General features: G+C 42.2%; 1 protein-coding gene, 1 long non-coding RNA gene and 1 pseudogene across 5 annotated transcripts; 2 read left to right on the top strand and 1 right to left on the bottom strand.

Moving 5' to 3' along the window:
* Positions 1-2,764: 2,764 nt before the first annotated feature.
* LOC121564811 (C-type lectin domain family 4 member E-like) lies at positions 2,765-8,314 on the top strand. 2 transcript variants are annotated; one of them, XR_006660025.1, is made up of 6 exons: positions 2,765-3,066; positions 4,021-4,122; positions 5,965-6,100; positions 6,250-6,395; positions 7,329-7,429; positions 8,097-8,314. XR_006660025.1 is itself a non-coding variant. In XM_045219243.1 (6 exons), the coding sequence occupies exons 1-6, from the start codon at positions 2,982-2,984 to the stop codon at positions 8,239-8,241; spliced, it is 657 nt and encodes a 218-aa protein (XP_045075178.1). In that variant the 5' UTR covers positions 2,770-2,981; the 3' UTR covers positions 8,242-8,314. The 2 variants fall into 2 exon arrangements, 1 of the variants encoding a protein (XP_045075178.1); XM_045219243.1 differs by having other exon boundaries at positions 2,770-3,066; positions 6,023-6,100.
* Positions 8,315-52,664: 44,350 nt separating this feature from the next.
* Positions 52,665-59,358, bottom strand: LOC121566439. Of its 3 annotated transcripts, none has more exons than XR_006000892.2 (4): positions 59,280-59,358; positions 57,448-58,205; positions 54,424-54,560; positions 52,665-52,785 (listed from the first exon to the last, which is right to left on the bottom strand). It is a non-coding gene; the product is annotated as an uncharacterized LOC121566439 (long non-coding RNA). The 3 variants fall into 3 exon arrangements; XR_006660024.1 differs by lacking the exon at positions 59,280-59,358 and adding an exon at positions 59,067-59,266 and having other exon boundaries at positions 54,424-54,542; XR_006660023.1 differs by lacking the exon at positions 59,280-59,358 and adding an exon at positions 59,067-59,266.
* Positions 59,359-62,022: 2,664 nt separating this feature from the next.
* Positions 62,023-72,089, top strand: part of LOC123488331 — an 11,510-nt pseudogene continuing 1,443 nt past the window's right edge.

Genomic DNA, 72,089 nt, shown 5'->3' on the forward strand with positions numbered 1-72,089 from the left:
CCATGCCAATAAAGCCCCTTAAATTGAATTGAATTGAATTGAGAGAGAGAGAGAGAGAGAGAGAGAGAGGGGGGAGAGAGAGAGCGAGAGAGAGAGAGAGGGGGGAGAGAGAGAGAGAGAGAGAGAGAGGGGGAGAGAGAGGGGGGGAGAGAGAGAGAGAGAGAGAGAGAGAGAGAGAGAGAGAGAGAGAGAGAGAGAGAGGGGGAGAGAGAGAGAGAGAGAGAGAGAGAGAGAGAGAGAGAGAGAGAGAGAGAGAGAGAGAGAGAGAGAGAGAGAGAGAGAGAGAGAGAGAGAGAGAGAGAGAGAGAGAGAGAGAGAGAGATATCTGTACTTTGAATCAGGTATATTATTAATACTCACATGTAAATGACATCTTCATCTTTCTCAATAACATAAATTCCAAACTGAATTAAACAGGAACATTGATTGTGTCTGGATCAGTCTGACTGACAGAAGGGACCAGGAAATGGGTGGACGGTACACCACTAATCACAATGTGAGAGAAAATAATCTGACAATAAGACTGGAACAATTTTAAGTAGAAAAACATCTGGGTGTGATTTATAATGTTGTGTTTACCACAGTGTCTGACTGTCTGGTTCTCTGTGTTGTTTTCCCTCTAGGTACTGGGGGAGAAACCAGCCTGATAATGGTGATGGTCCTATAATACACATAGGAGAGGAGGACTGTGCTCAGAATAATTATGGGCATCCTGACCCTGTAAATACATGGAATGACGTAGGATGTAGACATGAATGTATCTGGATTTGTGAAAGAGTGATTTAACAATAGCTCATTATGGACAGTAGCATTGCATGGGATCCTGAGTGGCGCAGCGGTCTAGAGGTGTCACTACAAACCATGGTTCGATCCCGGGCTGTATCACAACCGGCGGTGATCGGGAGTCACATAGGGCGGCGAACAATTGGCCCAGCGTCGTCCGGGTAGGGGAGGGTTTGGCTGGGATTGGCTGTCAATGTAAAATAAGAATCTGTTCTTAACTGACTTGCCAGGTTGAATAAAGGTAATAAAATAAATGTATGCTGTATATCTCTCTCTCTAAAAAAAAGTGTGTCTTAATATACTGTTAGGGTTCGACATAAAATTAGCAGTGGTTAGGTTTACAATCAGATTTGAAGAAGAGACATTTTTGAAATAGGCAGGTTTTCTGACTTTGCTATTTGGCCAGGTAATGGTATTACAGACTTGTCTATGGGCTCTTTCTCAACTCATCTTTCCTCGATTCCTCCTCCAATCCTCTCTCCTCGTGTGACGAGTAGTGAGTATACGAAGACGCAGACGCAGGAATTAACAAGGTAAAGGTTTACTTAACAATGAGACAGAGAATAACAAAGAGTGAGTAAACGACACAACAATAAACGAACAGTCCAGGGCTATATAGTGGTGGTGATGAGGTGCAGGTGCGCTGGAGGTGATTAGGGTGCGTTGGGTTTTCATTCCTGTGTTTGCCGAGGTGGTGCGCTCAGACCGGTGGCTCAGTAGACTGGCGAATCAGAGCGCCGGAGGGGAGCATTGGGAGGAGAAGTGACACATTTACATTTTAGTCATTTAGCAGACGCTCTTATCCAGAGTGACTTACAGGAGCAATTAGGGTTAAGTGCCTTGCTCAATAGCACATTGACAGATTTTTCACCTAGTCGGCTCGGGGATTAGAACCAGCGACCTTTCGGTTACTGGCACAACACTCTTACCCACTAAGCTACCTGACACCTCGCCTCCTTCTCAAAACACATTGGAGAATACAATCCTAGGGGAGGGACCTTGGACCTTCTCCTCTAATAGGGCTGAAAGGAGGAGAGGAGGTAGAAGGAAGGAGATTGGAGGAGAGGAGAAAGGAGGAGAGGAGAGAGGAGGAGAGGAGGAGAGGAGGAGAGGAGATAGGAGGAGAGGAGAAAGTAGGAGAGGAGAAAGGAGGAGAGGAGAGTGGAGGAGAGGAGAGAGGAGGAAAGGAGATTGGAGGAGAGGAGAAAGGAGGAAAGGAGAGAGGAGGAGAGGAGATAGGAGGAGAGGAGAAAGGAGGAGAGGAGAGTGGAGGAGAGGAGAGAGAAGGAGAGGAGACAGGAAGAGAAGAGAGAGGAGGAGAAGAGAGAGGAGGAGAGGAAACAAAGAACCAAAAATTTAGATGAGGAGAAGAAAACTAAGAGAATGACAGAAAGAAAATCAGAATAATTATCTTAAGATTTAATAAAGAGTCTGTAGACATAACTCACTGGGAACACACTGGTTCAATCAACGTTGTATCCACTTAATTTCAATGAAATTACCATGAACCAATGTGGAATAGACATTGAATTGACGTCTCTGCCCAGTGGGTCTTTAATCTGTAAAATGCTTGTATTAATTGTTTTTATTAGGAACATGTGATTTGCCATAGTCTTACACAGTGATCATTTTCAAGGCTCTGAAAGTAAAGTAATAAAGGAACAATGTCCCAGCAGGTGTACCAGCTTCCTGATTGAATGTGATTGGATGTGACCTGAACACAGGTAGAACAGTACTAAGAAGAAACAAACGCACAGAAGGCAGCCACATGTGCAGGCAAGTATGCAGTCACCCACACACTCATACAATCAGAGACACACAACACAGAAACACACGTTTTAACTTCCCCTTTTAAACCTCTGATAATAACGCAGATATACATTTCCTAACTCTTCACACTGATGTCACACACATAAAATGACCCTATATGGCCATCAGTGGCTGGCCACAGAGTACAAGCCATTATGTGAATTCCTTATGAAAGATGCCACAAACAGGGCTTGCAAAGTATAACTTCCTGCTTGATGTTTATTGGACACATTCTATCAACTGTAGTGGACCACAGACAGAGATCAGAGAGGTACCTGGTGGAGAACACATCAGACCAACTACTTAACTATTTGTCAGTACAGTTAGAATCATACAGTAGATATTACCATTAGGAGTCAGTTAGAAAGGTAATCATACAGTTAGGTCAGATGGATGACTACATCAACAACCAGGTAACTGAAGAAAATGAGAACAGAGCAACGAGGAGAGTGAAGACTGAGACCCATCGCTCAGGTAAAATGCTGATAGCAAGTCTTAGTGGAAACAATATTATAATAGGATTTTACCTTTAAAAATATGTGCAGTACCAGTCAAAAGTTTGGACATACCTAGTCATTCAAGGGTTTTTCTTTATTTTACAATTTTTTACATTGTAGAATAAAATTTAAGATATCAAAACTATTAAATAACACATGTAGTAACCAAAAAAGTGTTAAACAAATCAAAATATATTTTATATTTGAGGTTCAAATAGCCACCCTTTGCCTTGATGACAACTTTGCAAACTCTTTGCATTCTCTCAACCAGCTCTCAACTAGCTTCATGAGGTGCATTTCAATTAACACGTGTGCATTCTTAAAAGTTAATTTTTGAAGGGCTCTTTGTTTTCATGTACAATATATTCTTTCTCCACCTTTTGTCACAACAAAACTGATTGGCTCAAACGCATTAAGAAGGAAAGAAATTCCACAAATGAACTTTTAAGAAGGCACACTTGTTAATTGAAATGCATTCCAGGTGACTATGTCATGAAGCTGGTTGAGAGAATGCCAAGAGTGGGACAGACCATCCATGAGTTCAAAATGGTTGTTTTAACCATGTTTTGAGGCTACACAGTGTTTGTTTACAATTACAATGGAGTAAAAAAATGTATGTTGAACTAAGCTCATGAGACATTTATAAATTATAATCATTAAGAATCTATGGGTAAATATAAAATATTGATGTAGCAACTGCAGATTGACCCTTTAATGTAATGATGTGCTTCTAACGTGTTATACTGATACAGTAACTTCCTCTAAAGCAGCTGTTAGAAACAGTCCTCTCATTGCTGATTATGTCACACCCTCAAGTGTGTGCCCGTTTGTGTGTGCTTGCGTGTGTGGGGGCATGTGTGTGTACGTGCTTGCTTGTTTGCTTGAATACATGACTGTATGTGTGTTCTCACATCAGTGTGTACCTCCTCAGGACCTGAGGATTCAGGGAGAAGACTCTACAGGATGGTTGCTGTGAGCTTTGGGATGCTGTGTTTTCTACAAGTCACTCTCAACATCTTCCTGAGACTTGTCTGTGAGTGTATTGTTTTCTAATCATTACACTATATCAGGTCCCAAATGCAGATAATCCACTTTGTACAGATGTCAATTCAATGTCTATTCCACGTTGGTTCAACATCATTTCATTGAAATGATGTCAAAACAACGTTATTTCAACCAATGGGGAGTGTTGTTATCTGTGTAATTAAGTCCCTCCTCTGTTAGACATGTTTAAGGAACTAGCAAACCACATTCAAGATATTCTGTCCACTTTTAGCAGACTGTCTAGACTCTTTGTTTTTAACGCCTGTCACTTACAGTTGCAGTAAGACATTTTATTTAGTCAGTAGCTACAGTGCATTCGGAAAGTGTTCAGACACCTTCCCTTTTTCCATATTTTGTTACGTTACAGCCTTATTCTAAAATTGATTAAATAAAAAAAATTCCTCATCAATCGACACACAATACCCCATAATGACAAAAGCGAAAACAGGTTTCTATAACTTTTTGCAAATGTATTAAAAATTAAAACAGAAATACCTTATTTACATAAGTATTCAGACCCATTGCTATGAGACTCGAAATTGAGCTCAGGTACATCCTGTTTCCATTGATCATCCTTGAGATGTTTTTACAACTTGATTGGAGTCCACCTGTGGTAAATTCAATTGATTGTACATTATTTGGAAAGGGACACACTTGTCTATATAAAGTCCCACAGTTGACAGTGCATGTCAGAGCAAAAACCAAGCCATGAGGTCGAAGGAATTGTCCGTAGAGCTCCGAGACAGGATTGTGTCGAGGCAAAGATATGGGGAAGGGTACCAAAAATATTTCTACAGCATTGAAGGTCCCCAAGAACAAAGTGGCCTCCATCATTCTTAAATGGAAGAAGTTTGGAACCACCAAGACTCTTCCTAGAGCTGGCAGCCCGTCCAAACTGAGCAATAGGGGGAGAAGGGCCTTGGTCATGGAGGTGACCAAGAACCCGATGGTCACTGACAGACCTCCAGAGTTCCTCTGTGGAGATGGGAGAACCTTCCAGGACAACCTTCTCTGCAGCAATCCATCAACCAGGCCTTTATGGTAGAGTGGCCAGACGGAAGCCACTCCACAGTAAAAGGCACATGACAGGCCGCTTGGAGTTTGCCAAAATGCACCTAAAGGATGCTCAGATCATGAGAAACAAGATTCTCTCGTCTGATGAAACCAAGATTGAACTCCTTGACCTGAATGCCAAGCGTCACGTCTGGAGGATACCAGGCACCATCCCAACGGTGAAGCATGGTGGTGGCAGCATCATGCTGTGTTTTTCAGCAGCAGGGACTGGGAGACTAGTCAGGATCGAGGGAAAGATGAACGGAGAAAAGTACAGAGAGATCATTGATGAAAAAACCTGCTCCAGAGAGCGCTCAGGACCTCAGACTGGGGTGAAGGCCACCTTTCAACAGAACAACAACCCTAAGCACACAGCCAAGACAATGCAGGAGTGGCTTCGGGACAAGCCAGAGCCCAGACTTGAACTCGATCAAACATCTCTGGAGAGACCTGATAATAGCTATGCAGTGACACTCCCCATCCAACCTGGCAGAGCTTGAGAGGATCTGCAGAGAAGAATGGGAGAAACTCCCCACATACAGGCGTGCCAAGCTTGTAGCGTCATACCCAAGAAGACTCAAGGCTGTAATCGCTGCCAAAGATACTTCAACAAAGTACTGAGTAAAGGGTCTGAATACTTATGTAAATGTAAATATGCTAAAATTAATAACAAAACAAAAACTGCTTTTTCATTATGGGATATTGTGTGTAGATTTCTAAAATAGTGAAGGAGTCTAAATACTTTCCGAATGCACTATTATGTATCAATCCTTTCCAGATAACAGATGCATCAAAGACTGAAGAGAAGCATTTTTCTCTTTATAAAACCAATGCAGATGCAGAGAGAGACCAGCTACAGACCAGTTACAACAACCTGACTAAAGAGAGAGACAGGCTTCAGAAATTGCTTTGTGGTCAGTGAGCTGGTTATCATATTTTCCTTTATTATAATGTCAATTTGTTCATTGAGATCTAGTCCAGTGAATCATGGAAAATAAAATGTGATGTTTATTGTTCTGTATCATATTGTATCAGTGTTGTGTTGTGTTGTGTCATCAAACAGAGAAACCCTGTTGTTTTGATGGATGGAAGAAGTTTGACTGCAGTTGTTACTTCCTCTCTACTGAGGAGAAAACCTGGGAGGAGAGCAGACAGGACTGTGTAGACAGAGGAGCAGACCTGGTGATAATAAACAGAAGAGAGGAACAGGTGAGAGAGAGAGAGAGAGAGAGAGGGGGGGGTGTAGATATGTGTGTGCAGGGGGTAGTTATGATCAAACAGTGAGCTCCAAAAGTATTGGGACGGTGACAAATGTTTTGTTGTTTTGGCTCTGTACTCCAGCAGTTTGGATTTGAAGTGATACAATGACTATGAGGTTAAAGTGCAGACTGACAGCTTTCATTTTAGTGTAATTTCAACAAATATCGGGTGAACCGTTTAGAAATAAAAGTTATTTTTGTACCTAGTCCCCCCATTTTATTGGGACTATTCACATATGTCTACTTAAGTTACAGACTCACAGATATCACACCCCCAAGATTCGCTAACCTCTCACCATTACAGTAACAGGAGAGGTTACCGTGTCTTGGGGGTATGATATTTGTTCATCTTTACCCTTCTCACTCATCGTTATTCACAGTTCATTCAGCACTTTCCGTAATCATTAAGTGTTTAGAAACATATTCCATTCTTATTTACAATAAAGGTGACTGCAAAATGGCACAATACATTCTTTACCATTCATTTCTATTGGGCACATAACCTTCTGAAACACAACCAAAACAAACAGGAAATGCATCCAACAAGTTTGTAGAGTCACAAGCTTGATGTGGTCATTGCGTGCTAAGAATATGTTACCAAATACTAAACTTTGACTACTTTAATACACATATAATTGAATTTGTCACAATACTTTTGGTCCACTAAAATGGGGGGACTATGTAAAAAAAAGGGCTGTAAATTCTAAACGGATCACCCGATGTGGATGAAAATTCTCTACAATGAAAGCTGTCAGCCTGCACTTTAACCTCATAGTCATTATCATGTAAATTCCAAAGTGCTGGAGTACAGAGACAAAACAACCAAATGTGTCAATACCTTTGGAGCTCCATGTATATATAGATATATCTTTCTCAACAACAGGAGTTTCTCTTCAATCTCAACAAGAGAGTCTGGATTGGTCTGACTGACAGAGAGACAGAGGGGACCTGGAAATGGGTGGATGGAACAACACTGACCACAGAGTAAGAGATTATAAATACTGTGACAATAAGGATCCAATATTCAGTTCATTCAACCTTTATCTATATAGGTTATTGACATTGATGGCAGAAGTCAACAAAATTGAATTTGAGCTGAAACGTTTTTGTATAATATTTAGGATTGTGATGTTCTAACTGTGATAGCTGACTGTTTTTAACCCTGTAGTTACTGGTATTAACCATGATATCTGACAGTTTTTAACCCTGTAGGTACTGGTATTAACCATGATATCTGACTGTATTTAACCCTATAGGTACTGGTATTAACCATGATATCTGACTGTATTTAACCCTATAGGTACTGGTATTAACCATGATATCTGACTGTTTTTAACCCTATAGGTACTGGTATTAACCATGATATCTGACTGTTTTAACCACGTAGGTACTGGTATTAACCATGATATCTGACTGTTGTTAACCCTGTAGGTACTGGTATTAACCATGATATCTGACTGTATTTAACCCTATAGGTACTGGTATTAACCATGATATCTGACTGTATTTAACCCTATAGGTACTGGTATTAACCATGATATCTGACTGTTTTTAACCCTATAGGTACTGGTATTAACCATGATATCTGACTGTTTTTAACCCTATAGGTACTGGTATTAACCATGATATCTGACTGTGTTTAACCTTGTAGGTACTGGTATGACCCACAGCCTAATAATTCAGGTCCTACTGGGGAGGACTGTGCTGATATAAACAACGATCAGCGTCCTCTAAAGGCCTGGAATGACTCGCCATGTAACAGGAGACTCAACTGGATTTGTGAGAAAGTGGTTTAACATCACCATGACAACATACTGTAACACATACAGTAGCCTACAGTGCACACAACTCTCTCTCTCTCTCTCTCTCTCTCTCTCTCTCTCTCTCTCTCACACACACACACACACACTCTCTCTCTGTCTGAAACCCCCCCCCACACACACCCTCACACACACAAACACACCTATTGTTGTATTTGTTTTTTATTATATATATAAAAAATAGATGTCCTACTTATTTCCTGTTTGTAGCTTCCTGTGAACCAGTAGTTATGTTTGACACGTCATCAGATACAACATGAAGTCAGTACATTTGACTTTGTGCACACTCTGCATGAAGTGCATTTCATAAATTCCAATTGAAATATATTATTTTCACTTGCTACCGATGTTTTAAATGCTCCAATTTAGATCGGGTGCAAACATTCTCAACAGTACGAAACCACCATTACATACAGTGAATAGGAGTTGACTGTAACAACAATTAATTAGTGTAGTAGAGATATCAAAGGGTATCAAAGGATGCTATTTAATAATCTTTGACAGTCAGTCTTTGTTGTTGTCAAGTTACACAGAAGCACAAAATCAAATGCTCATATTTGACTGTTGTTCCCCTATATGGGTCCCAAAGGAGGGAAGTGGATCTTTTCAGTGGTTCAAACAGCTGTCACTCAAGAATCCTCAACCAATCAGGTTCATTAAGAGAGAGCCTCAGCCAATTATGTTGTCATCTCATCCTCACTGGTTAAACCTACCCAGCCTCAACATCTACTTGGAGCAGTTTGTAGTGTCAAATCTATTGTATGGACATTATAATGACCCATGTTTGTAGTCCTGGACCTCCTGAACATGTTGATGTATATTTGGGAGTAAATAGAGGGTCCAAATCAGCAGAAAGGTGAAAGGAAGGGGGAGTTCTGGAAACTACCTGAATTATCTTGGGGCTGTTACATATGATATTTAATATATGTTAACAGCTAGACTTTGTTCTCCACTTCCCCTCTATTATCTATATCTTCCTGGTATGATAGAGAGACCTGACAATAGCTCTGCAGCGATGCTCCCCATCCAACCTGACAGAGCTTGAGAGGATCTGCAGAGAAGAATGGGAGAAACTCCCCAAATAATAATAATAATAATAATATGCCATTTAGCAGATACAGGTGTGCCAAGCTTGTAGCGTCATACCCAAGAACACTCGAGGCTGTAATCGCTGCCAAAGGTGCTTCAACAGTGTACTGAGTAAAGGGTCTGAATACTTATGTAAATTTAATATTTCAGTTTTGTATTTTTAATACATTTGGAACCATTTCTAAAAAAAAGTGTTTTATTTGTCATTATGGGCTATTGTGTGTAGATTGATGAGGAAAAAAACAATTTAATCAATTTTAGAATTAGGCTGTAACTTAACAAAATATGGAAAAAGTCAAGGGGTCTGAATACTTTCCGAATTTGCTGAATATTCATATATATATCACTCAATAGCCATTGTCAATGTTAAGATTTATAGTTCACTATGTAGCATTGCATGTAGGCTATACATCTCTCTCTCTCTCTCTCTCTCTCTCTCTCTCTCTCTCTCTCTCTCTCTCTCTCTCTCTCTATCTATCTATCTATCTGGTACGTTAGTAGTGATGTTGATGGTTGGATACAGTACTGAATGGTTAAGTGATGATGTCTAGTAGTTATCATGTTGGTGGTCATGCTGAATGCTTAAGTGTGTACACGGAATGTAATTACTATTATTTTTTATTACAGTTTTTTTGGATTGCTTACACACTAAAATTAAAAGTAGTACACTATTAGCAAAACCTTACACTCAAGAAGCAAAACATCAGGCCATATTTGCATAACTATAAGCACATTGTCAACCTTACACTTGTTGTAAAACTCTACACACAGTGATTTGCAAAACACTAAACACACTTAACATACATTACACACAAAAATCTATCATGAAGTCACGTCCTTGCAATACCAAAGCACTGACTGTCAAATTACCACACCGTCCAACCAATTGGTTCAACACAGTCATCAGGTGTGCAAACACTCGTTTGCTTAATTGTAGACACACCAATCAGGTGTATAAGCACTATAAAAAGCAGCAGGTGAGTTCATTGGTCTTCAAGCACAATGGAAAGAGTCAGAGAAAGAGTAAGACGAGGAGGAGGACGACGAGGAGAACGAGGAGGACGAGGAGGACGAGGAGGACGAGGAGGACGAGGAGGACGAGGAGAACGAGGAGGACGAGGAGGAGGAGGAGAATGAGGAGAAGGAGGAGGAGGAGGAGAACGAGGAGGACGAGGAGAACGAGGAGGACGAGGAGGAGGACGAGGAGGAGGAGGAAGGGGAGGAAGAGGAAGACAAGAAGGTGCTCAAAGTGGACCGAATCTGACAAATGAGATCCGCGCAAGACTGGTTGACCACATTGTCAACCACGGCCTGACGCTGAGGGAGGCTGGACTGCGAGTACAGCCAAATCTAAGCCGATATACAGTGGCAAGTGTGATGAGAACATTTCGACTGTAAAATAGGTATTGTAAAAATATCATCATATCAAAAACATCTGCACGGTTTCAGTAACTGCTTACAGTACTATATTCTATGCACTATCAGCACTTCTGTTACCTTTTCCTGTGAAATTACTGTACTATTGTATACTGTTTTTTTTTCTACATAGGATTGAGGGTCAGGGACGACAAGGGGGAAGGCCTCCTATGTTCACAGAACAGCAAGAGAGGGAGATAGTAAACATGGTTTTGGCCAACAATGCTATAACACTCAAGCAGCTCCAAGCCAACATTGTCAATAACCACGCCATTTTCAACGATATCCATCAGGTCTCAACATCAACACTGGCACGCATCCTAAAAAAAAAACATATTCAAATGAAGCAAATTTATTGAGTGCCTTTCGAGCGCAATTCCGAAAGGGTGAAACGACTGCGGCATGATTATGCAGAGGTATGTATTCACTTTAGCAGTGTGATCTTGCATACTGTCTCATAATCTTTTACTGTACTGTAATATGTATACTAGATCTACACTGAACTACACAATTTTGCCTGACACTGTTTTTCAGAGAGTTTTACGAATGGATGGAGAGGAGATCCAGCATGAGTTCATTTACGTAGATGAGGCTGGGTTCAACCTGACGAGAACACGAAGGAGGGGAAGAAACATCATTGGCCACAGGGCTATAGTCAATGTCCCAGGGCAACGTGGGGGTAATATAACACTCTGTGCAGCCATTACACAGAATGGGGTCCTCCACCGCCATGCCCATATGGGCCCTTACAACACAGCACTCATACTTACATTCTTGGACCAATTGCACAACATAACAGCAGCAAATCAAATCGATCATATGCAATACATTGTTGTCTGGGACAATGTGTCTTTCCACCGCTCTGCTCTGGTTCAGAACTGGTTTCAGCAACATCCACATTTCACCGTCCTATATCTTCTACCATACTCTCCATTCCTCAACCCTATAGAAGAGTTTTTCTCGGCATGGCGGTGGAAGGTATATGATCTCCGTCTCCAGGCTGAGGTACCCCTCATCCAAGCCATGGAGGTAGCAGCAATGCAAGGATGGATTCGTCATTCAAGACGTTTCTTTCCAAGGTGTCTTGCTAATGACAACATTGCCTGCGATGTTGATGAAATTCTCTGGCCAGATCCAGCTAGGCGAAGAGACAATGTCTAGTTATTATTATTTTTTTTTGTTGAACTTACAATACGTAAAGTGACGTTTGGTTACAGTATTATGAATCTCCATGTCAACATTTTGAGAAATAAATGAGTTTCTTCAGTCTGCAACATTGGTCTTGTGTAGTGTTTGGTGAATTTACATTATATTTGTACTTTGTTGATAGTAGCCTACTCTAATCATAGGGAAGTAGAAGTGCTAAAAGTGTTTTAGGTTTATCACAGCAGAGTGTAACTCGTGCAAACAGAGTATAGTAATGTGAAATGTGTGTGTTTCATATGGTAACAAAGTGTGGTTTTTAAAAAGAAGTGTATAGTTTTTACAAGAGTGTTTAATTTTGCAAAGGATCTGTAGTGTTTTGCTAATTGGGTGTGTGGTTGTGCTAATTGTGTGTAGTGTTTTGAAAACACGGGCCCTGTTTTGAAAATCGTGCTTAAGCAATCAAAAAAAACTGTAAAACGTGTTTTCACATTCAACTATTCACAGATATCGCTTTTATACAAACGTACATATTAATAAAAAAATCAACTATGTAATCTAACCAGGTCTACCAGCCTGAATGTGATTAGATACTGATAATAGTGTGATCTGCAGTTGGACACAGACAGAGGGCAGAACAGTACTGAGAGGACACACACACACTGCATGCCACACGCATGCACACACTCACACACGCACGCACGCACACACACACAGGTACATTTCCCATGTTAAACCTCTGATAAAGATGCAGTCATATATTTTCCCTAGCACCTCTGAATAACTCCTCACACTGATGTCACACACAGACAGCATACATAGAAAAAAACGGCCCCTATATGGCCATTGATGGCTGGTCACAGAGTACAAGCCATAACGTGACCTCCTTATGAAGGCTGGGATGTCAAAGCCTCAGTAATGTTATATGATCTATTTACAAATTCACTTACTCCAATCTATTATCTGCTAAAATATATGATAAGTTCAATTATATCTTGAATAATTTAAAACGGATGGGAAACAAACATATTTCCATTAGAAGCTAAAGTGGGGGGAGTCATGTGGGGGCCAGTGATGTGTTGATATGACAGTTTCCCTTTTACTGTGATTGACAGTTTAAAAAATAGTGTCACTACCATAAATCACACAGATGCTGGTCAGCGCAGGGAGAAGACACAGGCACAGACCTACATTAGAGTTGAGGTTAGAAGTAAAAGTTACTGTATTTGACCACAAGTGTGTTAAGATGTCAGAAGGATTCTATGAAAACTCGGATGGATTTGTAAACTATGAGCCTGATGCAATGAAGAACACGGACATTAATGGCCAATTATATGCCAACATAGGATCCTTCAAGCCCAGTCCAAGAGATGGAGTTGTTGCTTACAAGATTGCACCAACACACACACACACACACATACACACACACACACACACACACACACACACACATACACACACACACACACACACACACACACACAAATTACACATGAAAAAGCACTTTAAACAGGTGAGATTATCCTGCAGTACTATACCTGTATTTGTATAGTTTGAATCCAGTTGGTACTTCCTGTCTCCTGAGACTAAAACCTGGAAGGAGAGCAGAGAGGACTGTCTGGAGAGAAGAGCAGACCTGGTGATCATAAACAGCTATGCAGAACAGGTCAGAGAGAGAAAGAGAGAGATGAGTGTGCAGGGGGTAGATGTAATCAAACATATATGTCTATATATTTATCTTTCTCAACCTCAAGACGAGAGTCTGGATTGGTCTGACTGACTCTGTTACTGAGGGGACCTGGAAATGGGTGGACGGCACCCCACTGACCACAGGGTGAGAGATTATAATTATTCTGTCAATAAGGCTCCATTCAACCTTTATATATACAGGTTACTGTCATTGATGGCAGCAGTCAACAAAGTTAACTTTCTGCTGAAAAAATATTTATGATTGTGGTGTTGTAACTGTAATGTCTGACGGTTTTTAACCCTGTACTGGTATTAACCATAATATCTGACTGTTGTTAACCCTGTAGGTACTGGTATTAACCATGATATCGAATGATTTTTAACCCTGTAGGTACTGGTATTAACCATGATATCTGACTGTTTTTAACCTTGTAGGTACTGGTATTAACCGTGATATCTGACTGTTTTTAACCCTGTAGGTACTGGTATTAACCATGATATCTGACTGTTTTTAACCCTGTAGGTACTGGTATTAACCATGATATCTGACTGTTGTTAACCCTGTAGGTACTGGTATTAACCATGATATCTGACGGTATTTAACCCTGTAGGTACTGGTATTAACCATGATATCTGACTGTTTTTAACCTTGTAGGTACTGGTATTAACCGTGATATCTGACTGTTTTTAACCCTGTAGGTACTGGTATTAACCATGATATCTGACTGTTGTTAACCCTGTAGGTACTGGTATTAACCATGATATCTGACGGTATTTAACCCTGTAGGTACTGGTATTAACCATGATATCTGACTGTTGTTAACCCTGTAGGTACTGGTATTAACCATGATATCGAATGATTTTTAACCCTGTAGGTACTGGTATTAACCATGATATCTGACTGTTTCTAACCCTGTAGGTACTGGTATTAACCATGATATCTGACTGTTTTTAACCCTGTAGGTACTGGTATTAACCATGATATCTGACTGTTGTTAACCCTGTAGGTACTGGTATTAACCATGATATCGAATGATTTTTAACCCTGTAGGTACTGGTATTAACCATGATATCTGACTGTTTTTAACCCTGTAGGTACTGGTATTAACCATGATATCTGACTGTTGTTAACCCTGTAGGTACTGGTATTAACCATGATATCGAATGATTTTTAACCCTGTAGGTACTGGTATTAACCATGATATCTGACTGTTGTTAACCCTGTAGGTACTGGTATGACCCACAGCCTGATAACACAGGTCCTACCGGAGATGAAAATGGTGAGGAGGACTGTGTTGAGATACGTGAAGATCAGAGTCTTCTGAAGGCATGGAATGACTTGTCATGTGACTGGAAACTCAACTGGATTTGTGAGAAAGTGGTTTAACATCACCTCATTTTGTTGATACTGCCTTAGAGTTAACACCTACAGCAGTCACATAGACAGAGACACACAGATGACAGAGATATCACTAGAAGCAGAGATTTAACGTATAGAGGGCTTGCAGTTGATGAACGATGCCTCCTTGCGGCCATGTTGGAAGACCACCATATTAATTAGAGAAGCAGAGACTTAATGTATAATAGAGCTACATCAAAGAAAGACCCAGGCATTGTTAAAGATGTCAAAGGTAATCTATGCTGAGCCAGATATGAACAACAAGGTCAAGTTTGGCAGAGGTGAGATGGAGGAGAGGATTGTGGATATCTACGTCAGTGCAGACACCCTGAGAGACGGTGAGACCAGCACCAAGAGAGAAGAGACAGCAGACACTGCTCCTAATAATGGACCAGGTGACCAGCACTCAGGTAACACACACACACAACCCTATTAGAGGAGAGGGTCCAAGGTCCCTACCCTAGGATTGTATTCTCCAATTTGTTTTGAGAAGGAGGGGAGGACAGAGGTTGCGAGGAGGAATTTAGGAAATATTTTCTGTTGGTTCCACCAGACAAATTCTACACCTTAACTCACTCTTTCTCTCTCTCTCTCTCTCTCTCTCTCTCTCTCTCTCTCTCTCTCTCTCTCTCTCTCTCTCTCTCTCTCTCTCTCTCTCTCTCTCTCTCTCTCTCTCTCTCTCTCTCACCTGTTCCTCTCTGCTGTTTATTATCACCAGGTCTGCTCCTCTCTTCAGACAGTCCTGTCTATTCTCCTCCCAGGTTTTCTCCTCAGTAGAGAGGAACAAGTATTCAAGTAGTCAAAGTATTCTTCTGTGTGTCTCAGTTGGTAAAAGCATCCCAGTGGGCACAGACGTCAGTTCAGTTTTGATTCACACTTGGTTCAGCTGTCAGCTTTAGTGATGGAAGGTGATGTGTGTGTGTGTGTGTGTGTGTGTGTGTGTGTGTGTGTGTGTGTGTGTGTGTGTGTGTGTGTGTGTATGTGTGTGTGTCGTCAACCACTTTGAAAAGAAGGTTGACGACATCCGATCCTCGTTTGTTAAGTCTAATGACACTGCTGGTCCTACTCACACTGCCCTACCCTATGCTTTGACTTCTTTCTCCCCTCTCTCTCCAGATAAAATCCTGCGACTTGTGACTGCAGGCCGCCCAACAACCTGCCCGCTTGACCCCATCCCCTCCTCTCTTCTCCAGACCATCTCCGGTGACCTTCTCCCCTACCTCACCTCGCTGATCAACTCATCCTTGACCGCTGGCTATGTCCCTTCCGTCTTCAAGAGAGCGAGAGTTGCACCCCTTCTCAAAAAACCAACACTCGATCCCACTGACGTCAACAACTACAGACCAGTATCCCTTCTTTCTTTTCTTTCCAAAACTATTGAGCGTGCCGTCTTTAGCCAACTCTCTTGCTATCTCTCTCAGAATGACCTTCTTGATCCAAACCAGTCAGGTTTCAGGACTGGTCATTCAACTGAGACTGCTCTTCTCTGTGTCACGGAGGCCCTCCGCACTGCTAAAGCTAACTCTCTCTCCTCTGCTCTTGTCCTTCTAGACCTGTCTGCTGCCTTTGATACTGTGAACCATCAGATCCTCCTCTCCACCCTCTCCGAGCTGGGCATCTCCGGCGCGGCTCACTCCTGGATTGCGTCCTACCTGACCGGTCGCTCCTACCAAGTGGCGTGGCGAGAAGCTGTCTCCGCACCACGTGCTCTCACCACTGGTGTCCCCCAGGGCTCAGTTCTAGGCCCTCTCCTATTCTCCCTATACACCAAGTCACTTGGCTCTGTCATATCCTCACATGGCCTCTCCTATCATTGCTACGCTGACGGTACACAACTAATCTTCTCCTTTCCCCCTTCTGATAACCAGGTGGCGAATCGCATCTCTGCATGTCTGGCAGACATATCAGTATGGATGACGGATCACCACCTCAAGCTGAACCCTGGCAAGACGGAGCTGCTCTTCCTCCCGGGGAAGGACTGCCCGTTCCATGACCTCGCCATCACGGTTGACAACTCCGTTGTGTCCTCCTCCCAGAGTGCGAAGAGCCTTGGCGTGACCCTGGACAACACCCTGTCGTTCTCCGCTAACATCAAGGCGGTGACCCGATCCTGCAGGTTCACGCTCTACAACATTCGGAGAGTACGACCCTGCCTTACACAGGAAGCGGCACAGGTCCTAATCCAGGCACTTGTCATCTCCCGTCTGGATTACTGCAACTCGCTGTTGGCTGGGCTCCCTGCCTGTGCCATTAAACCCCTACAACTCATCCAGAATGCCGCAGCCCGTCTGGTGTTCAACCTTCCCAAGTTCTCTCACGTCACCCCCCTCCTCCGCACACTCCACTGGCTTCCAGTTGAAGCTCGCATCCGTTACAAGACCATGGTGCTTGCCTATGGAGCAGTGAGGGGAACGGCACCTCCGTACCTTCAGGCTCTGATCAGTCCCTACACCCAAACGAGGGCATTGCGTTCATCCACCTCTGGCCTGCTGGCTCCCCTTCCTCTGCGGAAGCATAGCTCCCGCTCAGCCCAGTCAAAACTGTTCGCTGCTCTGGCACCCCAATGGTGGAACAAGCTCCCTCACGACGCCAGGACAGCGGAGTCACTCACCACCTTCCGGAGACATTTGAAACCCCACCTCTTTGAGGAATACCTGGGATAGGATAATGTAATCCTTCTACCCCCCCTTAAATAAAAAATAAATTTAAATAAATTACAAAAATTACAAAAAAAAAATTGTAAAGTGGTTATCCCACTAGCTATAGGGTGAATGCACCAATTTGTAAGTCGCTCTGGATAAGAGCGTCTGCTAAATGACTAAAATGTAAATGTAAATGTATGTGTGTGTGTGTATGTGTGTGTGTGTGTGTATGTGTGTGTGTATGTGTGTGTGTGTGTGTGTGTGTATGTGTGTGTGTGTGTGTGTGTGTGTGTGTGTGTGTGTGTGTGTGTGTGTGTGTGTGTGTGTGTGTTCCTCTGCAGATGGAAGACAAAGACTCTACAGGCTGGCTGATGTGTGTTCTACAAGTCATTCTAAACAACTCCCTGAGAATGGCTGTCTTTGAGTGAGGATGTGTCGCAAATGACACTCTATTAGTGCACTACTTTTGACCAGGGTTCATAGGGTTCTGGTCAAAGTAGGGTACTACAGGGAATAGGGTGCAATTGGTGATGCAGATAAATGTATTTCATTATCACACTATAGTTCTGTTCTCACAAAGCAAGGATCACAATTCAAATGAGACTTGATGCTGCATAGCTTGTGGGACCAGTAGTTTGTCAATATTGTTGGCACACACAAGAAAGAATGTCGACATCGTCCTCAGAGAATTGAGTAACTACGGTAACTGGTGCCCTTGGCCTTGTGTAAGCCACTGAACATGGTGTACAATGTACACACCACAACCAGGTCTGTGTCCCAAATGGAACCCTATCCTCTTTAAAGTGCACTACTTTTGACCAGGGCACATAAGGCTTTGGTCCAAATGACTGCACTATATAATAAATAGGGTGCCATTTGGGATGCATTCTAGAAGCTTCGCTTTTTCTTTCTTTCAGCCCGCTCCAATGAAGAGTTAGAGGACAAGCATGGCTGGAGGGAGTTTACACATTTACATTTACATTTTAGTCATTTAGCAGACGCTCTTATCCAGAGCGACTTACATTTAGTGAGTGCATACATCATTCTTTTTTATATATATATATATTTTTTTTACTGGCCCCCCCGTGGGAATCGAACCCACAACCCTGGCGTTGCAAACGCCATGCTCTACCAACTGAGCTACCTCCCTGCCGGCCATTCCCTCCCCTATCCTGGACGACGCTGGGCCAATTGTGCGCCGCCCCATGGGTCTCCCGGTCACGGCCATCTACGACAGAGCCTGGATGCCACCATGTTCCTCACACCAGTTCATTTCAATCCATGAGGGGGGGGTGTACGAGTGTATACTTCAGGAGAAGGGTAGAGAATCTCAATTTAGCCCCAGTGTAGTCTGCTGAGGGGAGAACGGCTCATAATAATGGCTGGAATGGAGCCAATGGAATGATATCAACCACATGGGGGACAACTAAGCTATATGGAATTGTTTTAAGAAGGTCGTACCGATAATCATTTTGCTTTTTGATTTCACATTTTAAAGGAAGTTTGTTCTGAAGTGTCTGTCCTATATCTGAGAGATATAAGCAAGATCAGGAAATATTTATTATTTATTTTTACATGTTCAGTGCATTCGGAAAGTATTCAGACCCCTTCACATTTTCCACATTTTGTTAAGTTACAGCCTTATTCTAAAATAGATTACATTATATATGTATTTCATCAATCTACACACAATACCCCATAATGACAAAGCAAAAACAGGTTTTTAGGATTCTTTGCAAATTGATTAAAAATAAATAATAAACAGAAATACCTTATTTACATAAGTATTCAGACCCTTTGCTATGAGACTTGAAATTGAGCTCAGGTGCATCCTGTTTCCATTGATCGATCATCCTTGAGATGTTTCTACAACTTGATAGGAGTTCACCTGTGGTAAACTCAGTTGATTGGACATTATTTGGAAAGGTACACACTTGTCTATATAAGGTCCCACAGTTGAGAGTGCATGTCAGAGCAAAGACCAAGCCGTGAGGTCGAAGGAATTGTCCATAGTGCTCCGAGACAGGATTGTGTCGAGGCACAGATCTGGGGAAGGGTACCAAAACATTATGCAGCATTGAAGGTCCCCAAGAACACAGTGGCCTCCATCATTCTTAAACGGAAGAAGTCTGGAACCACCAAGACTGTTCCTAGAGCTGGCAGCCCAGCCAAACTGAGCAATCGCGGGAGAAGGGCCTTGGTCAGGGAGGTGACCAAGAACCCGATGGTCACTCTGACAGAGTTCCAGAGTTACTCTGTGGAGTAGGAGACCCTGCAGCACTCCACCAATCAGGCCTTTATGGTAGAGTGGCCAGACGGAAGCTACTCCTCAGTCAGTTAAAGGCACATGACAGCCCGCTTGGAGTTTGCCAAAAGGCACCTAAAGGACTCTCAGACCATGAGAAACAAGATTCTCTGGTCTGATGAAACCAAGATTGAATTCTTTGGCCTGAATGCCAAGCGTCACGTCTGGAGGAAACCATGCACCGCTCATCATCAAGCCAATACCTTCTTTGTTCATTGTGGTGGCAGCATCATGCTGTAGGGATGTTTTTCAGCGGCAGGGACTGGGAGACTAGTCAGGATCGAAGGAAAGATGAACGGAGCAAAGTACAGAGAGATCCTTGATGAAAACCTGCTCCAGAGTGCTCAAGAACATAGACTGGAGTGAAGGTTCACCTTCCAACAGGACAACGACCGTAAACACACTGCCAAGACAATGCAGGAGTGGCTTCTGGACAAGTCTCTGAATGTCCTTGAGTGGCCAGAGCCCGGACTTGAAACCGATCGAACATCTCTGGAGAGACCTGAAAATAGCTGTGCAGCGACGCTCCCCATCCAACATGACAGCGCTTGAGAGGATCTGTAGAGAAGAATGGGAGAAACTCCCCAAATACAGGTGTGCCAAGCTTGTAGCGTCATACCCAAGAAGACTTGAGGCTGTAATCGCTGCCAAAGGTGCTTCAGCAAAGTACTGAGTAAAGGGTCTGAATACTTTTGTAAATTTAATATTTCAGTTTTGTATTTTTAATACATTTTCAACCAATTCTAAAAATCTGTTTTTTCTTTGTCATTATGGGGTATTGTGCTTAGATTGATGAGGAAAAAAACAATTTAATCAATTTTAGAATTAGGCTGTGGAAAAGTCAAGGGGTCTGAATACTTTCCGAATGCGCTGTATATTCATATATATCACTCAATAGCCATTGTCAATGTTAGATTTATATTTCACTATGTCGCATTGCATGTACATAAATCTCTCTCTCTCTCTCTCTCTCTCTCTCTATATATATCTGGTAGGCTAGTAGTGATGTTGATGGTTGGATACAGTACTGAATGGTTAAGTGATGATGTCTAGTAGTTATCATGTTGATGGTCAAGATGAATGGTTAAGTGATGATGTCTAGTATAATATAAAATAATATGCCATTTCGCAGACACTTTTATCCAAAGCGACTTACAGTCATGTGTGCATACATTTTTATGTATGGGTGGTCCCGGGGATCAAACCCACTACCCTGGCGTTACAAGCGCCATGCTCTACCAATTGAGCTACAGAGGACATGTTGATGGTTATGATGAATGGTTAAGTGATGATGTCTAGTAGTTATCATGTTGATGGTCATGCTGAATGGTTAAGTGATGATGTCTAGTAGTTATCATGTTGATGGTCATGATGAATGGTTAAGTGCTGCCACCTAGAGGAAGAGAGAAAAAAAATACAAATAATTGTAGAGAGAGTGTACACGCAATGTAAAATGTTATTCGTTTTTATTAGAAACATGTTAAACATGTTTTCATATTCAATTATTTGCATACATCACTTTTATACAAAGTCGCATATTCATTAAAAAAATATATGTCATTTAACAAGGTCTTCCAGTCTGAATGTGATTATATACTGATAACAGTGTGACCTGCAGTTGGACACAGACAGAGGGCAGAACAGTACTGAGAGGACACACACACACTGCATGCCACACACACACACACACACATACACAAACACACATGCATTCACATAGGCACACACACACACGCACACACACACACACACACACACGTAAAGTTCCCTTTTTAAACCTCTGATAAAGATACAGATATAGATTTCCCCCACCACTTCTGAATAACTCCTCACACTGATGTCACACAGAGACAGCATACATAGAAAAATAAGGACCCTATATGGCCATTGATGTGAACTCCTTATGAAGGCTGGGATGTCAAAGCCTCAGTAATGTTATATGATCTATGTACAAATTCAGATGGTCCAATTTTGTATTTGCTAAAATAGATGATTTATATTATTGGGGATTTATTATTCTCCTAAACTGATGGGATGACTAACTTAGAAAGAATGCATTCTTGACTGGGCTAATGTAGGTTGTGACACCTGGGGAGGCTGTGATTGATGTGAAGAGCTGTTTTAGTGGGTAAAATAAGATAAGGATTGTGTCTTCAAATGCAAGACTATAATGGTTCTTTGTGATCTGTGAGCCTTCCTTGGACATAGGAATGATGTCTAAGGGAGCTGGCTCTTCTCACTATGATAGGTTGTTATGATAATCTTGTGCCTGGCTGAAGTGTGCAACAAATGGCGCCGAGGAGATGAGACCAACCCCTGAACCAACGGATTGGCTGAGAAAGTTTAAACCATGCTCAAGTCTTTACTCTAATTGGCCAGCAGAGAAGTGGGAAACTTCCTCTGTCAGAGTATTTGGGTATTGTTTCTGAAACAATGTGTTAGTTCTCTGGAGTGTCCTGCGAGGCATCACAGAGAGCCCGTATATACGAAACATCATATTTACCATTGAAGGTTTTTGCATTAATTAAAATAACTAGTAGATCTTAGAAATCGTGTTGACCTCTTTTGTTCCTAATACCAGTTTTGAATTGACGCGACTTTGACAATTGGTGACCCCGACGCGGTCTGGTAGAAGGGACTTTGCTGGGTAATGTCCGGCACATTTGGTCAACTCTTTCATCGAACCGTATGTTTCACAAACTGCCCGGGCTTCTAAAAAGGTAAGCAGATACCTGTTGTTAAATAACCAAAGATCTGCACATTGGCTTTATCCAAATTAATTTTGTGAAACAACTGTCTGATGTAAGTGAACTAAATTATGAAACTATTATGAGTAGATAAGCACAATATTGTGACATGCAAACCTTTGGTAAATGTGACGGTTAAAACCCATGGGAGGTGCGAGCTATGGTTAGACAACCATAGGAGATACCTTTAAAAAATGGTGCGAGCTATGGTTAGAGATCCATAGGAGGTACTTTAAAGCTAGAGTGTTAAAGACGGTGCGGGCTATGGATAGAAAATCCATAGGAGGTACCTTTAAAAAACGGTGCGAGCTATGGTTAGAGATCCATAGGAGGTACTTTAAAGCTAGAGTGTTACTGTATGCATGAGGGTGTGAATGATAAAGTACCTTGATATTTGAAATATAACATTTGGTGTTTGACATAGCATAATACTGCTTTTGAATAGTTGTGTCGAAGCAATTCAGTTTATTATTTGATTTAACGTTTGATGTTTGACCGTGCAAAATACTGGTTAAACAATTAGACCGAAATAATTCGGTTTATAAACGTGCACCAATTTTAACTAATTAGGTGGGAATTATTTGATTTAAATAAATGGACTGGAGTACTTTGAGTAACGGCGGAATATTGGAGGCGCGCTGGGACGAGAAGCAGCTCCTCACAGCTCCTCAAAAGGGTAGAGTTGCGAGGGGAGGGGCTGGAGAGAGCGAAAGTGTGGCTTTTTGAGCCAGAAAAGACTGGCAGTTGGCTGGGAACGCATGTGGGTATCTGACGAGAGAATGTTCTAAACTTGCTCACCTAGCGTAGACGTGCGTTGGGTGAGAAAGTAGAGAATATTAACATTTGCGTTTTTGGTAATTTGGCAGACGCTCTTGTCCAGAGCGATTTATGGGAGCGATTGGGGTTGAGTGCCTTGCTCGAGGGCACATCGGCAGATTTTTCACCTGGTCGGCTCGGGGATTGGAACCGGCGACCTCTCGGTTGTTGGCGCGGCGCTATTGGTCACTAAACTGCCAGCCGCCCCATATGAGTTTAAGATTGTGGCGTTGTTGGATAATGTGATTGGAATAAACTGACCATAAGTAATGTTGTTTTAGACGTAATGTATAATATAGTACAAAGCAAATAGAGGGTTACATTGAACTAATTATCATGGTAGAGCTAACGTAGTACAGTGAGGGAACTTCATTTTGTGTCAGAGGGTAAGATGAGATCATTAATGGTACTATTAGTGGAAATCTATTTATCATTTCAAGGCATGGAGTAACAATCTGCATTTATGAGTGTAAATTCCACGGCTAATGTGTTGATTGAATGGGTACGATGAGTATTTGGTTTGGTAATGTTGAATGGACTATTTGTAGCGAGCGTGTTTAGGGGTTAAATAGAAAAACTAACATATTCAATAGGGAATCAAAGAGAGAGAGAGTTTTTTGCTGAGGTGAAAGCTACTGCGATTTTTATTTGGTGACGTCACTTGCTCTATGAACTGGGAGTTGTTACTTTGAGAGCATCGCAGATGGTGTGGAGTGACTGGCGATGTCCCTGGTTCGAACACAGGTAGGGACAGTAGACAAAGCTTTCGCAGTGGGGCTATATACCTAGATTACTATGTGGATTGAGAAATGTGAAAGGTTGAATTAGATAGTGTAGTGTATTGACAATACGATGGTGTTAAATGTTTTTAAATGGAACTGAAGGAATGTTGTTTATGGTAGTATCAAGAGGGAATGTTTTAGGTGTAATACCACATACCACAGATAGGAGGTGGGTTGTAGACAGGGGAGACTGGTGATTGGCCAGAAGAGGGGGCATCAGTGTTTATAAATAGGGGTTAAACGATGAGACGTTAGAACGGTCATAACAATCTGACGAGTCGTTCTCCGGACAACGCGTGTCTGTAATTTATGCTGTAACCTCGTGGTATGAATAAAACTTCTAACATGATGCAGCATAACGGACTCTTTGTTGACAGCAATAATTGCCACCATTCATCATATACGACATAATGGCGCCCGAACAGGGACTGGCTTGCGTCTCTTCTGTGTTTCAGTCAATCGCCGAGCTAACTCTCTCTGAGGCATGGAAAGGGTGAGTGTTCTTGCCGCTTCGGAGTTTGTTAGGTTGGATATGACTTGTGTACATTGAGGAGATGTTCCATTATAACCTAGCCTCAGGTGGCGTTGTTGCTGGTCGACTAGAGTCTGCTAAAATTTATCTCATTGGTAACGGGTGACAATGACAAATATAGAGCAAAAGGAACGGTAGAACTTTATATTTCATTGGTAACGGGTGACAATGGATTGGTGATTAATGTTGGAATACGTATGCATTTTTAGGGCACCGTTAATCTGGAAAGACCTCAAAATGGGGCGACTCACAGGAGTGGGCCAGAAATCCAGGTCTTAGTTAGACTGAGTCAGGTTGATTCCTTAAGCGGGAATTATGAAGTGAATGGTTGTAGCTATGTTATACTCCGCCTCTGGTCGACGGGAAATTGGTTGGGGGTAACCTCTTGATATGAGATTCATCTTTCAAGGCAACAAAAAGTTAGACGGGGAGAATTGGACGATTATTTATTTGGCAACGGTGCAGGATATTGATTTGTGTAGTAGGCTGCAGTTGGCTAGAGGCTGAAGCTAAGGCTGGATTGTTTTGGGCCACGTGGTACATCGTTGCTCAGGCTAATTTGTGTAAGGCTAGAGTGTGAATCATGCTATAGTGTACCTTAGGCTAAGCTAAATGCTAATGTTAACGGCTAATTGTGTTGTGTGCTACATGTTAACGTATCCTTAGAGATTCCGTTGCGACGGGTGAAAGTCTCTTAAACTTGTTTATGTGTTTGTAAGTCAGGTTATATGTTTTGTGAGCGCTGTTAAATGTTGTTTGACTATAAGGGGGAAATGGGGAATTACAGCTGGACTGGTATTCTGTTTGGAGAGAGAGAGTAGAGAATCTTCCTTTCACGGTGAAAGTGTAGTGAGGAATGATATTTGCGCATGCGTTTAATTTTGCGACACTACAGTACCAAACGTGGGAGTTGGAGTTTATGGCACGAGATTAGGGAACGTTTTGTTTTACGGCACCATGAGGGGATGCTGAGACTCAAGTATGAGGTTAAAATGATATTTGCGCATGCGTGATTTTACGGGGCTAAAAACTACAACATGTGGTTATGTGCTAAGCCTACAAAGCACGGCATTATGGGTAAGGGTCATAGGTCCCATGTGGGGGGTCGGCAAGGGACAATGGTCACAGAATAGAGAGATTTTGGGGAAAAATCTCTTAGGTGTTAAACGGCTGTTGTTCGAACGGGAAACTATTTGGCGATATGTAGTAAAGTTATAAATCAAATATATGTTGACGGAGTATAATTAATTAAATTAAAAGACGATTAAAATTAACTGAAATGTTTTGGAGCGATCTATGTAATAAATGATATTTGCGCATGCGTGGGATTCTGCAAAACAACACATTGGTTAAACTGCAGGGGGAGACAGAGGAACACAGACGACGGAACAAATAGGCATAAGGAGAGTTTAACACGATGATTCTAGTTTAAACGGTGGTGGGTTAAGATGAAACTTGTTTTGGGACCTATTGAATTTATAAATTAAATATATGGTAACGGATTATAATAGAGTGAATTAAATAATTAAATAACGAATAAAAATAAATGTTTTTGAGCGTTCTATTTAGTTTTGAGTTTAGTCTTAGAGTGAATAATGTAGAACGAATGAATATTGAATGGTTGGAAATACTCAGTGATGGCATTAACTATTAAAAGCTGTTTCTGTGTCTTTGTCCCTTGTCATGAGAGACAGGAGAGAGGGGGGGCGATGAGATACAGGAAGTGATCACGTGACGCGGTGGAGGGATCAAGTCATCAAACAGGTTACTGTTACAAGATATGTGAGCTTATGACGATTTTGCATGGGCTTGGCAAATACTATTTCATTAAAAATTGCATTTTGGATGCTCTGTGTATCACTGGCATTTGATGGGAATTGTATCATTTATTGAAGGGTTAGAGGCTTTGTTTTTGGGATTGCTTTGGAGTTGACTAATTTACTTGCATTTGATGGGTTGTGGTAATATGGTCAACACTAATGGATAAATTAGGGACATAGGATATAGGAATACAAATTGGTTTTAATTATTCATGATTTTTAATTGATTTATTTGGAGTTGTTTAGGTTATATTAATAATTAGAGGGGGGGAAGCCTTAAAATAAGCTAATTTAGAAAAACTAATGGCAGAAGTTAGTACACCTTTCTCACATACGGATTCAGAAAAAGACACCCACCTTATGAGAAGGAAGCTTACAATAATCATCCAGGAGTGATTATTGCATCAGAAATATAGATTAATAATAGATAGGGTACCAGCAGAAACAACGATGAAGATGAATTCAAAACTCCAGAAGTAAGAAGAACCGACATGTCTGGAAACGAAGAGAAGGAGGTTCAGAAAGATGAAGGAGAAGAGGATGATGAAGATGAGAGTGATTGATGAGAGGTCATGGGTGGAGGTGACTCTGTGATCAGAAGGAAGTGGCAAGAGAGGAAAGAAGAAATGGATACTAGAGATTTGATCTCTGATGAAAGTTGAAGGTACAAGAGAAAAAGAAATGGAGAAGTGGAAGAAGTAACACGACTGGATGAAAACTCAAGAAAAGTAAGAAGATGATGGAAGATGATATTTCGAGGACAGAACTTAGAACTAAGGTTGAAGAATACTGATATGTCAACGACGAGAAGGAACAGGACCAAGAAAACTTGCTGAGAAAATAATCCCAAGAGTTGGAGAAGGAGAAAATAAGTTTTGGTTATGGGGAGTCAGAGTGGACCGGGTCGGCAATCGCTGTTGCAGCTTCAGCTGAAGAATGTCAAGTGCACTTGTACCAGCCAAGGGGGGTACCAGGTGTTATATCCACAGTGAAGGTCTGGAAAGACACAGAATTGGAGAGGAAGAGAAGGCTTGGAAGAAGGAGGAGGAAGAAACAACAGTAAGAAGAAACAGAGGAAGAGCAAGGGAAGAGCACCTGTTAGTGCCTAGAATATCCAGAAGGGGGGTATCAGCTGAGAGCATCGATTAGAGAAGAAGAGAAAATAGCCAACAATTGAAGTAAAAACAGAGGACTGTGATAGTGAATAGGGGAAAAACTTATCTGGGTTCAGCCTAAAGAGGTTAAACATATCACTCTGTAAAATAAACTTATTAGGTTAGGATAGGGATTTGAAGTAGTAAAACAGTTTACTCTTCGGGAATCAATTGAGCTCTGCTATAGAAGTCAAATAGGAATTACAATAGACATACTAATATTAGGACAATATATCAATGATATTGTGGGAAGAGATGCATGGTGTAAATTGAAGGGTTCAATCAGAGGCACACTAGATGACTGACTGTCTGGTAGAATATTTTAAGAAGTAGGGTTTTTGAGAATCATTTGCTTAAAAGATAATATCATAGGAAGGATGATAATGTATTAGATTGCCTGTTAGACAATCTGTCTGGGAAAAAAAACTTAATAGGGGTGACTGTTATTTTGGGTTACATTCTTACACCAAGAGATTTGAGGTTAGGCTAAAAGGTGTTTAGTCGGTTTTGCCAAGTCTGTGTAAAGGAGTCAGGAGCAGGTGGGGAATTCCCAATCACGTATTCTAAAAATTGGGGGGGAAGGAATTTTGTCAATAAATCAGTGGGAAAAGGTTTTAAATGTTATGAGAGAAAAGATTAGATTAAAATAAGTTAGGAGAACTAGGGGTGAAGGAACTCTGAGACAGTGAGCTAAGTTCAAAGTTAGTAGTAAGAGAGAGAGAGAACAGTAATGAATGACACTTTAGAATAGGAAGATCAAAGTAATTGTGGGTACTTTTTGTTATAATCAAAAGGTTTAAAGTTTAGAGGTAGAACTGAAAGGGGGAAAAAGTGACACTAGTGGTGATGGATGGAAGTACAAGTAAAGAGTTCAGAGCTTTGGGAAAACTAGGTTGATTATAAGGGTTCAGCATCAATTATAGGGGGAAAATACTGTTATTAGAGTTAGGATAATAGTAATAATAATATGCCATTTAGGATGATGACGTTTCTTTCACAGAGAGAGAGAGAGAGAGATGATCAGGGAGAATATATGTGTACTTATCTAGTGCAAGCATTAAAATTTGTTTTGGTTAAGAATTATTGGTTAAAGGGTTATGTAATTTGTAAGGTGATGCTTATAATGGAAGATTTGAAGTCTGTAAAACTTTCTACAGTCACAGAGGGAGTTAAGGATAAGTTTATTACAGTAGTCACTCCAACAGGGAATAATCGAATAGGATGTTGGTAGTTTCCCACTAGAGGGAATTAAGGGTTTTAATTCATCAACTAAATCAACAACGTTAATGGTAACTTTGGGAAGGGATTAATGATACGATGGTAATAGCAAATGTAGGAAGGATGACAACAACTTTTCTGAAATTAAAGGAGGCAGCAAGAGAGACTCAGGGGTTTAGGTTACGACGAATAGGGTTAAAAAAACAGAGCAGATAGTAGTAGAGAGCAATATAGATTAATCTGAAATGGAGAAGAGAGATTCATCATGGAAGCTGCAGGATGAGGTCTTTTGATTTTGATGACAGAGGGGGGGGGCATCTGATCAGTGCTGCTCGTTCCTCTGTTGTGAAAATTAGAGATAGATTAACTCATTCTGTAAGAATCAGTGAGGAATCTTGAGGGTTGATGTCTGTTGGGGATGCCAGCCCAAGACGTGTTAGACGGTCGCGTGGCCTCTATCAGGTGTGGGTAAGTGTTATGCTTTGTCATGGCTGTGGTGTCGGCAACAGTCATTGACCGATAAAATAATGTAGTTGTCAGAACAGTAGGGTTTAAGTGTTCTGGGGTAAAGGGATTACCCTATGGGAATTGTTAGATGGAAAGTAAGGTCAGGTAACAGTGGAAACCTGAAGTATTCAGGTGAAACATTGAGGGCTAAAAGTTATTGTTGTTATAATAAAACATATGAGGTAAGGGGTATGTTTATGGGAATATCAGAGGGTGATGAGTATAGTATAACTTTGGATAAGTATGACTTTAAGGGTAGTAATGACAAATAATAGGTTTTTTTTTTTTTTTATATACCAGGTAGTAGAAAAGCAGGATTTTGATGGTTAAATGATTAACTTTTGACTGACAATGTAACTATGGAGATTGGAGAGGATTTGGTTGCAAGATCAGTTAGGCCAGTAGGGGCAGTGATGGGTCAGATTTTAGTTTCAGCTTTGATAACACTGTGTGATGTTTGTACTGACCTTTGCAAAAGCTATGATATTAAGATGGGTTGGAGTTGTGATGCCTGGAGACAACACTCAGATGCCGTTGTTGATTGTTCCTGATCTGGACGAAGATGGACAAGGGGATCTAGATGGACTACTGATGGATAAATATCCTTTTTGATTATTTGATCATTTTATTTTTATTGTTTCAAGGAAAACATTTTGTAGGCTGATTTTAATATGATTTTAGAATGATTTTATGAATAAAGGGGGGAATGGATAATGTGATTCATGCATCATTTATGTATCATTTTTAGATTGTTAGTGGATATTGATGTTTAATTTCAAAATGTTGGTTTGCAAAAGATACTGTTGGGTTTTTTCTTTTCTTCCAGAAGCATGTGGGGGAACATGGGAAGGGAGAATATGACTGGAGGAGATGAAACAAGGAGGGTGTGGCTGATTCCATCATCAACAAGTCCATTGGAGGAGGAGACTACAGGGAGATGAAGTGTAGTGGTCTACATTCCAGTGTCAGCAATGAAATATAGACATATTTGATGTGTAATACATAATTGTGTCATATTCTTAGGTATTGATTTTAGTAGAATGATGTTTGATGTTATTGAATGCAGATGAGGATCTTAGATGCTTTTGTTTATTTCGATGGGGTTAGGGAAAGGACGGTTAGGCAGGGAGAGATTCCTTTTCAAGTTCTATGGGTTGACCAGCTTGAGAGTGGATGTTTCTGGATAGGATTTTGTTTGCAGGGGAAACATGTGTATTGAATGGCATTATAGTTTCAAATGTATTTACATGGTTTATGAGTTTATCTGGAGTACTGCGGTGGTTGCCTGGGGCAGAGGGACCGTGAGAGAATTTTACTGTCTTGATTGATGGATGGATGGATTTGGAACAAAGGTTGCCGGACAGGTTTTTCGCTCTCACACTCCATAAAGATTTATTCATAATTCATAGTAATGTGTTCACACTTCATCAACAGTTATTCATATTTCATAAGAAAGGTATTTACACTCTAGAGGAGAATGTTTTGGTTTAAGGTTAAAGATACTCAATAAGATAAGTTGTTACTAGTCATAATCCTATTCTGTTTGGTTTCGAGACGTTTAGGTTGTCTCGAAAGGGGGGAATGTAGTGTATTGACAATACGATGGTGTTAAATGTTTTTAAATGGAACTGAAGGAATGTTGTTTATGGTAGTATCAAGAGGGAATGTTTTAGGTGTAATACCACATACCACAGATAGGAGGTGGGTTGTAGACAGGGGAGACTGGTGATTGGCCAGAAGAGGGGGCATCAGTGTTTATAAATAGGGGTTAAACGATGAGACGTTAGAACGGTCATAACAATCTGACGAGTCGTTCTCCGGACAACGCGTGTCTGTAATTTATGCTGTAACCTCGTGGTATGAATAAAACTTCTAACATGATGCAGCATAACGGACTCTTTGTTGACAGCAATAATTGCCACCATTCATCATATACGACAATAGCTTAAATAGAAGTATTCTAAAAAAGTCTATGAAAATATGTTATAAGGTTACCATGCGCTCTCCCCGAAGGAGCAAGGGGAGGGTGAGAGACAGTATAGTTCAGATGGTAGGAATATCATTAAGCGTATGCTGACCAACGATAGCAAGAATTTGTTTTATTAATTAGGGCCTAATCAGAGAGAACAGTTAAATAAATTGAATAGCGAACTGAAATGGGTTAGCGGGAAAATACAGAATAATTGGACGATTTTAAAACGATAATTTATTTTGGTTAGGATGAAAGTATGCATTGGCTGTTGTGCTGGGGAATAGCGCCAGCCTGTGTTGGGTTATGGATTTGTTACATAAAATTATATTTTGGACTGGGGTGATGGAATAGGCTACAATTATAACATTATCAGAAAAAATACACAATTTAATGTGAAATAGTTATTACAATTGTTATTGATAGTTATTACAGTTATTATCATTGATCCAGTAATGATATAAGGATAGTAGAGGAAGGCAGGGGATTTAATCTCATTTAGGGAAGTTATATTAGGAAGAAAATACCATTAAATGAGGGAACATTTGATGTAACCGTGATTGTATTGGCTAAAAACTCAAATATGACATTTACAGGGAGGACAGGAACAATAGAAGGGAAGACAGGTTTTCCTAGGGGGTTGAATAAATAATTGATAAATGGATAATTTGAGATGAGATCACATGTAGCAGAGTTAGGGTAATCAATTAAATAATCATTGTATACTCGAGGAATTTTGAGTGGTTTAATGGATTAGTTAGGAGGAATTAGAATGATACAAACAATTATTGATGGGTTAAGACTGGGAATATCTATCATGTTTTGTGTGTACTACCATCTTTAGATTACAACTAGGAGAAAGAGATTAGCTCATCTCAGTTAGGCGGTATTTAGGTCATAAAAGTGAGCTATCAAATTGAGTGAGGCCTGGCTATTTGTGATTGTTGTTTTTTCAAATTGGGTTAAAATGGGTTCACAGAGCCAGAGGCTGTACAGAGAAAGGTGGAGCCCCCATGTTGCCCTAGTGAAAGAACATTCAGAGGAATGGTTATCACTAGGTAAATGGATAAAACAGGGGAAAAACATTACTGACTGGCAGAATACACCAAATGGGGATCAGTATGGCCACTCCACTGGGAGATATAGAAGAAAGTTAAATTGGAGAGCAAAAAACCCAGCCCAGTGTCCATCTGGAGATAAATTTTAACGGATGACAGGAAGAGATTTTCTTAACTCAGGAACAGGAGGCTGAGTTAGAAGCAATTCCGTTCAAATTATGGTCACAAGGACAACAGATGTAGGACTAATTAAGGGGGTAGCTCCAGTACAAGTGATTCCTCGATTCGATAATAGACCATACCAAAAGCAATATACTATGAAACCAGAAGCAATAAAAGGGATAACACCTACATTTGAGCATTTACTTAAGGGAGGGGTGATAATTCCTGGAGATGTGGTACAATGCAACTCTCCAATATTTTCCTGTTAGAAAGGAGGCACCTAGCGCCCGACTGGAGGATGGTCATGGACTTACAGTTAGTTTAATAGAAATATCATTCCCAGAGTTCCATGTGTACAAGATCCACATACAATGCTGAACCAATTGAAACCAGAGAACTCCTATTTTACAGTGATAGATTTAGCTAATGCTTTCTTCAGTATCCAAGTTCATCCGGATAGTCAGGGGTGGTTTGGCTTTACTTTTCAGGGAAGGAAATGGACTTAGGCTAGGATGCCTCAAGGCTACTCGGAAAGTCTTACAATCTTAGCCCAGGCTATAACTAAGAATTTGGGAAAGTTTGAACATAGGGAAGGACGCAAATGTTAGTTTATGTAGGTGATATTCTATTGGCTAATCCCACTCAGGAGGGATGTAAGAGGGATACAATCCAATTGTTAACCTTCCTTGGCAGAGCGAGGTCATTTACCTAGGACACACTATAACACAGGAGGGGCGAATGTTAAACTCATCCAGGAAAACTGCTATATTTGAAGCGCCAAAACCGTTAAAACTAAAAACAAATGATGAGCTTATTGGTAATGATAAAGTGCTGTAAAGTTTGCGTACTCCATTATGTACTGCATACGGGTAAATTAAGTGATCTTATCTATGGGAAGGCAATGGTAGCCCATGGTAAAGTAATTTGGAACTCTAAGGAGGCATACATACATCAGGGATGTTATCCAAATGGTAGAGAGTAACGAGGGATATGACATTGGTAGTGATTTAAAGATGATGAAGTTTTTTGGTGGGCTATTAGATATAACTGGGTTAATCATGAACATAAAGATTTTTATTCTTTGTTGCTAGACAGAAGACTTAGGTGACTTAAAAAATAGACTTGTCATGTCCAACAATTAGTCTTCAGGTCAAGCCCGGGAGAGCCTGGGTAGAACAGAGTTTGAACTAAACATAAGTGTTTTTACAAGATAAGAGATTGATTGATTGGATTACTAATTGATTCTGAACTGGATGAAAGTTGAATTTAGCTGCCATAAAAGACAAAGGAAGTGGGAGGAGCAATAAAGAAGCAAAAGATAATCCCAAAAATGAAAGGCATGGCAATAGGATGATAAATTACATAAGGAATGGTTTAGAAAGGTGGTAATATTGACATATGGGCAAATCATGTGTCAAAAAGGGGGAGTGATAGGATTAAATAATATTGATAGGATTAAATAATAGTGATAGGATTAAATAATAATGATAGGATTAAATAAAAATACTTAAAAAGAAAAAACAACAATAGAAATTGAGAGCTGAACATGTATGTGTGAAGATAGTTTATTAACCACACCCGTATGTCAGAGGTTTTGTGCCCCACAGGTGAACTAAAGGAGAAGGTGACCCACTCTATCACACCAGGAGACTGGGTGTGGATCCAGTCCATAAAAGAAGAAAAACTGGAAGCAGGCCTGTTGGGAAGGGCCCTATCAAGTCCTATTAGATCAATCTGGGTGCATGTCACACACTGCAAAAAAGGTAAACCCAGTTACACCTGATGAACAAACACAGAGTTAGGAGAAAGATCCGATCACCATTAGGGCTCGGGGGTTGGCTCCTTAACGAAGATTCCCTTACCCTGTCTGATCATCCCTGTGTGAGTTCGGTAGAAGGTGAACCAATGGGTTGGCGTCTGACATGTTCTCAGGGCGAGGATGGGGATTCACAGGTCTCCTGATGGTAGGTAGCTGTCTGATTGTGGGGGCCATATTCCTAACACACTCAAACCCTTCTGATCAGCCAAAAGTAGTAGTTAACCTAAAACAAGTTGATAAAATAATACCTGAGCACAGTCTACGAAGGCATAGGAGACAGCTAGACGTAGGGAAAGGGGAAGATTAGGGACTTTAGGGGAGGACATTACTATATGTGTGTCGCCGTGTACATCCTGGGACTATGTAGTTGCTTATGTCGAGAGCGTGGGGGATGTGTAGGTCTCTGTGCACAGTTTAGGGACAGGTGAAGTATTGTGAAAATAGGGAATTACCAGAAATGGCAGTGCGACCCATAGAAGGGTAGGTACTGTCTGAAAGTCTGAAGTACGCAAAAACAGGTTTATCCTCCATGCAAGCCACCTGGGAATGTGGTGAAAGAGTCTTGTAGTAACTTGAACTATCAGTATCCCCGATAACAAGGTCATTCCGACCTAGGTTGCCTACGTTTGAAGTCTCAGGGGATTCTAATTGTTTTTCTAGGACTAATAAGATAGGATACAGAGTAGGGCATCTTAGCTCTGCTCCTACACAGAGAATATCACAACTGAAAGAGAACATGACTAATCTCTCCTCTTTGTTGCAGCCAGAGGATTTTAGGAACTAAAACCAGGCCCGTGCTGACATCTGATGGTTGTGTGGTGATAACTGATTGTGAACTCAACTACATATGTAAACAATCAAACATGTCAGAGACTGGTGAGTTGTCACGTAGAAAGTAGGACCTCCTCCCGGGATCCTTTGATGAAAGGATCCTGTGATGGGATAGGAGTACCTCGAGAGGTTCCAGAACAATTCAAAGCTAGGAATCAGATCGCAGTTGAGTTTGAATCAAGTATTTTTGGTGGTCAACAATTAATAAAAACGTAGATTGGATAAATTATATTTACTATAACCAGCAAAGATTTATAAACCACACTTGTGATGCAATAAAGGGATTAGATGAGCAGACAGCGGCAACTATCTTAATGACAAGGCAGAATAGAATAGCTTTAGATATGCTTTTGGCTGAGAGGGGCGGAGTTTATGTTCTGTTTGGATCTATGTGCTGTATTTTCATCCTCAAACAATATAGCACCGGACGGGTCAGTGACAAAAGAGCTTCATGGGAGTAACTACACTGACGAACAAACTGGCTGAGAACTCTGGTAGTGAGAGCTCCATAAAAGGTTGGTTTGATAACATATTTGATAAATGGAAAACTATTGTTGTAACTATTCTGGGTGAAGTTATAGCTTCTATGGGTATACTTGTTCTTTGTGGATGTTGTCTTATTTCCTGTGTCTGAGGTTTGGTGAGAAAGGAGGTGGAGAAGGTGATTTCCCACAGATGGTGAGATAAGGCCCAATCCTGGACTCCAACCTAGGAATGGAGGATATGACCTACCAGGCTTGGTGGAGTGACACTAGAGGGTGTCTAAAGGGGGCCAAAATATACTTCTCTGTTTGTGTTTTATGTTTTAATGGTCGTATGTTTTGTGTTCTATTAATCCTGTGTTTTATGCTTTATTAATCAAGTTAATTATGTGAATGTTTGTCTTTCCTTATGTGATGGTTTGAAGTTCCTTGGTGACTGGTAACAATGTGCAAGTTGGGTGTAGATGGACTGAGGGTTTAAATTTTTTAGTATCATTATGGCCTATTAATAAAAGTGTGATTTTTTGTTTGTATTGTATTATAATGAATGACAATCTGTGTTTTCTTATTTTTTGAATCACACCTTATTAGGTGTGAAAAGGGGGATTATTGGGGATTTATTATTCTCCTAAACTGATGGGATGACTAACTTAGAAAGAATGCATTCTTGACTGGGCTAATGTAGGTTGTGACACCTGGGGAGGCTGTGATTGATGTGAAGAGCTGTTTTAGTGGGTAAAATAAGATAAGGATTGTGTCTTCAAATGCTAGACTATAATGGTTCTTTGTGATCTGTGAGCCTTCCTTGGACATAGGAATGATGTCTAAGGGAGCTGGCTCTTCTCACTATGATAGGTTGTTATGATAATCTTGTGCCTGGCTGAAGTGTGCAACAAATGGCGCCGAGGAGATGAGACCCACCCCTGAACCAACGGATTGGCTGAGAAAGTTTAAACCACGCTCAAGTCTTTACTCTAATTGGCCAGCAGAGAAGTGGGAAACTTCCTCTGTCAGAGTATTTGGGTATTGTTTCTGAAACAATGTGTTAGTTCTCTGGAGTGTCCTGCGAGGCATCACAGAGAGCCCGTATATACGAAACATCATATTTACCATTGAAGGTTTTTGCATTAATTAAAATAACTAGTAGATCTTAGAAGTCGTGTTGACCTCTTTTGTTCCTAATACCAGATTTGAATTGACGCGACTTTGACAATATCTTGACTCATTTAAAACGGACGGGAAACAAACATGTTTCCATTAGTAGCTAAAGTGGGTGGAGTCATGTGGGGGCCAGTGATGTGTTGATTTGACAGTTTCCCCTTCACTGTGGTTGGCAGTTTAAAATGTAGTGTCACTACCATAGGTCACACTGACTCAGGACAGTCCAGGGAGAAGACAGGTACAGACGTATATTAGAGCTGAGGTTAGAAGTAGAAGTTACTGTATTTGACCACAAGTGTGTTAAGATGTCAGAGAGAGTCTATGAAAACTCGGATGGATTTAAAGATGACGAGCCTGATGCAATGAAGAACACAGACATTGATGGCCAATTATATGCCAACGTAAGAGCCTTCAAGCCCAGTCCAAGAGATGGAGTTGTTGCTTCAGGTAAGATCACACACACACACACACACACACACACACACACACACACACACACACACACACACACACATAATTTACACACACACATTAAATAGGTGAGATTACCCTGTAGTACTATACCTTTATGTGTCCCAATCCTGGATGATGCAGTAAAACACATTACCAAAGTTCTTACTTTAATATTTTGTGATTCAGTTCATGTTCAGTGGTGGAAGAGACCCTCTGGAGTTGCTGCAGTGTGTTTGGGGCTGCTGTGTGTTCTCCTAACAATCTTGACAGTCAGTCTTTGTTGTCAAGTTACATAGAAGCACAATATCAAATGCTCATATTTGACTGTTGTTCCCCTATATGGGTCCCAAAAGAGGGAAGTGAAGTGGATATTTTCACATTTTCAACCAGCTGTCACTCAAAATCTCCTCAACCAATCAAGTTCATTAAGAGAGATGGCGGCAGGTAGTCTATCGGTTAAGATCGTTGGGCCAGTAACCGAAAGGTTGCTGGATTGAATTCCCGAGCTGACTTCGTGAAAAATCTGTCGATGTGCAAGGCACTTAACCCTAATTGCTCCAGGATGTCGCTCTGCATAAGAGCGTCTGCTAAATGACTAAACTGTAAAAGTAAAGGAAAGCCCGGGTGGTTTCTGTTGTCATCTCATCTTCACTGGTTAAGCCTACCCACCCTCAATATCCACTTGGAGCAGTTTGTAGTGTCAAATCTATTGTATGGACATTATAATGACCCATGTTTGTAGTCCTCGACCTCCTGAACATGTTGATGTATATTTGGGAGTAAACAGAGGGTCCAAATCAGCAGAAAGGTGAAAGGAAGGGGGAGTTCTGGAAACTCCCTGAATTATCTTGGGGCTGTTACATATGATATTTAATATATGTTAACAGCTAGAATTTGTTCTCCACTTCCCCTCTATTATCTATATCTTCCTGGTATGATAGTGTCATGTCCATCATCACAAATAGCAAGTCCCATTCCCTGGGCAGGAGGACTGTGTTGAGATATACTCTGGACAAGATGACCATGTAGAGACATGGAATGATTTATATTGTGCCGCAAAAAATGGTTTAACAATAACCACTGTAACAATCTCTCACACACACACATGCACACATGCACAAAAGTATGCAAACCTGTTCTATTTTTTGTATTAGCATAGCCACAACTACCCGTGTCATTATGTTGATACTTCCCTAGAGTTAACACCTACAGAAGTCACACAGACAGAGAAACACAGATGACTCAGAGACAGAGATATCACTAGAAGCAGAGACTTTACGTATAGAGGGCTTGAAGTTGACGTACGACGCCTCCTGGCGGCCATGTTGGAAGACCACCACATTAAGTCTAGAAGCAGAGACTTAATGTATAGTAGACCTATGTAGAAAGAAAGACCCAGGCATTGTTAAAGATGTCAATGGTCATCTATGCTGAACCAGATATGAACAAGAGGGTCAAGTTTAACAGATGTGAGATGGAAGAGAGTATTGTGGATATCTACGTCAGTGCAGACACCCTGAGAGACGGTGAGACCAGCATCAGGAGAGAAGAGACAGCAGACACTGCTCCTAATAATGGACCAGGAGACCAGCACTCAGGTAACACACACACAAACGTAAACGTCTCTTGTATGTGTCCACAGAGCCTGATAGCTCAGGGAAGAGAACCTTCCTAGTTGCTGCAGTGTGTCTGGGGCTGTTGTGTGTTCTACTGGCTGGGATCATAGGCCTGTCTGTCTACTGTGAGTTTGTGTCCAAGTTCATAGCTTATCACCTACTTGTAAGAAGTGCTGGTTACTAGGCCTATTTACCTGGTGTTTTAGCTAGTAACTATGTGTTTATACTTTGTAGATAACAAAACCATCAAAGATTCTGAGGATAAAAGGAACAACTTGTTCCAGAAATGTTCCTTTTATAAAATCAACTTAACTGCAGAGAGGGACCAGCTACAGACCAGCTACAACAACCTGACTGAAGAGAAAGGCCATATTCAGGCAAAGCTTTTTGTGATAGGTGAGATATAAACTGTGATAAATTAGAAGTAAAATCAACAGTAATTATAGATCAATGGGTTTATGAATATAGAGATACTGGCTAAGTTTCTCAATGTGTTCACATTTCTTCTTCAACAGAGCAGCATTGTCAGCAGGGATTGAGATACTTTGACTCCAGTTTCTACTTCCTCTCTACTGAGAAGAATATCCCAGAGGTCAGATTGCATAAAAAGCCTTAATCGGGGTTTAAGAGCCAGGCCAGTGGTGCAGGTCTGCCACAGGGCTAGGGCAGGGACAGAGATAAACCCAGTGGTGCAGGTCTGCCACAGGGCTAGGGCAGGGACAGAGATAAACCCAGTGGTGCAGGTCTGCCACAGGGCTAGGGCAGGGACAGAGATAAACCCAGTGGTGCAGGTCTGCCACAGGGCTAGGGCAGGGACAGAGATAAACCCAGTGGTGCAGGTCTGCCACAGGGCTAGGGCAGGGACATAGATAAACCCAGTGGTGCAGGTCTGCCACAGGGCTAGGGCAGGGACAGAGATAAACCCAGTGGTGCAGGTCTACCACAGGGCTAGGGCAGGGACAGAGATAAACCCAGTGGTGCAGGTCTGCCACAGGGCTAGGGCAGGGACAGAGATAAACCCAGTGGTGCAGGCCTGCCACAGGGCTAGGGCAGGGACAGAAATACACCCCCCTAAGACCAAGAGCAGGAGGGGGTTTGGGGGCTGGGGATGCACGTGGGGTGTGGTAGGCTGGCTGAGACCGTAGCCCAATGGACTGCTGGAGCCAGGGGTTGCCGGGGTTATTTTGGTGATGGAACTAGAGGAGAGGATGCAACCTCTCTCTGTGGTATGGTAATATAAATACTGGTGTATATGGCTACCGCTCCTAGCTCTTTCTGAAGGCATACATGGTGATGGAAATGCCTTCCAATTGAGGTTGGCTATTTGAAGCATTCTTCAAGTCATTACACAAAAAGCGGCATGCAGAAAACAAATCCTATAGACGTCAATCAGTCCACTCCTCCTGAGAGCCATCATGTGAGGCTGAAATGAGAATGCATTTTCTCTCGTGTGCCTGGTGGTGTGTTTGAATAGCTCTCCTACCATCCACCACTTTCTCCCTCATCCACTGGAGAACAATAGAATTAGGTCACAGACTCATGATTCATCCATGCCCCATCCATGCCTTCCAGTCAACTTGCTTTTTTATTTCAACAGATAAATATTAGGCACCATTCTCGGACCTCTATTTGAGAGAGCGGCAGCATTCAAAAAACACATTTAAAATGCAAAATCCTGTTTTATCTCCAAATGTGCCTATTGTGTCCCTTGGTTGAATGATATTTAATTGAATCCCAAATGGTTAACATCAGTTATGTATTAGAATGTATTAGTAGGGTATGCAATTTAGGACACAATACCACCGTATTCAATGAGTGAGGCAACAGAGTGAAGGTTCATAAATGCGTCCGACCGAACACTACATTATCAAAATCCAGTGTCTGCATTCGACCAATAGTGTTTTCAAGTGTATTTTGATGCACTGGACAATGTATTTGTTGACCATGCTCTATCTCCCTTGTTAACGGAGTTATTACATCAACAAGTTGGAAATAAAGACAAAGAAAGAGAGAGAGAGAGAGAGAGAGAGAGAGAGCGAGAGAGAGAGAGAGAGAGAGAGAGAGAGAGAGAGAGAGAGAGAGAGAGAGAGAGAGGAAGAGAGAGACAGAGAGAGAGATAGAGAGATACAAATAAAGAGAGAGAAAGAGAAAGAGAAAGAAAGAGGTAGAGAGAGAGATAGAGAGAGAGCGAGAGAAAAATAAATAGAGAGAGAGAGAGAGAGAGGAAGAGAGAAAAAAGAGAAAGCGATAGAGAGAGATACAGAGAGAGAGAGAGAGAGAGAGAGAGAGAGAGAGAGAGAGAGAGAGAGAGAGAGAGAGAGAGAGAGTGGTAGAGAGAGAGCAGTATTTCTCGTGACATCTGATGTAGTTAGTAAGTGGGTCAGGAGAGAGCTGTGTTGAGCTGCAGAGCTGCTGGCCTCCTCCTCTATGGTGCTCTGCTATTGAATTAATCACGCTTTACGCTCGGCTGGACAACACCGCGCACAAAATGGCTCTTCCTTTTCTTTCATCTCTCCCTCTCTCCCTTCGTCTGCTGCCCTGCCTGCCCTCAGCCCAGTACAGAACAGACTGCATGCTGCAGATTCACTCCTAGAGAAGAAGCCTGTCTGTCTTTCTTTTCATTTCTTAGCTCTTTTATGTAGAGCTAACAATGGAGGAAGATTCCTCTTATGTAGGCCCACTGGACTGTGAGTGAAGAGAACACTTTAGTAAATATGAAAAGAGAGGTTTGTGAAAATAGCTGTCTTCAGTATCCGAAGAGGGTGGGCAGGAGAGAGAGAGAGAGCGTTTTGAGTGAGTACAGTAACGGCCCCTCACTGAGACAGGTGAGTCTTAAATAGAAGTGACCCAAGCACTGATCACCTGAAATGATTCTGTCAGCACTCAGGAAGATAAGAAGAAAAGGAGAGAAAGATATTTGATAGAATTGAGAGACATCACCCGGGAATGACAGAGAGGCCGTCCAGAGGCCTTGATAAGTGCTGGGCTACAGAAAGGAATCCCAGCACTGCAGTCTTATTATGCACTGTAGAAACGAGCCAGCAATTTTCTCTGCAGTGTTGCCTCACCTTATCCGGCCTCACTGCTGCCTTTCCCTGCTTCTGGTCAGCTGTGTGTGAGTTGGTGCATGTGCTTGTGTGTACTGTATGCTTGCTCAAGCTTAGACCTGTGAGAACACGCAATCAGCGTCTTTAATATTTCCTTATTGGAGATTGTGTTGGAAAATGTGTTTTGTTTGAAAATCTCCGCAAAGTCTGAGACGAATTATTTGAAACATCAAACCAGGCTCTTACAGCGCACGTGAGAGAAAGACTGAGATCTGTAGGAATGGGAAAATGGAGGACAGAACTCGCAGTATAATCTAGGCCAAAGCCCCGTCATCTGTTCCATTTTAATCCACCGAGCTAGAGATATGTCATTCTAATTTTGATATAAACCCTCCATAAGCATACACTTGTAAACCAAAGCCGTAGAGAGAGAGAGACCACTAAACTGAGACTGACGGTGGCTCAAGACATTGGATCTTCACAAGCAGTGCACCCCACATTCATATACTCTGTATGTTTGCCTGCTCCGACTCAAATTGACCCTGATTCTACAAAGGACCTTTGAGCTCAATCATTGAGTAATTAATAGAGCATAAGTTAACACACACAAGCAAACTAGAAAAGAGCATACATATGTTACACATGGCACACAAATCGTAGCTATATTCTCTTTGGTTGGCCACGTTTTCTGGTAAAGAGGTGAATGACGCAGCATTGTAATCTGTTATGAGGAGCCAAGAGAAGTGCCAGTCAGAGATCAGACTGCCAGTCCATTCTACATTCTAACCCCACTAACCAAACTTTTCATTAGGAAAATAGCTGCAATGAACCACTCACTAAAAGCAAGTCAGCACCCTCAAATAGCACCAATATGCCCCCTCAATCACCTTTGACCTCTCACTTCTAACCTTTAGACGGACTATGTTGGGCAGCATTTGGGGGTGCCTTAAGGATGTCCCATGCTTCCTCAATACCATGAGGATGCAACAGCAGGAAACCCCAATGAAGAACTCGATCTGCTTTAATGACTCATGCAGAACCATCTCCTGCATGACTGAGCCTGTCACTAAAATCACCATTCCACTTCTATTAGATTCTAACGCTGGATAAAAATGGCCTGCAGTAAGTAAGAGGAAAGAGGGACAGCGGACAGCAGAGAAGTAGATGTTGATGTTAGATATTAAAGTTAAACTTGTGTTGCCGTTTGCAAAATAAAATAACCAAATATCTTGGTGTTGTACCAGAGGGTCCAGAGACAAAATTGCACCCACCCAAGTTGTCAGATCTTGCTTTGAAAAAAGAGACTCTTAAATAAATACAATAATAATATTAATAATAACAATAAAATACAATAAATATAGAATAGAATAGAATAGAATAACTATAGAATAGAATGTGTTGTAGATGCAGGACACTGAGATGTGAGCAGCAGCTCTGGTCTCGATTGACGCTAGCTAGGCTTTTGTTGCAGTGTGATGGGAAGGGGAGAAGGGGGACGTGGGGAGGGGGCGGTGGGGAGGGGGTGTCTGTGGTGCTGAGCGAACGGCCTTCCTCTCCTCTACCCGGCTATGACAGTACACTCTAGCGCTGTCACTCTAGATCATCCGCCCCCGCGCTGAGACATCAGCCTACCTCAGCAGGCCGGGCGAGACTGGAGAGAAGAGAAGGATGGGGCACGTGTGGCCCCAAAAACACTTGCCACTGTCCCCTAATAAGAATCGAATCACAAAATGGGGTCGTAAAATGTGCCATTGCCTACGACGGGATAGATAGTATAGACCCCGTTTTGTGTTGTAGCTCACCATGTTGTACTGTGAATGTGGTGCTAAAAGAAAAGCGTGAGGTCGGCCATCTTAGATCTCCCACAAATGTACATGAGATCACAGCTTGTCACTAAGTCAAGGCTCCGCTGAATGGGCATGCATGGATCAGATTACAGTCATGTTAAATGGGTCGAGTGTAAACGTATTTTTTTAAATAATTTTGAAATTCTTTAATACAATTTTTTGATCATAGTATTTTACTTCCTTGATAGATTACAATGATATTTAGTTTTCCAAATTCCAATACAAATATTAATTTGATCATTTAAAAAAAGATAATAGTGCCAGCCTTTGGTATTATTACTGGAGATGTCAATCATGCAATATTTTAACAATTATGGGATCTTTTAAAACCTGTCCTAACCATTACGGAGGAAACATACATCTCAGCGATTTGGTGCTTCCTTAGTTCAATCCCACAGTTCATGAATTACTGATAATGCCAAATGACACGTTGACTGTTCCTACGGACCAAGAACACCATCAAGAGAGCTAATGTGATAGTGAGGATGATTGGGATAATGGTCGTGAGGACTAGATACATCCATCACATTGGCTATCAGGTTCCGTTACCATTTACAGTGTGGACAAGGTCAGCGGAACTCATCACAATAGAACTACGCCACTTCTGATGCTCAAAACATCACAATGTCATTAGAACCAACCTTAAAGGAACAATTAACCGATAATTAAATTAAACAATTAGCCCGAATGTATACGATCATAATGGTGAGTCAATAGCAGGGAACATGGAGGGACCACAAAGAGAGGGGTCCAACCAACAAGCTAACCGGCGATTCTCAAGGGAATACAGAAATACTTTCACAGCACACACATGGGGTCAAAACACCCTTTGTATTTGCCTAATGAAGGACACACTAAGAGCAACGGCTAAACAATTGCGTCAGATCGATGCCCACTGTATTTGTCATTACTAAACAAAGGGGTTTCAAATAACGATGGGATCGAGATAATGAACTCGCAACATGTCAATGGCTGCTGTTCCCGCGCCACTTAACGATAACTCTACAGACATTGATTAATTATTGAAGACATTTCCCAACTCAACATTGGCCAATGTCTCCTGCTGCCATGAAGCCTGATTTACGAATAGCCCAACACTAGCCTACTGTACATACATATGATACATTTCCACCATATCTGTTTATAAAAATAAATACATATTTGAATAGTAGCAATATGACCACTGGACTCAACAGAGGCCTTCCTCAAACCTGATCTAGAAGCTGAAAAATAGGTATTACCTTCGTGCAGCGTAAAACAGACGGCGACCCCTTTCGACGTTTGCAAAAGATTTTAAAAAAACAGCGAATGAAAATGATTTTTTCCTCTCCCCTTTGCTATGCCCAGTCTGAATTGTGATATCTGATTGGTTGGAAAGGCCAAATCACATGGGCGAGACAGAGAACCCGTGACCCCTCTCGAAATAAAATGACGAAATGAAACACCCTTGCATCCTAGCTGAACAATTTCTGGCAGTGAGATCCCCTGACTACACTGACTATGTTGTGGTCTACTGTAAATAGGCTGTATGATGAGGCGGGATGGTGTCAACATCCCCCCCTCCCCGACCCCCAAACGGAACAAAGGGGGTGCCCAGTGAGGCACACTGGCATTGGGGCATGTCTACGGAGGCGGGGTGTCAAGGTCTGCATAGCCACCCCCAGGCACTCGCCTGTCCTGTAGGTCAATTGTTCACCCACCAACCCACCAACCCACCAACCCACCGCTTTCTTCTCTAGCTGATCATGAACACAACACCCAAAGTATTTTCAGATACAACGACCGCCATGGAACGCCAGCAAAATGGCACCCATCGTTGTAGTCCTAAAACCACAGACCCCCAACGTCTGTGACAAGGGACTACCAGGGTTGGTGGTTGGTTTGGGGGTTGGGGTGGTGGTCTGCATGCCCTGGAGGATGAGGCTGATGGAGGGATGGAGATGCAGAGGTCAAAGCCCAAACCCCACATCACTGTCTGTCGTGACATCCAGCCCCCATCGAACCACCCTGGCTCCTCCCGGCTGGCTTCTAATCTGGCGCTGTGTGTGTGTGTGTGTGTGTGTGTGTGTGTGTGTGTGTGTGTGGGAGGGAGGGGGGATTACAGGGAGCTTTAGAGGCATCCCATCCAGATTATCCAATCCAGCTCAAATCCAACCCTGTGTCAGATGAACAGTTGTGCAGGATTTAATCCCAGCACGTTATTAGGGATGGGACCCCAGCAGCACAGACAGAATGTAGAGTTTAGGGGGTGGAGGGTTTGAGTGGGGCGATGTGGGCAACGGGGGTACAGGGGTACAGACATCGGATTAGAGGGAACACAAACAATGAGGAGTGTGTCCCAACTCAATTTCCATTGTTCAGAGGGAAGAAATAAATAAAAAATACCCCATGGTGATTTAGCAAGATGCATGTCTCGGTTTAAATATGTCCTCTTAAACACTCAACATCTATCCGTCCGTCTGTCCGTCCATCCATCCATCCATCCATCCATCCATCCATCTATCTATCTATCTATCTATCTATCTATCTATCTATCTATCTATCTATCTATCTATCTATCTATCTATCTATCTATCTATCTATCTATCTATCTATCTATCTATCTATCTATCTATCTATCTATCTATCTATCTATCTATCTATCTATCTATCTATCTATCTATCTATCTATCTCTCTGTCTGTCTGTCTGTCTGTCTGTCTGTCTGTCTGTCTGTCTGTCTGTCTGTCTGTCTGTCTGTCTGTCTGTCTGTCTGTCTGTCTATCCGTTCTATCGGTCTATGAGGTTAACAATGTGTGTTAAATATGTGTATTTTTTGCACTTAATTTATCACCCCCCAAAAAACACAGAATGATCCCCACAGCCGCCCCACCACCCTGCCTGTCGAATGGCCTATGGGAGAATACCACAAATAGAGCATTAAATTTGCTCCACATTGAATCATAAGAGGCTGAGAGAGGCAGTGGGGCTAAACAGTATACACACAGTGTCACAGGGAATCTGTTATATATTCAAATAACGCTGTTGGCTCTCCTTCAAAACCAAGAGTACATGGTGGCAGCCCCACAGACACAGACTTGAACTTTACAGGGTTTCCTCAAGTTATTACAAAGTAAGGCCTTGTCCCCATAGTTTTAGACAGCGTCCTCTCCTTGTCTCCTTCCCTTAGGGCCCACTGATCTGAAAGGACTTGATAGGTGAAAGTGATATTGTGGAACTGGAAACCTGTCCCAGTCGTTGTACCTATCAGTGCTCATGAAGGAAAGGAGATAAGGAAAGCAACACATTTGAGAGTATTGGGACGTGGCCAATGTATTCCTCCATATCCCAAGGCTGTCACAGTGCATGTTTTACTATAAACATATACAACCCCCCATAGCAACCACACATACTAATTATGCACTTGAGATGGCAAGGATATTTAAAAACGTCTCAAGTCCATGCAAAAGGTTCAGAGTGAGTTTTATAGAAGGCCTCTTTACCTAGTAGTATTCATATGGTCAGGCAGTGTATCTTACCGGTTCAGATGAAGGGAAAGTTCCAGAGGAGGAGATGGAGGTTCAGTTTGGGACCAGACAAACATGGAGGACAAAGGACACTCTGAGGTATGGGCTGGCTGGCCTGCTTCTATATGTAAACTAGCCCTCATAGCCTCCAGCAAGGTGACCAGCCCAGCCCAACCCAACCCAGACTAGCCCTCGTGGGAGAAGCACCCTCCCCATAGCCACCCCAGTCCCCCGTCAGGAACAGGCAGGCCTGATGGAGGCAGAAGGGCGTAAAGGAGAGAAGGAGAGAAGGAGAGAAGGAGAGAGAGGGAGAGAGGGAGAGAGGGAGAGAGGGAGAGAGGGAGAGATGGAGAGAAGGAACAGTCGATCCCGCCAGTGATTGTTGACGTGGTGACTAAAGGAGGCGGGGCTGACCTCGCTGAGGTACCAAATAACGAGTGTTGTGTGTGTGTGTGTGTGTCTATGTGTGTGTGTGTGTGTGTGAGGGCGGGGGTGCAGGAAGGGCCTTTTTGGGGGTGATTATCTAAGCACTTCCCCTGAGCCAATGAACATTTTATATCAATACTCATAGCTTTTTATACAACCAACTGACGTATACTGGGCTGCAGGATCATTATTGATTGCTGAGAAGCCACAAGCCACATGCCGCTGGTCCCATGCATTGTCTACAGTATGTAACAAACAGACACTGAATAAGATTTGTCTTACAACACACTTTGTCACAGCAAGGCAGAATAGTGCGTTAACAAGTTATGTTAAGATCCAAGTCCCAGTTTTTCTATCGGATAGGATTAAATGCATAGATATAGAATGAATAGGACGAACGTATCATTGGCTTCAATGGGGACTCCCGTGCTATTCGTTCTATTTCTATGCATTTAATCCTATCCGATAAGTGAAATCCAGATAGATCGCTTTTGAAAAACTGGGCCCTGATGTCCAATTTGGTCCTAGAATAGAGTTGTGTAATCTTTGACCATCTTTTCATCCCAATGATCAGCATTATTCATCTGTGGGGATGAGAGCGCACGGCACTTCCTTCTGTCTCAGCAAAACAACAGAGCTCCTCCAGGCAGCTTCCTCTCCCCTCCCCTCTAAAAGCCTCCCGTTCCCCTCTGTGCCCCCACTGCCCCATAATCCACAACAACAATCCCAGCCCCTAATGGAAAATATGTCCTGACCCTCTCCTCTGATGTGGTCAATGCAGCCAGTAATGGGTCCACATTGCCTTGCAGCTAAAACCAATAATGAATGGGGCTGAATGTCTGAAATGGAACTTTAACCGTGCCTGTCTGTCTGTCTCTGTTCTCACGTCACGGTATGTGGTCTTCCTTTAGTATTGCCAGTGTCCGTATATCCAGAGGAATAGTCCTTTTAACTTCTAATCAAACGCAACGTTCACTGATGCTATTCACCTCCTCAATAGATAGTTGTTTTTGCAACATCATTTCTCAACGCGCGATTTGTAGATTTGTTAGTGTTCTATTGAAGCAGTAAGGCCCGAGGAGGTGTGGTATATGTCCAATATACCATAGCTAAGGGCTGTTCTTAGGCACGTATATTGGCCATATACCACAAACCCCAGAGGTGTCTTATTGCTATTATAAACTGGTTACCAACGAAATTAGAGCAGTACAAATAAATGTTTTGTCATACGGTCTGATACACCATGGCTGTCAGTCAATCAGCATTCAGGGCTCGAAACGCCCAGTTTATAAAAGACGTATACCATGGGTATGACAAAACGTTTATTTTTAATGCTCTAATTACAGTGTCAGTTTGACTAGTGTCAGTGTGGCTAGTGTCAGTTTATAATAGCAATAAGGCACCTCTGGGGTTTTTGGTATATGGCCAATATACCACGGCTAAGGGCTGTATCTAGGCAGCCCGCACTTCGTAGTGCCTAAGAACAGCCTTTAGCCGTGGTATATTGGCCATATACCTCACCCCCCCTGGGCATTATTGTTTAAATAACATATACAATACAGTACATGTTACACTAATCCAATCAAACGACCACATGGGTGGAAAAACCATCATATTCCATGGTTAGGATTAGTGATGACATCAGACATGTAGGTTATACAGGTTAATGCTATGTGATGACATCAGACATGTAGGTTATACAGGTTAATGCTATGTGATGACATCAGACATGTAGATTATACAGGCCACACGCAGCATGATGTGGCACTATCAAATGAGGAGGAGGAAGTTACCTCCCATGTAGCAAGCATCACCAAGGATACAGGACAGGGATTATAACCAGCCAGAGTGCTGCATCACCATGGATACAGAACAGAGATTATTACCAGCCAGAGTATTGCATCACCATAGATACAGGACAGAGATTATAACCAGCCAGAGTACTGCACCACCATGGATACAGGACAGAGATTATAACCAGACAGAGTACTGCACCACCATGGATACAGGACAGAGATTATAATCAGCCAGAGTACTGCACCACCATGGATACAGGACAGAGATTATAATCAGCCAGAGTACTGCACCACCATGGATACAGGACAGAGATTATAACCAGACAGAGTACTGCACCACCATGGATACAGGACTGGGATTATAACCAGCCAGAGTACTGCACCACCATGGATACAGGACAGGGATTATAACCAGACAGAGTACTGCACCACCATGGATACAGGACTGGGATTATAACCAGACAGAGTACTGCACCACCATGGATACAGGACAGAGATTATAATCAGCCAGAGTACTGCACCACCATGGATACAGGACAGAGATTATAACCAGACAGAGTACTGCACCACCATGGATACAGGACAGAGATTATGACCAGCCAGAGTACTGCACCACCATGGATACAGGACAGAGATTATAATCAGCCAGAGTACTGCACCACCATGGATACAGGACAGGGATTATAACCAGACAGAGTACTGCACCACCATGGATACAGGACAGAGATTATAATCAGCCAGAGTACTGCACCACCATGGATACAGGACAGAGATTATAACCAGACAGAGTACTGCACCACCATGGATACAGGACAGAGATTAGGACCAGCCAGAGTACTGCACCACCATGGATACAGGACTGGGATTATAACCAGCCAGAGTACTGCACCACCATGGATACAGGACAGAGATTATAACCAACCAGAGTACTGCACCACCATGGATACAGGACAGAGATTATGACCAGCCAGAGTACTGCCGGGTGCAGCTAGTGGAAGCAATAGTGGTAGTCTGTAATATCTCTTCCATTAAGGATCTGCACAGGGCACAGAGGAGAGAGGGGACTTTGTCTCCCTTTGTTTTAAGATGGATAAAGCTACATGTACCATGCTCTCTCTCTCTCTCTCTCTCTCTCTCTCTCTCTCTCTCTCTCTCTCTCTCTCTCTCTCTCTCTCTCTCTCTCTCTCTCTCTCTCTCTCTCTCTCTCTCTCTCTCTCTCTCTCTCTCTCCTCTCTCTCTCTCTCTCTCTCCTCTCTCTCTCTCTCTCTCTCTTCTCCTCTCTCTCTCTCACACTCTCTCGCCCTCTCTCCTCTCTCTCCTCTCAATTCAATTCAATTCAATTTAAGGGCTTTATTGGTATGGGAAACGTGTGTTAACATTGCCAAAGCAAGTGAAGTAGATAGTAAAGAAAAGTGAAATAAACAATCAATATTAACAGTAAACATTACACTCAGAAGTTTCAAAAGAATAAAGACATTTCAAATGTCATATTATGTATATCTACACTCTCTCCTCTCTCTCTCTCTCTCTCTCTCTCTCTCTATCCTCTCTCTCTCTCCTCTCTCTCTCTCTCTCTCTCTCTCTCTCTCTCCTCTCTCTCTCTCTCTCTCTCTCTCTCTCTCTCTCTCTCTCTCTCTCTCTTTCAATGTAAGGGCTTTATTGGCATGGGAAACGTATGTTAACATTGCCAAAGCAAGTGAAGTAGATAGTAAACAAAAGTGAAATAAACAATAAATATGAACAGTAAATGTTATACTCAGAAGTTCAAAAAGAATAAAGACATTTCAAATGACATATTATGTCTATATACAGTGTTGTAACAATGTGCAAATAGTTAAAGTACAAATGGGAAAATAAATAAACATAAATATGGGTTGTATTGATAATGGTGTATGTTCTTCACTGGTTGCCCTTTTCTCTCTCTCTCTCTCTCTCTCTCTCTCTCTCTCTCTCTCTCTCTCTCTCTCTATCTCTCTCTCTCTGTCTTCTCATAGGGTATCTGAAGCATACATCCCTTGTCTTGAGATGTGTGTGTGTGTGTGTGTGTGTCTGTTTATACCTGGGTTGTTGATGCAGGGGGCAATAGAAACGATTTGCTCATACTGCTGATACATTAGTGTGATATAAATTGAACTTGACCACGCCAGGGGCTGGCACCCAGAGCAACTCACCCACATGTATAGAGGGAGGTGGCATGTTCTCACCCGTATGTCGCCAGCGTCTTCAATCTCATAGCTTGGTTAGAGGGGCTACTATACAAACACTGTAGAATACATCTCATAAGGCCCAAGTAGAGGCTTCTAATCATACTGTATGCATCACCATTCACCACCACTTGTGTGGCACAGTGAGCACTTAAAGCTTGGAGACTGGGACACATTTCTATCCCTGACAAGTAGGCTACTGACCACACACACACACCAAATGCACAAGAAATGACACACAAATGCCTGCACTTGCAGACGTGCACACACACATGCTGCTCCTGCACTGATTGCCTGTGAGCTAAAGCTGCCAGTGTGGCAGAGCCAGTTGCGGTGACAAAGGACACAAGTTACCCTGGGTGTCAGAGGGATTCTGGCCTCAGCCCCAAGTGTGTGTGTGTGTGTGTGTGTGTGTGTGTGTGTGTGTGTGTGTGTGTGTGTGTGTGTGTGTGTGTGTGTGTGTGTGTGCGTGTGTGTGTTTGTGTTGATAGTGACACAGCAAGCAGACAGAGGCGAGAGGCATAGAAAGCCACCAGAGCCTCAGAGATGGCCCTTTGCAACCCTGGCACTACACATTAAACTCTGCAACAGCTTGGGTGTAGGCCTCTGGTGTAGGCCTATGGACTGCACTGGATGTCTTTAGTTAAGCATAGACTTAATGTGCTTTTAATAGAAAAATACTGAAGAGGAGTGGGTAGGGCAGGGGACGGGATGGGAGGGGAGGGGGGGCAGGGGTGGGGGTGGGGGGGGGGAGGGTCTTACCACAGACAAGCTGGACCACTGGGATCAGGACATGGGCAGTGGTTGTGTTTGGAGGAGGGGGAGCTAGGTGGCAGACAGACTGGTTCAGATCATCAGCTCCAGCAGGACCAGCATCAACCCATTCTAGAGAGAGAAGGAAAACATAAGAACCATTAAGAATACATTTCAAACCGTTAACGCATCTTTTACATTTCAGATATATTTGAATATACAGGACTGAAATACAGAACTGTAAAATAGAGCATACTGTAAAATAAAGCATTTCAGCCCACATGAAAAAATACTACAGTTTACTAGAGAATACTACAGTACTTACTATATAATGTTGTAGTAAACTATAGTATACTGTAGAATACTATACTACACACTGTAGCATCCTTCGATCATGTGTAGTACTTACTATAGAATTTTGTAGTACATTGTAGAATACTATAGTAAATACTACAGTATACTACAGTCAGCAAAATCACTACTGTAAATACTACAGTAATGTCTGCAAAAACACTACAGTTTTTAAACTATAGTAATATTACAGTAATTAATTAGCATATAACCTGCCCATTCCCCTCCCCCATATCTCAATTTGTGCCACTCATAATTAAGAAACCTACATGCCAAGTATAGACCATATATTGTGTTTCTTACAGGTTATAGAAAAGTATTTATCCAGTAGGTGAAATCCCCCACTTCTATGTCAAAGATAATAAAACAAAAAAACAATATAGTAAATACTACAATATACTACAGTAATATCTGCAAAAACACTATAGTAAATACTACAGTATACTACACTCTGCAAAAACACTACAGTTTGCAAAAACACTACCGTTTTTTTACCATAGTAATATTACAGTATTTATACTATAGTAAACTATAGCATTTTTTCATGTGGGAGACCATTTTACCTGAGTTATGAAAAGGCTACAGTGTGAGGATAAATAAAGGCATTGGGTTGATTATACTGTCCTCTTTCAGCAAGGCTTTGCCAGGAACACAGCAGCAGCTTGCTGTTTACACCTTGCTGGCTGGCTGACTGACTGACTGGGTCTCTTGGATGCCAAGGGGAATTTTCCTCATGGCTAGAAGCAGGGGCAGACTGGGGCCAGAAGTCAGCTCTGGCATTTCTAACACATTGGCCCATATTTTTCCTTAAAGCCCCAATGAAGGCCCATTTCTTTCCTTGAGGCCCCCACAATGACCCATTTTATTCCTTGAGGTCCCAAATATTATCCAGATAAAGATCATTGTACGCAACAAACCCAAGCTAGACAGGCCCACTGGGCTAAAACTGAACCAGCCCATCTGGCATTTGCCCGAAATGCCAGATGGTCAATCCGCCCCTAGCTAAAAGGCAGCACAAACACCATATGTGGACCTACACTGTTAGTGTACGCTGAACTGGCTTTCATTATTAGTAAACTCAACGGAAACTCAAATTAGTAGCATTCTCTTCCACTGCAGCTGAAAACAACAGCATCCTGATATTGTGTGAAAAAGTGTTTGTGTGTATTCGTGTCTGTGTGTGTGTGTATGTGTATGTGTATGTGTATGTGTATGTGTATGTGTATGTGTATGTGTATGTGTGTGTGTGTGTGTGTGTGTGTGTGTGTGTGTGTGTGTGTGTGTGTGTGTGTGTGTGTGTGTGTGTGTGTGTGTGTGTGTGTGTGTGTGTGTGTGTGTGTGTGTGTGTGTATGTGTATGTGTGTGTGTGTGTTGATTATCAGCCTAATGGGTAATGTCAGAAGATCATGCTGTTCTTACCAAAGAGGGGTCCAGGAAATCTCCTTGCTGTTCTCCTCCATGTCATGGGACCATGTCTTATCCCACATTCCAGAATACCATGAAAAATTCCACCTCTCCACTTCTGATACACCTGGAGACTAGAAAAAGAGTAAAACCTTTGCAGGCAGGGGTTAAATGTGAGTTTTTATTGAACAATGACTATCCCAATCAATTGCTTTTCCATGATTATTTCTGATTTCCCCTATTGGACCCCCTGTTGTCACTGAAGCGCTTTAGATAGAATTGACCATAATATAGATGATTACATTGTCTCTGGATCTTGATTAGACAGCCGGCTAGACAGTGGGAGGTCAGCGGATGTCGTCAACATCAATGGCACATTACGCAATGATAACCTGCCTCTTTGAGGGTGGTTTAGGACAAGTCGTGTGTGTGCTATGTGCTTGGCCTGCCAGAGGAAAGTAGTCATTTTACCACTGTGGCTGCTGGTTCAACATGATAACAGTGCCCTCTGTTGGTCGCTGTATCCAAATACAACTCACTGTTGGACTGAGAGCAGAAATGCTCCGACTGCAATATTCTATTACATCAGAAAGCTCCTTAGCAAAGGCTACCAGGATGAATCAGACTGTTTAATATTTTATGAGTTCTAAAAGGAAATCCAGGGTTGTCCTCTGCCCCTTCAAATTTTCACCACCTTAAAGGGGAAATCTGCAGTTGCTACATCCATTTTTGGACTTGTAAATTAATGATATATACCCATTTATTCTTGAAGAATATAATGTATAAATGCCTTATGTGTTGAATTCAACTGTCATACTCCATCAGAACCCCAAAATAAAAACTTGTTTTACTCAAATGTTTGTAAATATTGTAAATGTAAACAAACACTGTATAGCATCAAAACATGATTAAAACTATATTTTGATAACTTGGATGGTCGGACCTTGCATCCAAAGCTCTGTCTATGAATTTGAAAGAGGTAACATTTCTCCAGGCACATTCCTCAGCTTTTTACCAAAACAGAAGCGTGGAAATCACTTTATTATTTCAACTGTGGATTGCCCCTTTAAATTAATCCTCTACCTCTTTAGTTCATTCCTCCATTTTCTCCCCCTTTTAACATCTTGCTGAGTGAAATATCATCGCTCTCTAATTGTATGTTGCTTTGACATCAACACCATAAAGGCCACTAGTAAGAGTATATTAGTGATGATAATAACCATATTGGTTTAAGTACCATAATTATGGCAGTTAGTATGTGTAACTTTACCCCGTTAAAACCTCCAGGTGTTTCTGACAACAACAGTCACAAGGGCTGCAGTACCAACCAAAATGCAATGCTTTGAAATGAGATTGAGTTCCATAAGACTGAATAGTGTGTATAACTTGATTTCCATATCAGTCTGAGGCCCTGTTCCAGTCTACTCAGCTAATTCTATAATACAGTGAGAAATACAACAGCTCAAGGAGAGTGCTGAGATTTCTGCCTTCGCCTCTGATCCTATTCTACATCTATATGTGTGTATATAGTTAATATGTACTGTAGCTAACCTGGAAGTGCAGATGGTTTGCACAAGGTTGTTTCAACAACGACTTTGCCATGTGTATGTCAACAGAGAGGGCGAGACAATCCATTCTCTCCAGAAATGCTTGTGTACCAAACAGGGACAGACAATGCTTGAATAGACATATGACAAAACAGTATCATGGATTAGATGAAGACAAATGACGTTTTACACATCATCATCCCCTGAGTATTCTATGCTTTGTACTCATCTTCACCCCCTCCTTCACAAAGGAGAGAGAGAGAGAGAGATCAGGAAGAGTATCTCGGCTTACTGTAAGAAGCTGCAGTGACAATCGTCAGTTGCTCTTTCAACTCTGTGTGCAGCACCTGCAGACACTTAAAACTCTCATTTCATTAAGTGGAAATGTGTCTAGAGAAAGCAATGAGCTCACAGTGAGCCGTCTATAATCCTCTCCTCAACATCTTAAAACTAACTGATGGTTGTCAAACCAGGTTACTTGCCAGGGAGGGAGAGCGAGCGAGAGTGAAAGAGAGAGAGACAGAGAGAGAGAGAAAGAAAGACGAAGAGAGAGAGAGAGAGAGAGAGAGAGAGAGAGAGAGAGAGAGAGAGAGAGAGAGAGAGAGAGAGAGAGAGAGAGAGGGAGAGAGAGAGAGAGAGAGCTAGGGAGAGTGAAAGAGAGAGAGAGAGAGAGAGAGAGAGAGAGAGAGAGAGAGAGAGAGAGAGAGAGAGAGAGAGAGAGAGAGAGAGAGAGAGAGAGAGAGAGAGAGAGAGAGGTAGAGAGAGAGAGAGAGAGAGAGCTAGGGAGAGGGAAAGAGAGAGAGAGAGAGAGAGAGAGAGAGAGAGAGAGAGAGAGAGAGAGAGAGAGAGAGAGACAGAGAGAGAGAAAGACAAAGTGAGAGACAGAGAGAGAGAGAGAGAGAGAGAGAGAGAGAGAGAGAGAGAGAGAGAGAGAGAGAGAGAGAGAGAGAGAGAGAGAGAGAGAGAGAAAGACAAAGTGAGAGACAGAGAGAGAGAGAGAGAGAGAGAGAGAGAGACAGAGAGAGAGAAAGACAAAGTGAGAGACAGAGAGAGAGAGAGAGAGAGAGAGAGAGAGAGAGAGAGAGAGAGAGAGAAAGAAAAATAGAGCGAGAGAGAGAGATTGTTTTTCTCTGAGACAAAAAGCTATATATTTCCCAGGCCATAACTCTCCTCTGTGTGGCCAGTGAACAGTGAGAGGACTCAGGTTTCTCTCTCAGGCCTGAGTATCACTTACACTACATCCTGTTATGAGTTATGGTGCAAAGGGATGCAGGAGGAGACTTAGAATATAATACAGACTAATGAGCCTATTGAACACAGAGGTGTGGTAATGGAAAGCCACTGCATCATCCCTAATGTCCATCAATGGGTAAGTAAAGTCCTTCCGGATTGTCGACAGGACAATACACATTTATCAACATGCCATCCTACTGTACACAAGCAGGTGCTAGCACGCATTCACACATTCACACATTCACACACACACACTTACACGTGAAATCTGTCCAATGTCCTCCAAATTCCATACGGCTGCGTTTTCTGTTCCATTTGGGCCGGGCCCTGCGTTTTATAAGCCATCGTCACTTTTCCTCCTTACACCTGATAAACACAGCTCATGTCAGCTCCTTGTTGAGGAGCCATATGGGAGTATATGGAACTGCCAAAAACCTGAGGCATGTACACAGCAGGTATGTTTCAGAGCTACAGTACTATTGATGCATAGAGCAGATACTGAAAATAGATTACAACATAATATGGCTCCACTGCAAACACGTGCCCACTTCAGAGAGTTATTTTGCCAATTTAACTATTCTTATGTTTTCAATAAATGTCACATTATTGAGCTGCATTTCACACACTCAGTACAAAACATTCATTCATCCTATTGAGAGGTTGACAATGGAACAATAAGGCACAGTATTGCCTGAATGGCAGGTTCTGGACCCATTATGCAAAGCCAAAGTGGTTCTTTAAAGCCTTTTGATCTCTGCAGCAAAGTGTCATACTGTACAGACAGAGGGTTACTGAGATGTCAAGAATACAACGTTAATAACATTATAACCAACAATCTTTATAAGCTCTGTACCGTCACATGCCAGATGCCTATAAGTACTAATGAATGGGTATTTTTCAACTTATCTTTATGTGGGGGGATTTCGTTTTATCTCTCCACTTTTCAAGCTATAGAGACCACATTCTTCTGTTCTTATTCCAGACAACAGTCGTTGGATTGTTAACAAAGACGTGAAGCTTGTGAGAAGAAGAAAAATGCAACATTTATTTTACTCTGTTTGTTTCTAGTACAAATAGCTATGCATCTTATATAACAAGACACCATGAGAATAGTTGTATAATCATCATCAGTTGATATATGTTTGAAATTGGTCAAGATGACCCCAACAAACCGGTATCACATGCAGGCTATAGTAGTTACAATCTGCTAGTTCATACTAGCTAGTAAAAGCAGTCGTTTTGTCTGCAGAACAATATTGATTTGAGAGACTACATCAACACACCCAGCCCTCCCTCCAAACTAGATTCAAAACAGGAAGTCCAAACAGATAGCCAGCAGAGCACATCCTGTCCATCATCAGGACCAGTCGGCATGCCCTATTTACTGTTGGGAACGCCGTGAGGCCATGGCTGTGATTCAATTTAGCAGATAATTACACTATCTGGTAAAGCAATTATCCTGTTTACAACATAATGCCATTTGCTAGCTAATGGTGCTCCCACAACCTCCACAGTACAGGAGACAATGCATTTCTAAGAGGGGAAACAGGAACACTGTGTTGTAGCTATTGTTGAAGCATCTGTGGGCTAATTAGGTCAAAGCCTATGACAACAACAGCCTAAAAGATCAACAAAACATGACTCAGCCTGGTACACCACTGCACCCAGGCATGAATTTACATGTTATTTTAAACTTTCAAATGAGGTGACACTGCCATACCCAGAGAGCAGTATGCCAATGTTTTAAAGAGGGGAGAGATAAGGGAGCTCTTTAAGACCGAGCTTAGTCTGGGTAGATTAAATCCATGTGGCCTTGCTGGCTGATTTGAATCCCCTGCTTCTTTCTCTCCCTCCCTGCCTCCCTCTGAGCAGACTCACCAGAGCCATGGTCTGCAAGGAGGAAGAAAGCTTCTCAGGATCACTGGCTGTATGCATGCCAACTGTCTTGAATATCTCTGACCTGACTGCGCTTGATTAGAAAACAGCAATATGGTGTAAACTTATCCAGGGTTGTAATTCATTAGACGTTGGGAAGGAAATGAGAGGAAGATAGATAAAGTCCCTTTCTGAATAGGAAAGAGTGGTGCTTACCTTGACCCGGGAGAGGGAGGGATGGAGAGATGAGGAGAGTCAAAGGGATGGAGAGTAGAGGGTCCAGGCAGGGAAGGGGGTCTGGGTAGGTCCCAATGGGGTAGTCCAGGAGAGGGAACGAGGGAGGAGAAGAGAGGAGTGGAATGACAGGGAACAGGGAGACAGGGAGGTGAAACGTAAATGCTACTCTCTCCCTCCTCTCTCTTTCACATACACTCCCAAACACACACTCACACAGCCTACAGGCAGGAACTAACACAAGCAGTTACTCCCAGGATGGGAGAGAGAGTGTGTTATCCATTCACAGACACTTAAACACAGAGAGCAAAAGTAAGACCCGGCCCACTCTCTCCTACTGGCCCAATAAGAGGCAGCTGTAAAACTGTGCGACCAATGAGAGACATTGAAGGCAGGGCCAATAAGTGCAATGACTCATCCTACCAATCAAAGTAATTGCCTTTGGACTCTTAGAACCTCCCTCTCTCTTAAGGACAGATTTAGGAAGGTGCACTTAGCCTGTATGAGTGATTTAAGACCCTGACCTGGGACACATTAGAGTGATTAGATTCTGATGCACCTAAACCAGTGTGATACCACAATAGGTTGTATGCTCCACTACAACACTAGCTGACATCCAGTCAGGTACTGTACTGCATGCTAAAGTCATTCTCATGTACGGCTACCGTCTTAAAGGAGGTTACTCATGACATGTTGCATTATTTCTGAAAACAGAACACGCGCAGTCGTGCACACACTGACACACACACAGAAATGCATGCATACACACATACAGAGTTGATCGTTAAAGAGGGAGGAGAGGTGAGACCTCTGATTCAGCAGTATTTCAGCCCTCTCATAAAACACCGCTGACAGGATGTGCTGTAGAGGATGAACCTCCTCTATACTGGGCAGGGGAGCTGGCTACACTGTTGACAGGCTGTACTGCAGAGGAAGTACCTCTAGACTGGGCAGGAGATGGCTATAAAAGATTCATAGAAAATGGGAGGGGAAAGATGGGCACAGAAGGGGAAATATAGGCACGGTTTACCAGCTGAGATTTAATGAGTGTGTGTCGATGTGAATAATATACAGGATATTGCCACAATCAAACCAAGGTAACAGGAAAATATTGTGGATATTATATCCTAAGACTTATTTCCTATCTGTCCGATTACTTATGACCATTGATCTGAAAGAGATGGATAGTTCAAGTTGAAAGTCAGAATACATTAATGGGTGAAAGTGATATAGCGGAATGGCCGGCACCGTATGCACACATGGTATCCTTTTCACATTAGGTCTGGGTCTCAAAGGAGGTGACACAGAAGGAAGTGTTTCATCTGGGAAACAGCACTAGACGCAGACAGGTCTTGGTTAGAAAAGGAAAGGTTGGATGTCCATGAAATCAAGGCACACTGTTAAGGAGAGAAACGTGAATACATGTGTTTTTCGATTGTTGGACTGCCTTAGGATAACTGCATGACAACCAAATCCCCAGAGATATGTTATTGGGTTCTATTGAGGGCACAGAAGATATCTCATGACCGGCTAAATCACATTACATTGAAAGTGCTGTGACAATGGACTAATTCTCTCCATGTAGCCTGAGAGTGTTTTTTTACTTAAAACCAACCACATGATAATCAAATTGTCATGCCATACTTGGAGACCTATTTATACGTGTAGTAAGCATGTTATAAATACCCTACCAAATCCCATAAAATAATCCAGTTTGAAAAGTAGGCCTATGCACGATAGGTTTATGTGACATGAGCACTGGAGAGCGTCAGTCACCACTCCATTGCTATGCCCTCATTATAGCACCAAAGGTCAAACTCAGATTGCAAATGTTGCTAAAGTTTGTTTATGAGGCGTTTTCAAGCATATTCATACTTCTAGACAATATTCCACATGTGTATATAAAAGCTCACACGTGATGCGAAAAAAAGTTTATAAACATTCTCATACGTTTTTCCCCTCATCCTATAATAACGTTAATTTATTCAGTTACGTTGTATCGCTGACCAATAGCTTACTCTCCACTGAGGGGGTTCGTTTATCTGGCCCAAGTTACCCAGGTGGGAGGAGTTTGGTACGTGATTGCATTAATTTTGGAACAGGGCTGCCTGAGCCGGATCGAAACAAAATTGACGTAATTAAGCATGTAGAGTGATGAGTCGGATTCTGTGCAAAAGTGATTGCTTTTGATATTGAAAGCTAGTTTGAACATTCAAACATTTATTTTATGGAAAAGAGATGTTGTATGTTTCGGCACGATTGGCCTACACCTAGCTGCCTTGTTGACAATATGACCGTGGCGCAGATTGCTGTTTGATTCGAGAAGGGGCGCTCCTCCCTCCCCGCTTTCCCCCGATGGCATGATGGGCCATAGCCCGGTTCAACCGGGCCAGGATAATAGAGCTACCTCACTTTTACAGCGCGCGCGACGGGTCACGTCCAATAATTATCGATGGGGCAATGTTCAGTTGCTTGCTCATGTGATATGTGATATTATGTCCTAATATGTTGAGATATAGTATGTAGCCTATTAGCCATTGATATTAAAACTAGTGAAAGTATTGATCATTGAGTAATATATTAATGTTAATTTATGAAATACCTTTTAGGTCCATTTTGGATTATCCCGTTCAATCAACAGAAACTACAGTCCCCATAGTTACTTGGAAATTCTCACAGCCTCAGCTGCTCCGCTGTCTGAAATGCATTCATTGAACAACAGCAACGCACACGAGTTCAGTTGAGGGAGAAATTAGAGGTAGGATTTACATACTTTCCTTGTCAATGTATAAAGTTCTATGTACATTGTTTAAAACCAATTATTGGTGTCAAGTTCAGCAATGTTTCCTGCAATAAGATAATATTAACTCGCATGATGAAGCTAACATTAGCTAGCTAATATCAGCTACTGTAGACGGTTAGCTAAATTGTTAGGCTAGTTTACGTTAGCTGTAGCTAGCCTCTGACATTGTTCACTAGCAAGGGGTTTATCAAAACAAGCTTAGCTACCTCTGCCAGACACGCTTAGCTACCTTTGGTTGAGCTGGCTGCATTAGCATGTAGCTTGCTAGTTAACTAACGTTCGGTATTCCAGACTGGAATCTGGTTAGCTAACGTTAACTAGTTAGCTAACATTGAATATGGCTCGTGCCAGCCATGCGTGCAGAAGTTGCACCCCTATTTCACCAAAGACAATTTAGCGATTACTTCTTAAAGTATGTCTGGTCTCACATGAATGCAGCATTACAATTACAACGCTATCTAACTGGTAAACTTCAATGCAATAGCTGGTCAAAAGATAGACGTAACAAAAGTCGTTCGTTATGAATCTATTTTTGGAATGTGTCAACCCCCTAAGTTAAATCAGTCCAACAGAGAATAACAAAGTTATGTAATGCACTGACTGCACCCATTCCCTTTTTTGTTGCGATTCAAAATGTATTTTTGGAATACGTGGACCTGACAGCTCAGATCTGTTAGGTCGTTGTTTACCATCGTTGTTACTATAATAAGTGTGATTTGATGTCCCTGCCCGGAAATGACAGCTTTCGGTTGAGCACCATCCCACAAGATAATGAAGAATACAGCACTCTGTCAGAAAATAGACTTTGCATGACTATTTGCAAACATTCTTGTCTTTTACAGGTTCACAATGACCGGAGGTCTAGCTGTAAGCTAACTTGCTTTCAATCATTGGCAATCCATGGAATGGAGCAAAGGTTGACATTCTCTCATACATACAGTATGAAAATGGCTGCAGCTAGCACTTTAACTCCATGTTCGTCATTGTGAAAGGTTTCCCCCTCAACCCCTCTGTAATGTTTAACACTGGATCCTTTGTGGAACTTGTAAGGGAAGAGTGCTAACAGGAATCTTTACTCATTGTCTGCGTAGAAACCCTGAATTTGAGGTTTAGGCCCTACTCTCTGGTTTGTATGAAAATTCCTATAGCAAGCCTCTTCCCTATAGCTTACCACTTAGTAATTTACTGTCAGAGGTAGACTTGGGACTCCAGTGTCCACTGTCAGGCCACTGCCATGGTGGACAAAGACGCTATGGTGAGTGGGGACAGGGCTGTGGAGGAAGAGGCTAAACTGGACCTGAAGGAGACCGCCCCTGGAGAGCCTGACCCTGAGAATGCTCTTCCCCCACCTGAGGACCCCTCAGACGGCCAGACCAAGACAGCCCGGACCTGGGAGTTGTCGGTGGTGTTCTTGTGTTTCTATGGGTTTATGGTGCAGCTGAAGCCTGGGGAGCCCTTTATAACACCAAACCTGCTCAGCACGGAGAAGAACTTCACCAGGGAACAGGTCAGTGATGCACAGCCATCCCCCTATAACAGCGTGTAATGTTGGTGTGGTGTGTTTTTTGCTTAAGAGTGCAATGTGTGTGGTCGGTGTGTGTATGCAACTATCCGTGTGTGTGTCTTAAGTTAACCACAGTTTGTAAGGGTGGGTAGATGTGTAAGAGGTAGGGCTGCACAATGTGGGCGAAAAATCGAATTGAGATTATATTACCAAATGTTGTGATTTGATGTTAAAGATCAAAATACTAGGGTGAACTGTTGGAATCATAGAAATTGAATAACTTATATTAACAAGTAGGGCTGGGAATTAGCAGGGACCTAAAGATACAACGTTATCATGATACTTAGGTGCCGATACGATATGTATTGTGGTTCTCGTGATTCTATATGTATTGTGATTCGATACTCTGATTTCATTATGATTCGATGTTCCAAACATATTGCTCACCATATGTCTGCTGCAGAGGGACAAGAGAGAGCCATGAGAAAAGGAGTTTTGATCAGTCATGGAAATAAAAGTGCTGAAAACAAATAGTCTCCCTATTTAAAAAGGAGAACATGCTATGAAGGAAAAATACTGGAATTTTGGTGCAGGTGCAGCCAACTAGTGAAATTTTTTTGAGGCCAATTGTCAAAACGATATGATATACAGTACCAGTCAAAAGTTTGGACACACCTACTCATTCCAGTTTTTTTTTTTTACTATTGTAGAATAATAGTGAAGACATCAAAACTATGAAATAACACATATGGAATAATGTAGTAACCAAAAAAGTGTTAAACAAATCAAAATATATTTTATATTTGAGATTCTTCAAAGTAGCCACCCTTTGCCTTGATGACAGCTTTGCACACTCTTGGCATTCTCTCAACCAGCTTCATGAGGTAGTCACCTGGAATGCATTTCAATTAACAGGTGTGCCTTCTTATAAGTTAATTTGTGGATTTTATTTTGTTCTTAATGCATTTGAGCCAATCAGTTGTGTTGTGACAAGCTAGGGGTGGTATACAGAAGATAGCCCTAAAATAAGCAAAGAGAAACGACAGTCCATCATTACTTTAAGACATGAAGGTCAGTCAATACGGAAAATGTCAAGAACTTTGAAAGTTTCTTCAGTATCCTAATTTACAGTGGCTATCTCGTACATGTGACTTCCGTTTTGAGCGCGTCACTTGTCTCCGTGCTGCTGTGCTGTTTGTTGCTGCTACCTGCCAAACTTGACGGCTTTTACTGTTTTTAAACCGTTTAATCAATTTTCATTTAACACATTTTACCAACGTCTTAGTTATTTTTATACTTGGAGGTTACGTGTCTCTCATGGCTTCGCTCACCCCTGGATGTACCACCTGCCAGTACCTGAGCCAGAGAGTCGCTGAGCTGGAGGGGAGAGTATCTGTCTTGCGCCAGATCAAGGAGGACGAAGAACTCCTGGACTCCATGGTTGCACAAACCACCTCCAAAATCGAGGACGTCACCTGCCCCTGGCTCGGCACCTCCACTTCTGGGGAGCCTGTAACGGAGAAACTCCATTCGGTTCCCTTAAATGAGCCATGGCCCAGGCTAGGAGCTAAACCGAAGGGCCCGGTCTGTTCCACCCCTTCTGCTCCGCCTCAGGATGCCTGGATTGCTGTCCGGGGAGTAAAGCACTCCAGGAAACGGAATCCATCAAATGTTTCGGAAGTGCTACAATTGGGGAGGAGATTCAAGGTCCTGGAAGACCTGGAAGTGCATTCCAATCATACTGTACAGGGTCCCTCTGCTACATCTCTACTGCTGCCGTCTCACTCTCAGGTGGAAGTGCCCAAGCACACTCATCTGCGCTCCTTGCCTACCGCTAGGTCGTCAGTCTCAGCTGCTAGCCCCCCTCAACCTGCTAGGAGGCAGATCACTCGGGAGAGGCCCTGTCATTTACCCAATAAACCCATCTGTAGTCCTTCCGTTCTCGTGGTGGGTTCATCCATGGTCTGAAACGTTTCAATCCGGAAAGCTGAGACTTTCTGCTACCCTGGCGTTACGATCCCTGACCTAAATTCCATGCTACCGCTACTTATTAGCAAGCACTCCGCCGCTTCAACTGTCATTGTTCATGTTGGGTCAAATGACATTAAACTCCAGCAGTCAGAGAAATTGAGAGAGGATTTTAAAACATTGATAAATACGCTGCTGGAATCTTGGAAGCAGTGTGTTGTTTCCGGTCCTTTTCCATCCCCACGCTACACGGATATGGTTTTTAGTCGTATACGCCAATTACACACCTGGCTTAAGGGATACTGCTGCGCGATGGGAATTCCTTTTGTGGATAACTTTGCAGCTTTTACAGACCGACCAGGTCTATTTCTTCGGGACAATTTACATCTTAACAGGTATGGCTCCAGCATCCTCTCCACCAACATGTCTCTTACTCTTGCCTCATGTAGAGCCTTTGATACCTGACGTTGTGTATTTTCGGGCATTGACTTTTGGGATTGTACGCTCCCCTATCAGACTGTGTTCAATGCTCCTCTCCCAGTTTCATTAATTAGTCCCTCAATTGCAAATATGGAACAAACTACAGCTAACAACCTTTCTGCAATTCCCAGATTATTGTCCAATCACCGTATTGCGAATACTACTTACATGCAGAGAGGTATTGTTAGTAGTAATCTTGTCCCCATAAAATTGAGCTCTGTCAATAGCCTGAAAATGGTTTATTGCTCATTCAGTGCAGCTTCAGGTGCCACCTTGGATACTCCATCTGATATGAATTCCCGTAGCAATGGCATTGGAGTAATTCATTTGAATGCTAGAAGCCTGATCCAAAAGTTGGACTTTATTGAAATTTTGGTATCACAATCAAATGTTGACGTACTGATTGTATCTGAATCGTGGCTGTGTGATTCTGTGCCTGATTCAGATGTTCAATTGATTGGGTACAATATTTATAGAGCTGATAGAGTTGGTAGAGGTGGTGGTATCGCGATTTATGTAAAATGCTGCTTAAATGTTTCTGTGTCCATATCAACCTCTGTCCCAAAGCAATATGAATGTCTAGTTTTAAATGTGGGACTTGGTAATAATGGTAATTTAACTCTAGTAGGGGTATACCCCCCCCCCCCCTCAGCTCCTCCTTGTACTCTATGCAAGTTATCTGATATACTGTCTAATTATGCAAACTCTGAATTACTGATTTTAGGAGATTTTAACCTGGATTGGCTTTCACCAGTATCCGATAAATTAAAACATTTACATTTACATTTAAGTCATTTAGCAGACGCTCTTATCCAGAGCGACTTACAGTTAGTGCATACATTACTTTTTTCATACCCCCCGTGGGAATCGAACCCACAACCCTGGCGTTGCAAACGCCATGCTCTATAAACTGAGCTACATCCCCTGCCAGCCATTCCCTCCCCTACCCTAGACGACGCTGGGCCAATTGTGCGCCGCCCCATGGGTCTCCCGGTCGCGGCCGGCTACGACAGAGCCTGGATTCGAACCAGGATCTCTAGTGGCACAGCTAGCACTGCGATGCAGTGCCTTAGACCACTGCGCCACTAAAATACATTTGTACTGAGCTAAATCTAACTCAGCTGATAACTAAACCAACCCGTCCCAACTTTAAGAATCCAGTAAAATCTACTCTACTAGACATTATTCTAACAAATACCCCCCATAAATACACAGCCAGTGGGTTTTTTTCAAATGATATCAGTGACCACTGCTCTATTACTTGTATTAGAGATACCAGCCGGAAACACTCTGATCCCTGTATAATCTCTAAGAGAAATTATAAACATTTCTCACAGCAAGCTTTTATCCTTGACTTATATCACTCTGAGCTTTTATCCACTTGCTGCTTTCTGGACCCGGTTTTAGCCCTTGCTTTTTTCTCTTCTATTGTTACCTCTATGGCTGATAAACATGCCCCGCTTAAGAATCACAGAGTAAGAAACCGAACCAGTTCTTGGTTCTCTCCTGAATTGTCAGGTATTTTTCTGCAAAAGAATCGGACCTGGGCCTTGGCGAGGAAAACAGGTACTCCAGCTGATTGGCTGTTTTTAGGCAATTGAGAAATAAATGTACTGCAGCTGTCAAAAAGGCAAAATCAAATTACTTCCTTAATGCTATGACAGATTCTGCAGGAGATCCTGCAAAATTCTGGAAAACCGTTAATTCACTGAAACGGGGGAATTCTGCTGTTTCTCTTCCTAAGCAAATTATCTCAGACTCCTGTATTCTAAGTGTAAAAAATGACATTTGTGATGCTTTTAATAAGCATTTCATCTCTGCTGGTTTTTTATTTGAAAGGAAAAGTGGCCATTGTGGTACTGGCCAGTTAGTTGATTTTTCGTCTTGCTTTTCAAACGTTACTCTGAAAAATGGTAACCCTGTTTTTAGTTTCCAGAAAACAACTGAAGCAGAGGTTCTAGCTGCCCTGTGTGCCATTGATACTAAGAAATCCTTAGGCGCTGACAATTTAGACCCGTACTTACTTAAGTGTGCTGCACCTATCATTGCTGGTTCAGTGACACACATTTTTAATCTAACATTAAGCACAGGAAATATCCCTAAGGTGTGGAAAGCAGATTTTGTTCTGCCATTACATAAGGGAGGTGACGGTAGTGATTTGGATAACTATCGACCCATCTCTAGGCTCCCTTGTCTGGCAAAGATCCTAGAATCTATAGTCAACAAACAGTTACAATCTTTTCTTTCTGTTAACAGTATTTTTAGCACCAATCAATCTGGTTTTAGATCTAAACACAGTACCACATCGGCCACTATGCTTGTTGTAAATTATATTGCATATGCCTTAGATGATAGAAAGCACTGTGCTGTGTTGTTTGTAGATTTGTCAAAAGCTTTTGACACTGTAGACCATGCTATCCTTTTGAGTAAGCTGTCATCTATAGGACTGGGCACTGATGCCTGTCGATGGTTTTATGACTATCTTAAAGATAGAACTCAGGCCGTCATGGTCAACGGGGTCAAATCTGACCCCTTACAGTTACCTAAAGGGGTCCCTCAGGGTTCAATAATTGGCCCACTATTGTTCTCACTTTATATAAACAACATTGGTGATGATGTCAGATATTGTGATGGACACAGTGATGTACTCTATTGCTCCAACAGCGGACCAAGCTATAATGCAGTTGGAGTCTGATTTTAGGATACTACAGTGGTCTCTTTTACAGCTTAAACTTGTTTTAAACGCTAAGAAAACAAATGTCATGTTTTTTTCTAGGTCTAAACTCTCAATTAGAAACACTTTTGTAATCACTAGCTTGGATGGTACTCAAATCAAACAGGTCTCTGCATATAAATACTTAGGGGTATGGTTAGATGATAGGCTTTCTTTAAAAAAACATGTTACTGAATTGGGGAAAAAAAGCTCAAATTCAAGATAGGGTTCCTTTACAGAAACAGGGCTTGTCTGTCCTCCGTAAATAGAAAACAAATTGTGCAGGCTACTTTTATGTCCGTTTTAGATTATGGTGATATTATCTATATGCATGCATCGGCAAAAACATTAAAACCACTGGATGCTATTTACCATTCTGCACTCAGGTTTATCACAGGTGATAGTTACAAAACTCATCACTGTATCCTATATCAACATGTGGGTTGGGCCTCTATCTGTGAGGCGAGAGCAACATGCTCTCTTGTTTATTTATAAAGCACTTCTTTTAAAACTACCTCCATATATATCATCATTAGTTTCCACTAGATATACTAATTTTAAAACCAGATCACAGATGTGGATTACATTAGAGACTCCTGTGGTCTCCACAGAGTTTGGTAGGACTGCCTTCAGTTCCTTTGCACCTTATTTATGGAACAAACTGCAGATCCAACTTAAGTTAGACACTCTGGTGTCCCTTGCCCATTAAATTTTTTTTATGGAGGATCAATATGATGTTGTCTGTGATTGTTTCTGTTGAATTGTGTTTTTGTATGTTTGAAATGTTCTTGTCTGTATGTCTAAAACTGTACATGTCAACATGTTTACACAGGGCACAGCCGTAAAAGAGATCCAGGTCTCAGTCTGTTTTCCCTGTTAAAATAAAGATTTAAAAAAAAAAAAAAAAAAGAAGTGCAGTCGCAAAAACCATCAAGCGCTATGATGAAACTGCCGTCATGAGGACCGCCACAGGAAAGAAAGACCCAGAGTTACCTCTGCTGCAGAGGATAAGTTCAATAGAGTTACCAGCTTCAGAAATTGCAGCCCAAATAAATGCTTCACAGAGTTCAAGTAACACACACACATCTCAACAGCAACTGTTTAGAGGAGACTGCGTGAATCAGGCCTTCATGGTCGAATTGCTGCAAAGAAACCACTACTAAAGGACACCAATAAGAAGAAGATACTTTCTTGGGCCAAGAAACATGAGCAATGGACATTAGACCGGTGGAAATCTGTCCTTTGGTCTGATGAGTCCAAATTTGAGATTTCTGGTTCCAACCGCCGTGTCTTTGTGAGACGCAAAGTAGGTAAACGGATGATCTCTGCATATGTAGTTCCCACCGTGAAGCATGGAGGAGGATGTGTGATGGTGTGGGGGTGCTTTGCTGGTGACACTGTCTGTGATTTATTTAGAATTCAAGGCACACTTAACCAGCATGGCTACCACAGCATTCTGCAGCGATATGCCATCCCATCTGGTTTGCGCTTAGTAGGACTATCATTTGTCTTTCAACAGGACAATGACCCAACACATCTCCAGGCTGTGTAAGGGCTATTTGACCAAGAATGAGAGTGATGGAGTGCTGCATCAGATGACCTGGCCTCCACAATCACCAGACCTCAACCCAATTGAGATGTTGGACCGGAGAGTGAAGGAAAAGCAGCCAACAAGTGCTCAGCATATGTGGGAACTCCTTCAAGACTATTGGAAAATCATTCCAGGTGAAGCTGGTTGAGAGAATGCCAACAGTGTGCAAAGCTGTCATCAAGGCAAAGGGTGGCTACTTTGAAGAATCTAAAATATATTTTGATTTGTTAAACACTTTTTTGGTAACTATATGATTCCATATGTGTTATTTCATAGTTTTGATGACTTCACTATTATTCTACAATGTAGAAAATAGTAAAAATTAAGAAAAACCCTTGAATGAGTAGGTGTGTCCAAACGTTTGACTGGTGCTGTATAGTAAAAAATAATTTCCCTGTATGTAACGGTTTGGATTTTTTCCCCATCACTATTAAGAAGCAAAGTGGAAAGTGGCATCGTTCTTGTTTGGAGCGATTGGTTGACTGCATTGACCTAACAGAATAGCATGTAAACTTACAGTGAATCTAACAGCGAGGAGGAGGAACTGCACCGTTTGATGGGAAGCAGCTGCAAGGCAATTTCCTACGATGTAGGCAATAGCCTTGTATGACAACCCTGATATAAGCTGTATCAGCTGACACTGAATTCATACTTGGAGCTTGAACAACAACCTCTCAATCCCAATGTAATTGAAACAAAGTGGCAGTTATTATTTTCCAGTGTTCCTTAGTCATGGAACCCACTGGACTGTAATAAGGCAATCACAGTGTGAGTGCGGTAACCCCTCCTCAGTATGGTCAAAGTTCACATTCCTACAAAATAGGTCAGAGTCTCTTTTTCTGATTGGTTACTGTAGGCTTGTCTGGCTCAGTGTCAACTAATGAACCTAATGGCCTGAAGTCTGCAGACTCATTGGAAGGTGTCCTAGCATACAATACAATGTAGTCTTAGTTCAAATGAAGGGGATCAGTGAAGGTTTTTGCTCCCCTCATTTCCTGTAGAGGGAGATTAACGTTGTTGCATTGGCAAAAGGTGATTCTAAACAGCATATGAGGCATGTGCATTTGTCAGTGTTCGAGGATTCACTGGGAACTAGCCTAAATATGCAATTTGAGAATACCTGCCTGCACATTTATATAGCCTTCAGCTAAAACAACTTTTTACAACGAGAATTACATTCCACGTAGCCCTCTCAGTCCATTCTATGTGGTCTCTCTCTCTCATGCCCCCCATTCTATTCCTCCAGGTGACCAATGAGATCAACCCGATCCTGTCCTACTCCTACATGGCGGTGCTGGTGCCAGTCTTCCTCCTGACAGACGTCCTGCGCTAAAGCCCCGTCCTGGTCCTCTCCAGCCTCAGCCACGTGGCCATCTGGCTCCTCATCCTCCTAGGTCCTCCCTCTCTTAGAGATGCAGTTCATGGAGTTCTTCACGGCATCACCATGGCAGCACGCGTGGCCTACTCCTCCTATATCTTCTCCCTGGTCACCCCAGAGCTCTACCAGCGCGTGGCCAGCTACTCGCGCTCTTCCGTCCTCATGGGGGTGTTTACCAGCTCGGTGCTGGGTCAGGTGCTGATATCCGTGGGCAGGCTCTCCTTCGCCACACTCAGTGCTGTCTCCTTGGGCTTGGTGTCCTTCGGCCTGGTTCTCTCATGCTGCCAGCCCTGGCCCAAGAGGTCCTGTTCTTCAACAGGGCCCACCGCGCTGCCCAGAGGAACCTCCAGGAGCA

Source organism: Coregonus clupeaformis, unplaced genomic scaffold, assembly GCF_020615455.1.
Source record: "Coregonus clupeaformis isolate EN_2021a unplaced genomic scaffold, ASM2061545v1 scaf2187, whole genome shotgun sequence".
Lineage (NCBI taxonomy): Eukaryota > Metazoa > Chordata > Actinopteri > Salmoniformes > Salmonidae > Coregonus > Coregonus clupeaformis.

What these genes read in the sequence shown, in the direction of transcription:
- LOC121564811 (XM_045219243.1), top strand. Translation starts at nt 2,982, where the DNA reads ATGGATGACTACATCAACAACCAGGTAACTGAAGAAAATGAGAACAGA. An exon ending in CATCTTCCTGAGACTTGTCT is followed by an intron (nt 4,123 to 6,022) that starts GTGAGTGTATTG and finishes AAACCAATGCAG; the next exon opens with ATGCAGAGAGAGACCAGCTA. An exon ending in GGAACAACACTGACCACAGA is followed by an intron (nt 7,430 to 8,096) that starts GTAAGAGATTAT and finishes TTAACCTTGTAG; the next exon opens with GTACTGGTATGACCCACAGC.